Source organism: Anas acuta, chromosome 11 (assembly GCF_963932015.1).
Source record: "Anas acuta chromosome 11, bAnaAcu1.1, whole genome shotgun sequence".
NCBI classification, from domain to species: Eukaryota; Metazoa; Chordata; class Aves; order Anseriformes; family Anatidae; genus Anas; species Anas acuta.
Window position 1 is genome coordinate 17,551,936 of NC_088989.1, and position 52,001 is coordinate 17,603,936.

The following is a 52,001-nucleotide window of genomic DNA, read 5'->3' on the forward strand; positions in this document are numbered from 1 at the left end:
AGCTCTCTGGGCTTACCAAGGAGAAGGCTGGCAGGTACTACTTGGGCAGCTGTGCTAATACAAGTGGAACGTCAGACATTGTTTTTATTTGACCCATAAACTCAGGAAAATAGAAGGATTTGGGATCCTGGTTTTTGTTATAAATTGTTTTAAAATGGTTTACACTCATTTTCAAATTCAAAAGATTCCTGCTGAAATTACTTACAAAAAAGCTAGGCAAGGAACACAGATGAATTCTTTAAACAATTAAACTAAGAATGCATGGTCAGAGTTAGCCATGAGTGTGCAGAACATGCGATGTCTCCTCATTTAAGATGCATACTTCAATGCCAGACTTGAGAGGCAATGAAAGGAAAGAGATAGTCAAGACTTCAGTACAAAAATAGTTCGGTTTTAAAAGGCCTTGCCTCAGCCTGTAATGCCAAAGCACTGCAACAGGGTCATGAGACAGACACTGGTAGGCTGCTTTACTTAGCTCTTCCCCCAATCCTGCACCACTTCTCAAGGCATTCAAAGAAGCTACTGACTTCTTGGCTCTCACTCTTGTCTTTACAGGGAGTGAGCCAGGCACTTCATCACTGCATAAAAGCAAGATAATTTGAGGATGGCAACATTAAGGAAAAAAACCACACACACACACTGAATGCCTTCTTCTCATGTTTCACTACTAATTTTAAAATAGGAGATTTTGGAGAAACTTTGGCAGGAGGCAGAGATTAAAAAAATCCACTCTGTGGGAACACAAGCTTTCAAATTTACCAAGTATACCATAGAGCCAGATAGACTCCATGTGACAGAAGTAATACAAATGAATTCAATACAGCTAAAATAAGACATTCAATTAAACTGCTTACTTAACTTGTTTAATAGAATAGATATCTTAAACATCAGGCTCAAGTCTTTCAAAGAAGGGCTCATGATACAGCAAAGGTACATGAATCTACCAGAAGATAGCGTTATATCCGAATTATTTATTTATATATGTTTTAAGACAATCCCTTATGATTGCAACTGCTAACAATCAGATTCTATTCAAATTTAAAAGCAGGAAGAACCCTCTAAAACCATTACATTTACACAAAGTTTCAAAATCAGAATATTGGTCTTTGCAGCTGCATGACCTCCACTTTCTCAGAACATGCTTGGTTGCCAAAATAGTTATCCACCACGGATGAAAAGGTTTTGGTGGAATGCTGGATTCTGAAGGTACAAATGACACCTAAGTTCTCAGACTAAACCTAGAGATGTTATAAGTACCTGTTTTCATACGAATAATTTCAGAATGTATAGTCTGAAGCTTCATGGTCATATACTAAAACTTGTGAAATTAGACATTAAAAAACTGATCAAGTCTAACTAAGATGTTAAAAGATGCAGGAGTAAAATGCTTAGAGCCTCTTTCCTAAAGAAGCCATTAAGTTCAGGATCAGTTAACAACAATCTCTAGATGAAAATCTAAAGCACACAGGTAAATAAGGTCATTCAACACTCTGCTTTCATAAAATTTTGTAGAGAGCAGCTGTTTACTCAAACCAAAAAACATACTAGAAAATAGCTACACAAAGGTAACGTCTCTCCCTCCTTCAGTACATAATACAAAGGCAATTAATTGTCTACGCATTCAGAATATATGCCCAGCAGAAGTGACCTTGGAAATGAAGAATGTTTTGTCCTCTGTGAACACCTTACCCATTAAAAACCGTCAGACACACACACTGACCTGACATTCTGACCTTCAAAGCATATTTCAATTCTATTTTTAAATTAATTGCTGGGAAAAGGCATGAGTCACAACCCTGGTTGGATCCCCCCCTACTGGATACTCACCAAGTGCTATGTTTGTTCTAAAGTCTCCCAAGGCAGAACGGGCTCTAGCATTACCTCTTCAATCACTTAAAAAAAAAAAAACAAAAAAAAAAAACAAAAAAAAAACATGGACCTCACAATTCAGTTCCCTACACCGGAATACCGTGTGGAGTACTACACAGGCGTATCTCCCCAGCCTGGCAGAGATGTTTGTTCTGATGAAAGCAGTGGGATACTGTAAGAGTCCAGCTCTGTAACAGAAACAAGTCACACCTGTTCACTGCGTGCTACCTAGAGGCACCTTGTTTATGATAAGGTTGCAGCTGTTGCACTCCATCTGCTAGTCACATTCACTCACACGCAAGGTGAACCAAAGCTAGAGAGAAATCACACTGAAGCACAGGTGAGAAACACCATCTCCACGCTTAAAACAAAGTCGGGTGCATTCAGTATAGCTGGTATTTGACGGGTCATACAGCCAGCCACCTGGAGGAACTCACTAGTCAAATACTTGGAATGGGGATATAAGCACGTGATAAAGAACACACCTTGCATGTATTGATGGAAGAAGTTATCTTGTGTGGCACAGCCAGTTTTATACACTCCCCAGATTTTAACTGTAGAAGCTGCCAAACCTCTTAATGCCTAGTCAAATGGGTTGCTTACAACTACAGGCAAGTTAATAAATGAACTCAATATCAAGATTAAAGAATGTAAGCAGAAGTAGAAACCAAAATCTCTGGATTATGTAACCAGATAAACTTTGATTTATCCTGTGTCGTGTAGTTTATTCTTTCTGAAGCATGAGACAGTTATACCTCACTGGCACTGTCAACCTCAGTGCCAGCTAGGCCAGCGGTGCCAACTCATCTTTGGAAATCCTTCGTACTTTGATTGGGTCCAGGCTCTTCATTGCAAAGAATCCTTTTAAAAATCAAGACATCCTTGGTTACCTTTCATTAAAGTACTGGTACATAGAAAGAAAGGGGATGGAGATGAAACAATATCCACAGTGGAATGGCCAAACCAGAGAAAAGGGATGTCTGAACAACTGAGGAAAAGATTTGTGAATTAAATCAAGAGAAACAATAAAACAAAGCAGTTTGAAAATTGAGCAGGAAGGTATAAACGGGAAAGTTACAAATGGAATGAAAAGCTAATGTGACTATTTTTTGTGGAAGAACAAACACACTTCACTGCAACAAAGAGTCAGTACCATTCTCATGTACGAACTTCCCATGCAACAATCACTAGTTATTTTAGTGGATTACAGCTGTACGACCATAAGAAATCATTTCCACATACTGTTGGGGAACTTCAAAAGCAACTAGCATGTCTGAAATCAATCTCTTCTCTTAAAAGTTTTACATAGCAAAACGTTGTAACAACTGCATAAAGTATTTTATATTAACAATAGAGAGGAGTTCAGACTGTAAACTGCTCTAGGCTATGATTCATTCATGGCTCTCTGCCAAAAAAATAAATACATTCAAGACCAATGGCCTCAAGGGGAAAGGTAGGCCACTTTTTAAAAAGCACAGAGATAAATGATTTACAGAACAGAATACAGTTTAAGATTTCAGCCTATATGGATGATGAGGAAGAACTTTAAGTCTCACAAAGATTTACTGCAGAGACTTGAATACTGGCAGTGTATCAACAGATGGAGTAAACTAGCAACTATTAAACTGGGATTTGCAAAACTCTCTCCAAAGAGCATGAAATGACCAATTATATTGCTGCACACAAAGAAGGTTCACAAAGCCAAATCAAGATAGGCAGTGGGTATTTCATCCCCGTAAGACAAACACAGCCAGCTCAGATTACAGGCAAGCTCTGCAGTAAAGTAACACCTGTACAGTAACACCAATCTGCCGGCACTGCAACAAGCAGTGTAAAGGTTGTGAGGGTCTGATGCTGTACAGCATCTGTTGCACATAACGTTTAATTAACTGCTGAATGGCAAGCAGCACATTTGTTTTTTCTAAGAGAATATTATTTCTTGTTTAAATGCCCTTGCTTAGCTAGCAAGGTTCCGAATCAAGATAGCTCTGTTGCACTACAGCCGCTGAAGTCAACTCACTCTCACCTATCAGATTGACCTGTAATTGATTTGGAATGTCCGAACCACCATTTCAGTAGCAGGCGCCTTCTGAAACACTATAACAACTTTTAAATTCATCTGATATTCAAAGCATAATATTTAATTGTGTTGTGGATGGTTTTAAAGGAAAGCTGTTCTCTGACATGCTTCCATAGAATTTTTTAAACGATGAAGTGCTGTTACAACTCTACATTTAGCTGCTGCTTATCCCCAAGCTTAGCAGTAATGAGAAAATTAACAGTGTTTTAGAAGTACTGAGCCTCTTAGGATGCAAGATACCCTCATAGGATTTTCTATTTAAATCTCAGGTACATACCTCTCTAAAGGTACCCTATCTTGATAAAGGAGAAACAGCCACAACCTCAAAATCCATGGAAGTGAACAAGCCGTTAAAACTCAGCCTTCACACTGCAGCCATATCCCAAAGGGTTCGGGAACATCCAACTGTATTGATACATCACACAGATTTTTATTTTTATTTTTTTTTCCTTCTGTATATTCAAGTATGTTTCTGTAAAGTCTCAAAAAGGAAATTAAATACCTATTTAGCAATGGTAGGTATGTATGCATTTTAAGTCAAGCATGTGACTAAATGCTCTGCTAGTAAGAATTCTCGACCAGATGTTGGGCAATCTTATGACACATGATCTCTCTCAACCAGTGCTTGAAGCAATTATAATTTATGAGCAAGTGGTTTCACATCCTGTGGTACTGTTTTTTAACCAGGTTTTAAAAAGCCCCATCCTTGCATTCTCATGGAGAAAAAGAAAAAAAACCGTCAGGAATGTTTTGTCCAATGATAATACTTCCCAATTTGGCTGGTGATGTAAAACTTGATGAAATTGTACCATTACAGAAGGAAGGAATGAGCACGTTAAAGGTAAAAGCATCTAGTTTTGTCACTGACAGCTTTTGGTCATATTGCTTATTCTTTCTGTGGTCCAGCTTCTGCTTTACTTGTGTGCTACAGATGCTCCTTTGTTTTTTCTTTCACTTTGTACATTTCTGTACTGCAGCTAGGAAAGCTCGGGTCCTTGATGGAACGAGAATTACAAAAATGCAATAGTTACATCTGCAGTTACAGACAAAGAAGAGATAAATGAGACAAAATTTTGAACGCCGTTTTAGTTTTTAGCCTTAATTATCTGGTCAGGTATCCAGTACGTGGAATAATTTTCTAACAATCCAGCATGCAGCAACAAGCATTTTTTAAAAACAAAATCAACTTTTTTTTTACTTTCCATATTTATTTTCCAAAAGTTGACAACAAGAACAGAATTCACACACACAGAAAACCATACATTTCACTAAAAAGTTCTCATGGAGTTTGTCAAAAACAAATCCTTTTTAGAGGCTAAGCAGGAGCTGACACATTACATGCTGTCAATTTCAGTTTTCAATTTATTTATTTTTTGTATCCTAAGACTTCCAGTAGATTATGCCCCCTGCCCAGCTCCTCCTCAAAATAAATAAATAGAATTGGTCTTTTGTCCATGCTCCTGTCCATGTGCAACTTACTCCACAGAGTACTTCATTTGGGACAAAAAATAAAAGTCATTACCTCATTAGATGCCTCTATCCAGAAGTTCTGACAGCATTGCACTTCTTACTTGGTAGCTACTTCATTCAAAAAAGCCTTGACTCCCTCCTGAATTCTCTCATGCTGTTCCTCTGTCCAAAAGCGTTGTATCTGTCAGGGTGTGTTTCTAACACTGGGATCAGTACTCTCTGTTCTTAGGAATTTTCCACTGAACATACACCTAAGTCAGTCAATATCTGATTTCAGGTTTCCTTTTACTAGAGCTGAAATGTATGAAAACATATGACTATTTCACATTGCCCCTGCATGTGAATTTAATTTTAAGGTGGCTATGGTATATTTTGAATAAAACATTTCTAGATGGTCCAAAAAGAAACCTCATCGTGCAAACAAAAAAATCTAGCCAAAACCCAAGGTTAATTTAATATAAGCAGTGGCTTAAATTCCAAAGATCCATTTCATGTAATTTTTTTTTTTTTTTTTTTTTTTTTTTTCAAATCTAGCACTTTGGTTTCTTACTAACAAGAACATAGAATTCTAGTACCACGTATACATTTTCTAGTTTAAGTCACTTCTTCTGCAGAACAGAGCACCATCAGGACAGTCAGACTCCTAATATCAGAAAATGGACATGTGAGGGGATTTGTCTAACAAATTCTAGATCCACTAACAGGCAGTGAAATGTTACAGATCGGTCTATGACTTTAGAAAATTACTATTTATTTTCTTGGAAAAGAATACTGATATTAAAGTCAGACAAATTTATTTCCTGACTATATTCAACTTTTGCCATTTTAAAATAATCGATATTTAAAAGTTCCCCTGTGATTGAAGTAAGCCTTAGTGAGTCACATTAAATAAAATATTGTATTTTTTTTTCCTATCTTCTTCCTTAAATTTATGCTTTGAACTGATCCCTGGAAACTGCAGCCAATTTCATTCCAATAACGTTTTTTAAAGTGAGATCATTAAATCAAAGTGTAGCTTGAGAAATGGCCCTATGGACCACGATACACAAGAAAAAGCACATGCTAGTCAGGAAAGATATTTCCATTTTTAACCCCACTGTTTTTTGTGTTTGTTTTGTTTTTGTTAAATTGTTGGTACTTTCACAAGTGAAATGAAATGTTCTCTCAAGTTCCATTAAGCAAAACATCTAGAATTAGCAAATCCACCTGAGCCAGTGCCAAAAGCATTCTACTTACAACAGATGCTCTGATTTATTTCATCACACATGAATACTGTCATAAATTTCCATTCTTTAATGGCATCATGTAACATATTATGGGATAGTCCAACTTCTTTAGCATAGTTTGTTTAATTAAGCAAGGGTGAACAAGTTTTATCTTCATAGACATTATATTCAGAAAAAAAATATCAACGTGTCAAACACTTTTGTTTCTAAAATTCTAGTTCTTAAAGCACTTGGATAAAATCTTCTGCCTAACAATCCATTTCATAAATCTGTACAAGTAGATGCTGAATGCCAATGACAGTATGACTTTCCTTACAACTATGACACCTTGGACAACACTTAGCTAAGACTTAGGCAGCTGTCATTTGAGTCTCACGAAAGGAACATAAAAATTTTACAAAATGAACTGATTTCAAACACACTTTCCCAGACTGAAAATCATTGTGTTTTTATTTATTTTTTATTCAGAATGTGCCAGATTTGAGAAAAATTTACTTGTCATGAAGTCTAACCTGCAGATGCATCCACTTAGCATCTTCAGAAGAATTCTAACAATGAACTTGCAAGTGGAGAAATAAATAACATATTTCAAGAGAATAGTTTAATACCTAATTAAAATTCTACGGACTCTCCAGTTCTGCAAGTCTCTGAGAAAACTAAAATTGGGGAAGAGAATATTTTGAAAGAGCCTTGGGGGTATTTTCAAAAATAAAGCTATCATTACGTAGAAAATAAGTGACTTTGGTCTTTAATTCATACGTACAATAGATTGTTTAAATTCAAGGTTCCTGAAAATTCTTTGAAAATCTGATTTACATGTACAGAAAAACTAGTTTCAGTATTTACATAATAATTCTTTTGCCCTACTTCCATCACACCTTCCCCAGTAACAAAAATTTCTATGGCAGTAGTAAAAATGGACACGGAATTATTAGAACTGACTTCTTAAATGCACTTTCACCTTCTTAAGTAGGCAAAGCAACACCAGAAAAAATATTTGGAGAAAAAGTACCATTTATTTACCCACACACAGTGTGTCAAGACTCAAGATGTCTTCTTTAACCATCCCTTTGTCATTTTATACAATTTCTTTACACTGTAAGTCACAGATTTTTTTGCCCCTAGAAGAAAAAAAAAACAAAACAATTACCAGAAATCATCAAAATTTTGGAAGACCAACTCAAATAATAGATTGCTTCTACATGAAGTAAAATGTTTTCCTGGAAGAATGACAATAACCTAATATGTCATGTAGACATGCAATAACCTTGTCACAGTCATAACACTGTAAATAATGACACAAGACCACTTTAAATGGTATCAAAGCAAGCAAGAGAACAGAATCATTCTGAAGACCTGACAACACTGCACACAAACACGTACAGAGAGCAGCAAAGGCATAGCATCTGTAGGAATGCATGATGTAACTCCTAACTAGTAGCGATGGAAACTTGTAACATCTATCACTGTTCTTAAAATGCTACATATACAAAGGCTTTTACACCATTTGTGTCTGCTGCAGATGCTCCCCAAACCAACACACTGTCCTTTTCAAGCCCTTCCTAGTACATTACTGGCATGCCCAGCTGTGTAGGAACATATTCTGGCCTGGCAATGGACCCCACCAACCTGGTAGCCTGTATTATACAGCAGGACGCACAGCCAGAACTATTTAGAGGACTCCAGGCTGTTATGCATTCATGTTAATGAGCAGACCACATCTGTATGAGGAATTTAGTCACTGAAGCAAGTCTGCTCCAGAGGCTGAAGCCCACCAAGTCGTGCAGATTGGCTGCGCACGTTTGGGTAAAGTTTTACTGGAGGGACAATGGGGAAGAAAGAGAGCGAGAGAGATCAGAACATAGCCAGGACAAAAGAAGAGTTTGCTCAAGCAAGACAAGCAAACTACACACAACTTGTAGACAACAAGTTTTATGCTTCCAAATCCCAACTTCTTCTAAGCAGATTTTGGTTAGCCTTGCCTGATGCCGTGCACCAAGCTTAAGAGGCACCTGGTTGCCTTGTTGTAAAGTTGTGAAGTGTAACCGCACCGCAGCAATTTCAAAGCATCACACTGATGCCCATTTTGATTTAACATAATCTAACACTGCACACCACCAGAAGTTTCCCCAAGGCAGTTTCAAGCCCTAAGGAGAAACAGACCCACAGCGTTGCTATTAAAAAGCTTGCAAATTAGAAGCAAAAAAGAGTATCATTTTTTCATAGGAAACATGCCGCTGACTCTTAGGGTAGAAATCTATTCTGGTTTCAACAGGTTGTGAAGTACATTATAACCTCCTTGCGTATTTTGTTATTGCCTCACCCGAACTAATGGCAGCTACCATTTCATAACTGATGGAACAAGTGCGTCTGCAAGAGATCAAAACTCCTCAACTTGCACAACGAAATGACATCTGTGTCCTTAGGTAAAAAGAAGTAACACTGAAATGATGATGGGTATGGAGAACCAGGTTAATAAGGCATGTACCGTACCCAGGTGAAGCCTGGTAAAATGAAAGAAGCAAAAATAACACTGAGATGATGACAGATGCCACGATTTGGCAACACTGCCAGTGTCAGAAGTACACTATGGACACCGGCATGAATACCTTCTCACGGGGATGTTATCTAGAATAATTTTGCTTCGGAGTTACTTGCCTAGTGCTGGCTTATAATAAACCTCGTGTTAAGCTGGAGTAGCTGTGATATTCTGGCATCATCCCACAGCAACCCACAAGTAGAGCACTGTGGTAAATACCCTGCCATTACACCAGGCCTACAATGCAGGCAGGCATTTCTCTGTTTTCACAGGGATACAGAAGGATTTTGCAGCAGCCATCGCCTCCACGCTTTTACAAGTTTTAGACAGACAGGATTGAGGATGGCTCCCACATAATTTGTAAAGCACATCCTTAGTTAGACAGATCCTGAATTTCTATCAGACATGAGCCTTCTCCTACAGACCTACTGTAAACAACAACAGCAAAAAAAAAAAAAAAAAAGACATCATTTTACTGGGTTTAGTCATCTGGTATTTGAAAAATTAAGATGTTGTTCATCTTGGCATTTCAGCAGGGTTCTGAGCTCCTAGCCAGTGGAGCTTTCCTCCTTCCAGCTTTTGCCATTTTTTTTAAATTAAAAATACCCTCCAAAAATCCCCACCACCACACAGTGACTTTCCGGATTGCTACCAAGTGTAAACACTTAAAAATTCAAAACTGAAAATGGAAGTTTTTCATGCTGCTCTTTGGTCTCGATGCTTATACGCACAGATGGAAAGCCCATTCCCAGTACACTCTACTTACTAGTTTTTCTTATGTTTATTAAGCAGCACACAGGTTACCTCAAAAGATTGACTAAAGCCCACAGAAGCAGTGTAGCAAAAATCCCACAGTATGACACACCAGAACACAAGGAAAGATCTTCTGGAACAAATTAGACTCAGGTTTAGCTATCGCATTGCACTTTTGAGGGAAAAATGGATATGACAATGTTTGAATTTAAAGAGACTTTAGAAAATAAACCAAATAAAGATAAACAGTCTTAAGTGAAAGATGCTTTCATTATTAGTAGTCTAGAGTCACAAAAATCAAATAAGCATACAGTAATGTGGAAAAGCACATGCTATACTTATGAACAACTGTTTAAAAAACCTTTCATAACAAATCATAACATATATGTTGTATTTAATCATTTGTACCTGTGTATCTAGTTTATCTAGTTGCAACTTAAATAAACTCAACTTTAGCTTTTGCAAGGCATCCTTCATAGATATATTTTCAACTTACAGAATCATGTGCATCCCATATGTAAGGTTAAACTTTCCTATATATATATTTTTTTTAAACTAAAAGCAAGCACACTAATGAAGTCACGATGTTATCCTTTTGCAGCATCTCAAATAACAAGTAAATAATCGTGTAAGTTCCAGAGCACCTCTCACATCTGCATTCAAATTACATGCAGTATACAAATTCCAGCCGCAGAACAAGGCCAGACCGAGCTTAGGCACAGCACATAAATGAAGTAAATGGTTCCCATCTCAAAAGTTAAAACTATGTAACTGCATAGCTTTGACAGTTACTGTCCAATCTCCTAGGTACTGTACTTCCAGGATACAGCCCCTCGAACACTGCAGTTGCAGTGCCAGAATCGAGGTTCTGCCATTCCAATGAAGTCAGTGTACTTGTGGAAGCACAATATATATAGCATGTGGCAAAGCAACAGTAACACAGCTGCTACAGCCCTGCACGACTGTAATTAACTGCGCTGGCACTGCAGCCTGCGAGTCAGCTTGTTCCATCAGCTTGCCAACCTACTCTGCCTCTTGCAGCAGCTCGACATTAAGAGATTTTTCTCCATATTTTCCCCCTGCAGGGAGAACTCTGTCGAACTCCACCCACTACAGCCTTGAACCTAGCATCTTATGTAATAAGATGCTTACATTTCTGCCCCAGCACATCATGCTACAAAGCAAAATACAGGTTTATACATACAGCTGGTTTCTTAAAGCAGCCCTCAGGGTGATGAGTCACATCTGTAGTAAAAGTTAATGGTTGTAATTATGGCTCAGTCTCAGAATCCGAAGCAGTTGGACCACATGAAAATGTCTTTCTACTTTAGCTATGAATCTATGGCTTGGTGGTTCCAACTCCCCTTTAGATTTTTCCACTATATGATAGAGAACAAAGACCCAATGCACATGGAATCAAGACCACAAAACTTCAGTGTAAACATCAGTTGTATCTGTTTTTGCTTAAAAGTCCCATGTTCCTTTCATTAGAAGTGTTAGTAATTTGGCTATAATATAGCACTATCTTACAGGTCCCCCAAAGTTTCCCTCTAGATATATCTGGATGCAGTATTCTTTATTTTCTTCACTGCTGAAGAGCTGTCATGCTATACAGTGGATGCAAATATTTATATGTTGTTAGTATATCATGCACAGACATGCAAATGTTTTACACATTTACAGTGAATTACAGTTTAATGCAGTATTTGTTTTGTTCAGGCAGCTGAAGAAGAGAGAAGTTACTACAAATCTACAGAGTATTTTATATAATGCTGCTTCTTATAATTTAAATAAAATATTTCCATGAAGACACAGTATCCTAACATCCCAACTGTAAGGAAACAAATGTTATTCAGAGCAGCTAAAAGCGTTTGTGTTAATTTAAAAGATGAACAATCACTTCAACTGATGATACATTCCTAATATTTTGGTTTTTAGACACTTTCAAGGCTTACAGTGTTCCTTTAGAAAGATATAACGAAATTTAAGCTAAAGTATCAACATCTTCACAGCAAAACAGAACTTCAGAGTCAGTTCCCAAAGACCGTGCAGACTCTGGGTATGTGGGAAAATAAATCAAACGATTGTGCCATCTCTAATGGGAAACAGAGAGGCATGCTTACCACAGACTCAAAAAAAGAAATGTACAGGCACACTTTCAAAAACTAAATAGGGCATTTAACAACAAACAAAAACATAGAGCTTGAGCTCAACTCTAAAACCAAATGGGCAGAGAAAGATGAAAAAAGTTCTCCTAAATGGGTTGAAATTCTTTATTTTGCCTGTGCTCTTTGCCAACAACATTAATACACAGCGTGCCATCTCAGTAACAACTATTCCCAATTTAACATTTGATTTAGGCACATGCTTTACATCGGACTACTATGTTACAGACCAGAAATCAAGCATTTTACATTTTTCTTATGTTTTTAAGATAAAAGAATCAGTTAAGGAGACAATTTTGTGTCCCTCTAAACATTAAAAAAAAAACAAACAACGATGGCCACAGATTGAAAATTAATTCGTTCACATGTACACACATAGGACAAAAGTACTTATATAGTTACCAGGAACAGAAAGAAGAAAATAGGCGGAACTCATTTAATGGAAAAACTGATTTCACAATCAATTTTTCACAATTTTCACAAAACAAATAGTTCTCAGGGGCACAGAACATTAGAGGAGATTTGGCCAAAGAATTAAGAAATGCAGCACCCCTAGAGATCAAATTTAATAGCTGAACACCTTCCTATGATACACACTTCTTCCATGAGTCAAAGAAATACTTTCTACATAGAAGCCATGCTGTTTTGTCTCTGTATAGTGTGCACCTACATGAGTGGTAGCTGATAAAAGCCCCAACAAAGGGCAAAGCAACGTGAAGAGCATTACCGCCTGCCCCCTAGCGACACGTGTTTCAAATTAAGAAACCGCGACTGAGAGATCTTCATTTGAAGATACAGCAAGACTTCAGATAAGCTCAATCAGGAAAGTCTGAAGAGAAATATTTCAAAAAAAAAAAAAAAAAAAAAACAAACAACACCCAAAAAGCTTCTACCTCTAGGCTAACTAAGCCCAAACAAATGGAAACCTGAATTCCTGGGAAAAAAAAAAAAAAAAAAACAAAAAACACTGAAGATCATAAAAACCCACAACATGAAAAAGTTACATTTCATTTCTTCGTTAACATGCACTAGAATTTAGAGCTTTATTTACACAGCTACTGGTTCTGTCCATCTTCAGTATATGCAACTGACAAGGTTCTGGTGAGGCCACCCTGCAGGCTGCACGCCTTACAGACGCTTCTGATTGATGCTAACCAGGGGATCAGGACACCCCAACTCCAGCCAGGCAGGTCTGCACAGCAGCGCTCAGGAAGGTTACCTCTACATTCATTAAACAACGTTCAGGAGCTAGGAAATGCCAGAACTGGGCTTTTTTTCAAATCTAACTCATCTCCCTCAGCACGTAGTTGTGTAACCTGAAGAGATCAATCCTGAATTCAGTTCCTAACAGATTCAGCCAGGTTCTGGCAGAACTGCATTAATACAGTTAAAACAAATAAAATCACGCTAAGAGTAAATAAAATAAAATAAAATAAAGCTCCACCAAACCTCTCTCAAATTTGTCTTGTGTTCAAAGCAAAGGATCAAGCTTTGCTTGATCTGAATCAAACTGCAAAGACGCATTTTCAGCAATAAAAGCATTGGAAGAAAACACACGTTTGTTATTTACATTTATTCTATGTAACTAGCTGGTTAGAAGACAACTAAATTTTATTCTGAAGCAAAAAAAAAAAAGCCACTACATAAAGCAAAAAGCAGTTAAGACGAAAGTGAAGAGGAGGCATTTCAGGTGCACAAAACAGAAAATATGGTAAAAAATGACAAATCCTGTTAAAAACATGCATTAGGACCCCCCAGAAGTCCTAGTAACAATACAGGCTGCAAGCGATTTACTGAATGACACATAAAAGGAGCTAACAGCTCCCAGAGGTGATTTTCTGTCTATCACGATTTAGACAGATGGAGAGCATAAACAATTTGACAAATCTTAACCACTTTTATTCACATTCCTTCAGTTACATATAAGCAGCTCTGCTCCATGGCTCAGCCACGCTGCTGGCTTTCACAAGCACTGAATTCACACATGGTGACACCTCTTCACACCCCTCCCCTCCAATTATTTTGCTCTACAAAATCTATTCTCTATGGATTCAGAAACAGACTGGTTACAAGCTGATCTTTCTAAAAGCCTCATGTTGCAACACAAGTCTTAACCATTAGCAGGTAATTTTGACAACAAATCCTAAAAATAATGCTTCACTTATTTAGTTGGAAAAGGAAGCCATATATGTGGTACGTCTAGCTCATACAACAAAAGTTTGCTTTTACAAATTGAGATATGCCCTTCTGCTCCTCCAAGTACAAAGCTGGGCAATAATTTTGTTATACTTCTTTCCCATAATAGAACCAGACTATTAACAGATGCATAAGAAGTACAACTGTTCCTGCTTTACGCAGCAAACCACTAATGGTCCTGAACACTGCAACTTGTGCTTCTTACAAGGAGATATCAGTGCAACCAACTTTGGAATTGAACAGCAGCTATAGAAATCTGGATAAAGATCACTTAGTAAGAATGTATAAAAGCTGCTTTTAAAACTAGTAACGACATTGCTTGTATATAATTGCTTTGTGGAAAATATAGCACAGGTATGAATGAGGTCAGACTAGAATATGAGCAACTTCATGCAAGCAACAAGATTTGTTTATTTTGCAGGAATTAAAATGAGATCATGCGTTTGTCTGTTTTTAAGGTAATGAAGACTCAGGTTCTAAGCCTTTCTTTTGAATTGAGGTGCAGTTCATTCAGCTTCTTAAATGCAAAAAACAGAGCATCTTAAAACTAGATTTATTCCAGAACTCAGAAAGACAGGATGAAGCTTCAGCTATGTAATTGGCAGTAACTTTTGTTCAGTTAGGAGGATTTTGGTAGCTGAAAAACATCCCTCATTTTCCCATGCTTCTACAAAGCAAGTCCTTTTTTGCCTTCTACATCTTCTCTCACACTGACTTTTAACACTCGACTCTCCTTCTAAAGTAATTCCTTCTGAACTATAAGAGTTACAGTAATATCCAATACTCACAAAGTATATACGTTTAGTTTGGAGTACAGAAGGTATCTGAACCTTCTTCTGAACTCGGACAGAAACTTCAGATCATGTCAAACTCTTCTCACTGTACACTCAACCCCTATTTTATAATGAGCTAACCTGACAGTCTACATAACATCAGTACAATGTATTGATCATTTAGGGATCCAACCACATGTAGAAGGTCAGAGGGAATTATGATTATTTTTTTTTTAAATAAAAGAAGAGCAGAAGCAGTGCGCATCAGATAAATATAAAAGGAAAGTGAAGTCAAAGATTTTTGTTGTTTTGGTTTGTCCTTTTTTATTATTTTTTATTGTTATTGAAGTCACGTAGACTCCAATTCCTTTTGACATTTTACAATTTCTCAATAGTTATTGAAAGCAGAAATATCTATTTCTTATTTCCATAAACTTCCAATATTTGGGTGTCATTAGACACCCAAAAAGTTTATTCTTTAAACTCTCAAGCAAGGCAATCTTGGGGCCCTAAAAATTTTACTTTGTAAAATCAGAAAGCCTACATGGATAGAAGTTACACACATACTTACCAGCTGTTAGTATGGTTTTAGCACTTTGCACTATACTAGAAGATCTCACAATTCCTGAAATGCCTGCAGATAGAAAAGCATACAGATGTTATCCATCTCAGAAGTTCTGTGTATGATGCAATTCATTCATCTAGCATTCACACTATTTCTCTAAAATGATCAGTCAAAGGATTCATAATTATGTTCCAGAGTTATGTTCCATCTAAGCACTGTCTAGATCAGAACAAGTTATACTCATTGTTTACGTCAGTATGAAATTAGGATTTTGCACTTCTCTTGTCAAGTAGATATGTTTATATTGTACAGCATCTGACTAGCTTTTTAAACAATCGACTTTTGGAGACAACACTCGTTTGCCACTTCACACTCCAGCACATTCAGTTTCCATTCTCCAGAGGTCTTTAGGTGTAAATGGAATAGTGTATAAAATGATACAAGAAAATAAAAGCTTTAAGAATTTATATTTGCGCTAATGCATAAAAGCCTACTGATATGTGCAGAACAAAAGTACTGTACATTATCAAATACTTAAAAATGAAGGAAGGTAGCAGTCCCAGAGTTAGTCTTCCAAACTGAAAGTTATTTTTCTGCATTAACCAGAACATAGAGTACAGTATTATTTCTAAAACCTTCTTTCAAAGGCACTTCTGTAAAGAGCAAAACCTAAGGATACCCATGAACAAGTAAGAGGAATACAATATTCCACGTGCATAAATTTTATTTATTTATTTTTGGGATGGGGGAACAAGTCATGCTGAGCTAGTAAAACATCTAGGGAAAATGTAATTCAACTTGAGTACTCAGCTTAGCCTGGTAACATTACCAAATGGTTTTCTCTGCTCTTTATCCAAATGCTTGAATGAGAAAATTCCTTTGGCAACAAAACTGAAAGAGAGGTTTTGATTTGTCCTTCTGAGAGTATAAACTGCTTGGCTGGAGAAGACTGGATCTATCAAACGTTTTGACATTTAAGTGTTGCATTCCAGTACACAAACCATAGTATCAGCCATGCTTGTAATATCCACATAAGTACAACTAGCAGAATAAGTAGCTCAGGGTGGACAACAGAGTTGTAAAACTCACAGCCTGCTCCCAGATACAGCTATTATCACACTACTGTTGCAGTACATCCCCAGTAGCACAAGAGCTGACAGACTGACATAAAAGAAGCTGGACATCCTAGATGGCCAGGTGCAATGCGTCCTAGACTGTCTATGGAGAAGAGAGCTGAGACTCTTTCTCCTCCCACCCCCCCACCCCAAAAGAGAAATCAGTGCAAGAGCTCCCTCTGCAGTTGGCTCCTGTCTTGCGGCTCTCAGGCATTCACACATCGATGCTCAAAGAGTTTGCAAAATCGCTGCCTGGATCTAAGATGTATCAAAGTACGAAGGACGGTTCAAGTACTAAACGTTTTCATTTATCTGCAGAATAACAGAACAGTTATGTCTGCAGAACAAGCTTTAACTTGCTTGTACAACAACCTTGTCTCAGAGAAGCTACCTGTGATGATGAGAAGCACCTCAATCTTTTTCCTCAAAGCTTCAGTTCTCTGCCAGAGCACCAGATACCTGGACGAACTATAATTGCAAAGGGTAATGCCAGCAAGCTAGAAAATACAGCACCACATTGTATGACTGGGAGAATATACAGCTTAATGTTTAAATGAAGTTATACCAGCCAGTGAAATCCTGAAGCATCCCACAGTTAGATAATCTAAGTAGGTCAGAGACTATTTCTTTCAAGATACAAAATAAAACTCTTGGCATTTCTACTGATATAGAAAGGTATTTTCCATTATTTCAGGGACCTTCTTTGCAATCAAACAGTAGAATGCGCTTTTAAAAACTTACTACAAGATTAACTTCTTATTGTCTTATTCCTTCTGGCTAAATCATCCTTCTGAATTAGAAGAACATACACCATAAATCTTTATATCATGTCTTAAAGGGGATTACAGACAGGCCTACCTTGATGCACCACTAATCCACAATCAGGGTCATGGGCAACTTGCAGTAAAATTTCTTCCACATCTCTGTTTTTTCCAGGAGGGTCTACCAGAGAAGTTATCTTTTGTTGCAGATTCTTTGGCAAAGCCATGAGTTGTGTGAATTGACCTTCTGGGCTTTTATCAATCTGAACGTTATTAAAAAATAAGACAGTAAAAACAAAAATTCAGCATTAACAAAGCAATTTCTATTCAAAGAAATCATGAAAGTCTTCTGGATATCTTTGGCCTGTGATAAATACCTCAGAGAACTCTATCAATTTCACATGTAAAAGTTATTGACAATGCTAATGAAAACTCTCCATGTGCTGGCAAATGCAGTGTCCCAGTTCTAAACTGAAAGAATAACTCAATGGAAAGACATTAACTTCCATCCAAGGGAAGCCTAAAGTATAAACAGAATCTTACTGCCCCTGCAAGAAACTTCTCATTGAAACTGTACCATTTCTGCTCTATCCAATTTCCTCTGGAACATAAGAACATGAAAATGAGAGAAAATGTTCCCAAAAGACCACTTAGCTCTGTTTCTTCTGCTGAATATAATCAAACCAAACACACACACAGAGTTTACTTTGAAAAACATTTTCTCTTCTTTAAACACAAACCACATCTGGTTTGAATAATTTGAAGGAAACATTCATTTCACATTTTCCAATCTAAATCAGAAATTCAGTGACCCTGTTTTGAATACAATGATACCAACATGCAGGCCTGTACACGTTGATACAAAACGTAAGCACAAATATTGAAAAATGTTTAACGGGAAAGGGCTCTCCAAAATGGGGGGAAAACATTAAGAGTCTGAGTACTCCCACACATCTTTTTACACATTTCTTGGAGGCATCGGTCAGGAGTTTAGTTGTCCTGTACTCCCTCTAGTCAATGGGAAGAAAATGATATCCAGATGAATCACCCACTGACTACAGAGGGAGTCAACAATGCACAGGCTTTTAACATTATGTGGGAGGAATCCATGCCTGAAACAGAACTATAAGAACTAGTGTCTGACTTCAATTGTTTCTAAGGAATCTTCTAAAAAAGATTTTTCTCTGTAATTCTGAAGATGTGTCCTTGGAGAGGGTGGTTTCTATTCTCTGTTAAGCAGCATTCCAGATAGAAGTTATCCATTTCAGTCTGGGGAATAATGGCAAATAACCACCACAAAACATGAAGAATAAACTATACAACAGTATATACTCAACACAACAGTAAAAGGATGGCATTTCATCCACAGCCTCAATGACTAGTACGGAATTCCAAACAGATGTATTATCTAACAATATATTTCTAGTATGATACTAGATTTTGTTCCAAGGTAATGTAACAGGGAATAGTATTCTAACTAGGCATTTTCGTGGAGGAAGCAGCATTAGTTCTTTTCAAAATTCATTTAAATATTTCTGTTAAAGCATTTGAAAGTACATTGTTAAGAAAACATGGAGACAGCTGCAGCATAATATAGATTTGCCTTTGCAGTACTCCAAAGAGCTGCAGTAGACATGTTTACTATACTCAAACTTGCTTGTATCTCTAACAGCTTCCTTCAGTTTCTAACAGACACATCCTAAAAGGATGCATTAGTGAGATGCTTACCAAGGTGACCCTGAGGACAGAGAACTCATGTCCATGAGACAAGTCATGCTATTTGTAACTTAATGTTGAAATGTATATCACAGCTGAATATTAGCACAAAGATGTGCATACTACAAGAGAAAAATTGCTAAAAGCCCCCCCCAACTGTGACATCCCACCCCTAATTGCCATATTTCACTTATACCTTAAGCCACAAGGATGGAATTCAAGACAGTAGTCATTCTGGACACCTGTTTTCTGACTATTAGGAAGAGATTTTTTTTGAGTATGGGTATTTAAAGATAATGCCAGAATTTCAGTTGGTTACTCAACTGATATTCATAACTAGCACAAGAGGGTTTTTTTTTTTTTAAATACACTTTTTGACTGCAGAAAGTTGCACCTCTAAGTTACGGCCTCATCTTTTTAACACAAACCATGTGTTTATTCATCACTTCCTAGACTGCTGTCTCCATATGGTAATCATTAGACCACACATTTTCAACTGCTCTTCTCTTGTTCCCTTGCTAGTGCTCTAGTCCTGTGGCTATGCTCAAAGAAAATGAACAGTAGTTACTACATATGCAGAGACTGGTATTCACAACAAGTTCCCCAATTGCAGAATTAACTCAATAATAGAAACATAATAGCAGGTATAGTGACTACAACTGCGTGCCTTACTGTGGCATAATTCTCGCCTTCTGTCAATGTGATAAAGCATTTCCCCTTGTTGTTTTTTTTGTTTGTTTGTTAAGTGTTTTTAAGAAAACCACTTGCCTCTAGCCTTCCCAGATGGTGCTTATACACCACTTGAGGGCAGTCCTGCAATATGTTACTGTACAGCTTCTGAAAATAGGGAACATTAGGTTTCACAATGTTCTGCACTTTCGATCTGTCTTCTCCTATGATCATTCTGAAGTCACCTAGTCAAGAAAAGAAAAACAGTTAATTCATTAGGGCAAAACTGAAAACCCAAATAAGGAAAATACAACAGAAATGAACACAGTACAAAACTGTCATCTGAAACTCTTTATTCTTCAATTCTATCAGTGCCTACCTAATCAATAAGATTTGTCTTCTCACAGTCAAAAAATACCATCCAAATAACTTCAAGCACAGAAAAGAAACTTCAGAACGGTGATGTGGCCTCTGATATGCTGTAACATCAACCCATGCATCCGCATTTGCACTTACATAACAAAAAATTCCAACTTCCAAGTGTAGTCTCCAAAGCAGCAGAAACACAATTACATCCTTTCCAATCATTCAATTTCAATGGGTTACTAAACAGTATTAGTGTAACCAGCCCCAACACCTGGTATCCAAAACCAAATAACCTTCATTTTTCCAATTCTGAAAGAAAATAATCTGCATTATCTCTGCACTTCAAGGACAACACTTGAAATACAGCTAGTAGCAGCCATGGTCAGATTACAACGTCCCTTTTTCTCTTAGACAACTGCTTTGTTAGATTGGAAAAGCAACTCCTTTCAACACCACTGCTACTCTACTCACCTTTACACTTCCTTTTAAGATATACTTTGTGACATGTTCTAATAAGAAGTTCCAATGTCAGTGAAAAGACAACCTAGATTAGTGTTTACCTACCTCTGCTAGGTATTACACCCTGGTAGCATCTAAAATTACAAACTAGGAGTTAGAAGCTCAGTGCTGTCCAAAATCATGAATCAATTCATTGTCATACTTTCCACCGTTAGGAGATAAATGTTGTTGCAAGGTGGCAACTTGCTAGCATTACTTAATTTCAATTTATGCCAACCAGCAAAACTAATAAAAACTTCCCAGAGTACTTCCAGACACTGTCTCACCGCTTTCAAAATGCAACAAAAAATTATTTCCCAAATTAAAGCATGAACAACTCTTTTCAGCAGTTATGTACTGCAAGGAGACTGATTAGAGTAACTCAGAAATCAGTGTTGTCTACTAGAATCCCGCCTGAAAAGTTTAAGACTTAGCAAGAAGGCAGCAGAATAACATATCTATAAACATGTCATTGACAGCTCTTTCCTTGAGCATGCCTGCCTGGGAGTGTTATTGCTTTAGCTGTATTCACCCAGCAGAATCAATTTCAACATCTCATAGCATGCTAACCGATCTGCCAATTTTCTGGTTAATAGCATTGTTTCAAAGGATACCCATAAAATATCTTAGTCACTGGTGCCCACTAAGAATCTAATGACATTCCTGAACAGGTTTCAGGTGAGGCAGGTAGCAAACACATGGGGTGTGCAACCCTTCACCATCACTCAAAGAGATAATGGTTCAGAAAAAAATGCTATGGAAAATCTGAGCAAATTGCAATCTAAACCAACCAGGGAAATACTATGTACAGAATAGTAACACTCCTCAGTGGAACTAACCTGCAGTTTATAAATGCAGTGTATGTTTTGGGTTGTTTGTTTGTTAAAAAAGAATGCAAGGCCAAGCTTGCATTTCTACATGAGCAAAGGAAGTGGTGTGTAAAATGCAATTCCAAGCAAACTTGTTCCTAATTATTTCAATAAAGACGTCAATGTTTTAGGAGTAATACTTAATTTTCATAGTTTTATTTTAATGAAAATTTTCATACAATTAATTGTGGATTTAAAGGCTCATTTGGAACAAGGGGTTTGGTTTGTTTTTATATATCACTTCATTTCACCACAACCAATCATCCATACCTAGGTGCTTGTAAATCAAGAACAGTCTTGCTTACGTACCTCTACTTATCCCTCAATTGAATACACACAGCCTTTCCAAAGTGTTATGTACCCAGCAGTAAAATATAGCTAGTGGAGCATGTGAAAGCGTAGGTCCAAATCAAAAGAACATCTGATTTACTACGTATCAGACTCACTACTACTTGCACATCATACATGTGGTACAATAGCTCCAACTACAGCTTTTCTCCTCAGAGACTTTAGACACCATATACTAACCAGAATAGGAGAGTCCTGCAATCTGCATATAGAGGTCTTCTTCAGAGAAACTTTCTGGTAACATGAGAAAGGCTGCTGTGACTGCACTCTTCAGATTGCTAACAAGCGCAGCTTGCAGCTTGCCATTCTCATTCTGTGTCAGTATTTTCACCTGAAAAAATCAGAGTAATTGGAAGCAAGACTTCAGGAAAGTGCTACTGAAGACGGAGCTAGAAACTTTACTCAACCCAACATGAAAAATAGTAAATTTGAATTAGATCCTATTATTATTGTACAGAAAAGACCTAAGTGTCATCTTCTGTTTACACAGTGGGATAGGGGAACTCTTTCTAAGATCTAATAGTCTGCTACAAAAGGCTGTTTTTACAAACATATTCAGAACTGTTGTAAGCAACAGCCATCAACTATTCTCTGAAGAGCTATTCACCTTTTTCATGCTCATGAATTTAGGATTAATCAAAACAGTAAGTTTAAACGAATCAAAAATATTTCACATGGTATTATGCAATAGGAAAAAAGACCACTGTCACACTGAAAGAGAATGGTATACCAGAAAAACAGCAAAGTTTTCCTATTCACCTTCCCTATACCTTTTTTTCCAATAGAGGACTCCTTGCTGGTGCTCTACCATATGGTTGAAGCAGCTTCTTAGACATTAGCTCTCCTCCTAGAAGAAGTAGGGTTTTATTTTGCACTTTGTATGAGGAGAACACTGCAAAGGGAACTTCACATACATGTGAATGGATCACTGAAGTTGGATGATTCCAAATGCCACAAAGACAAGTTTATCTTCAGGAAACATTCAAACTGTTCAAGACCAACTACAGAATCCAGTAATCTAGGATATGGAAATATACTGTAATAAGAAGCAGATCTTCAGTCAGAAGTCAGCATAGAAAAATATTACTACAGAACATTAGACAGATAAAGTCAGCCCAATTTATAAGGTGACTGACTGTGCCCTTTCAAAACTGACTCCCCCAAGAGTATCTTCCTGTTTTAAGTTTCTTTCATTTTTAAGGGTTCAGGTTGGGCAATACTGTCTTTCTTATAAAGAACAGCTTATTAATATTTGTTTACTCTAGAATATATGAAAATGCAAATCCACCAGCAGTTATGAATGAACGTACACAATTTGTTTTTTCTCCCCCAGAAGCCCACATGCAAATGCTCTGCAATAAAACTTGAATTTCTGCCCACAAAATATAACCTGGAAAGGCTAAGGTATCATTTCAAGTAAATATTTTCTTTTGGTGTAAATATTAACAGATTAAGAAAATGAATCCAGATTCAATACGAAAGAAAGAAAAATTAAGAATCTGATATGGCTGCCACACAAAATTCTTCTTATTGAATGGATATCAACAAGGCAATGCCTGGGATGGCTGATAGTAAGTTCAGAACTTTATTTCTCCCTGTCACAAAGTCTTTGAAAGTGTAAAACTAGAACAGTATCTCACTTTGCTGTGGTGGTGAATTCAACAGTATAGAGGTTGCTCATCTCAAGCTTTCTGAACTAATGCATGGTTTTGCCTAACATTAAGTCTATACAGCAGTCTGGAATTGGTCCAGGGTGTTTTTTTTTTTAATTGCTTTGTATTTTGTAGCATTAAAATGAAGGACAATGGCAAAACACACTAAACTACTGTAAATTCATCTCCTGGGAAGCCTTGAATAAATTTGATTTCCTTGAGAAACATGGAAGTTTACTGAATGCATACTGACTTTTTCAAATACGATCCAATAAACAATTGGATCTGGTCATGAGGACAAACTAATATTTAAAATCTCCATTTAATTCACTTATATCCACTTTCATAGATCGTTGCTACAACAAAGCAATAAAGACAGGCAGAAAAGCAAAGCCTGTGGTGCTAGTCCTCCTTGTGGAAGGCCACAGGCTGGTTTCAGTGAAAAGAGTAATCTCCTTCACTCAAAATACTCCTTAACATACATCAGATTTTTTTTTTTTTTTCCCTCTATGGGAAGCACTATGCAAGGCTTCAATATTTAAAAGCATAAAGCACTGCCACAGCGATACTCTTTAGGAACAAAATTCAAACAGACCAGAGAGCTAGAAAACACAGGAAAGTAGAGTGCAATTATTGGGGGTAAATTTGTAAAAAGCCCACAGTTAAGGAAAACTGTTTCACAATACAGAGAAATTAAGATCAGAACTATTCACACCACATGAGAGGAAGAGAGTCCCATTTATTCTGGTTTTACACTATACATGAAATTAATTTATCTAACACTACAATTAAGACTTTTAAATTATTAAATGTTTTCAGTGAGAATATATTCAGTTTTATAAATAAGCATTATTCCCACTTCACCAACACAACAGCTTTAAGAAAGAAGTGTTCTATTTTCACTGCTAGGAAATTCATACCTAAGAAACTGTGAGCATTTGCACGGAAAGATACACACAAACAAAATACAAGAAGAAAATCTCATCATAGAATGAGAGGTTTCAAGAGTACTATTCCAGTTTGCCAGTTAGCTACACCTACACTCTGCTAAACATCAAAGTAAGAGGATTTTTCCATTGTTTTTTGAAGAATGTTTTAAAGTATTTGGACAATGGGGAAATTCTGCAAACTACTGCTCTGTTACTCCTTTGTGGGAATTTCTGCAACACAAAAAAACTAAATTTCCCAACACCCTTTAAGTAGTACAAAGCACTTCTATATACTAGTCATACTCCGCCCTCACCTCACTTCAATTTATTAAACACTTCTCTTAATGGCTTTGGAAGGATAACAGTAAAATACAACTCCTTTATCACTAACACTATGTTTAACAAAAATTCAGTAGCACTTCAGGTGCTTTTAAAAATCTTCCTCTGAAAACACAGTTATGTTTCACTTGTCCTTGTTTGTTCTACTTTTTAGTTACAACAGCATTTTTTTCAGGGTACCTGTCAGTTATGAAGAAATTACAACTAAGTTTATTCAAATTTTCAATATAGTTAACAGTAATTTAGTATACCAGAGTTTTAAATTTAATTTAGCATGAAAAGCCAACAAACTTTTAACACAAACAAAGAAGCCTGTGAAAAAAAAGTAGCATTTCTAAATGACAACTCCATCTCTTCAGCCAAACATCCTGCAAAGATTACTTGGTCAAGGCAATCAGCCTACAACAGAAACAAAAACTCCAGTAAAAATGACACCAAGATTCCTAAGGCAGAGAATGTTTCATCTCATGTGCTAGAATAACTTGGCTAGCTTTTACTCACAGAGCGACAGATTTGTAATGGAACACCAGAAAGGCATCGAGCTCTTTCTCATCTACATGACTGAGAAGAAAATTCCCAAACTGTAAAACAAAATTACTCTGGCCTCAGTCGACTGTGTCCAGAACTAGGCACAAATGGCATATAAGAGATTATAGGAAATACAAAAACAAACCCAACCCGATCTCTCCAAAAGAGGCTTATTGTACATTTTTAAGGAGGAAGAAAATCTTTCTACCACTATCACTTACAGCATGTTTATCAAAACAATCAAATCAGATGCAAAAACAGGAAGAGCAGATGTTTGAAACCTGTAAAAACAAATTTAAATACATTTTGGGGAATGTCTGCAAACACACTGTAACATTGTAAAATCCTAGATAGTGATATTACAGACCCTACAGGAAGAGACAGTTTAAACACCCACCACATAATCTTTCAGTCAATTTCTATTTTAAATCCTACAGCCTTTATCCAGTGCAAATTCCTATGAGCTTTATGAAAATAACTTGTACCAATTCCTTATTTTATCTATTAAACACATATGCATGAAGATATATCTGTCTCTTGTTAGCAACCAAGAGAAATACCAAATTATTGTGCGAGTATGTACTCCTACTGAATTTAATCAGAAGACATAAAGCCCATTTTATATGTACTGAGAAACCCCAAAATAAATCAAAGCAGCAGCAAGTGTAGTTACGCTGAAAATAAACAATCAGTATTCATAGTTGAAGTGAAACTCCTTCAGTTAATTTTCCTCAATGCGTTTAATTTTATTCTTTATAAATGTAACAGCTGTTCAATGTGTTTAGTTTTATTCCATATAAAGACAGCAGCTGTTCTAATCTGCACAATGCCACAATAAGTCACTGGAGATGAGGAAAAGTCAGTTGCGCTCTGACAACCTATTTAAAGTTGCATCCTAAGTTATTCATTAAGAGCATAATTAACTTCTGCTCTATGACTTGCAGAGAGTGGTGTCACCTCCTATTTCCCATCCCTCCCCCCCCCCCCCCCCAAAGAAAATTTAACTTGGCACTGCTGCCATCTGCTGAAAGCACACTGAATCAGACACCTTTGGCAAAGACAACAATGCTCTTTACATGTTTCAGTTAACTGTAGATATTTAACAAGAGAATGATCTAGACGGTAGCTGCAGAGCAAAGCAGCTTTCACCTTTAAAGGCTTCTATTATTTAACTCAACTTTAAGTTTCCAGATGACACTAACTTGGGAGGAGCTCCTGACTACACTGAGGACAGTGATACCTTGCAGAGAGATCCTGACAAATTAGAGAGCTGGGCAATCACTCTTGGGGCACCACAGTAAAAGAAACGGCAATAAAAGAAAGTATTACTCGGTGTCCAAAGGAGGGCAGCAAAGATGGTGAAGGCTCTAGAGGGAGTCTTCTCATGACAGGAGCAGAGCAGGCTGAGGGGGGGCCTCATGGCTGCAGCTCCCTCACGAGGGGAGCAGAGGGGCAGGCGCTGAGCTCTGCTCTCTGGGGACAGCGACAGGACCCCAGGGAACAGCGTGGAGCTGGGACAGGGAAAGGTTTTGCACCCAGAGGGTGGTCAGGCACTGGCACAGGCTCTGCAGGGTAGCAGTCATAGCCCCAAGCCTGCTAGAGTTCAAGCAGTGTTTGGACAACATTCTCAGACACAGGGTCTAATTTTGGGGTGGTCCTGTGCAGAGCCAGGAGTCGGACTCAATGATCCTCAGGGTCCCTTCCAAATCAGGATATTCTATGATCCCATGAACTGCATTAAATTTTGGTGACTCCTGTTATTTTTTATTTAAGTGTAAATTAATGTTAAATGTAATATTTAAATTTTTAAGGGACTCTGAGTTAGCATAGTCCAGTTCCTCAGGATTTACTACAGGCAGAAAACTGTTGTTAATATACCTAACTTTATTTTTTTCCACGTAACACAGATTATTAATGAGGTCTATATTACACTTTCTTTCAATGGTTACCCATCTAGTAGGACCAGACCCCTAAATCAGGGCAGACAATCCCTTCAGTACTGACTCATAGATCACGAACAGTTGAAGTTAAAACTACAACTGGTAATTTTGCATCCCTGTAATTTCCTGCATTTCAAGAGACATAACTAATAGTTACCGGCTTTTGTAGGCGTCCAGCAACATAGAGGGTTTTCCAGTGAAGTAAATCATCAATCAGGGCATCAGTACTAATTACACCATATTTTATCATCTGGAGAAAAAAAAAAGCAAAATAAAGGTTTGTGAACAGTCATATAGATGTGCTGTTTTCATTGCAGGAAGTTTACTATTTTCTGTAACTGTCATTAATTCTAAGGAACATACACCTCCAATAAAATATTGCACGCATAAAACTAAAAACATTTTACTGTCCACATCTTGTTTCTTAATCAGCTTTTGCTCCCGACTATTTGCAAATTATTCTCTAATACACCTTTACCATAAAAGCATCTCTTTGATAACACTTAGAGAACTGCTCTTAGATAATAGCATCATACAAAGAAGAGCCACTTAAGTGACGTAGCTCCATAGTAAGCTTGGTTTGGGGCTTTTTGTATTTTTTCGGTTAAAAAAAAAAAAAAAAAAAAGACAGGACAATTGGAAGAAAGCAAGAACACAATACAAGAAGAAGGAGCAATGCGACTACTTACTAGAAAAAAAAAAAGTCAAATAGCAACACTGATAGCCTAAAACAAGATAAAGGAGTTCCAAAAGCAAACTAGAATTTTTAAGTAAAATAAGTTTTAAAGAAAACCAATGCAGGGACATCTACCAAAACACAGGCAGTAAAAAAAAAAAAAAAAAAAAAGTCACATTTGCATTCAGTCTTCTGGAAATAAATAAAAAAAAAAAAGAGTGTAATGGAAGACACAAAGGACCCTCTAAAATCCTTTCTGGAAAGGAAGTTCCAATAAAACCATTCCCGGATCAATTCCTGAAGGAAAATGTTCTTCAAATCCCAAAGTAACCTAGTCTAGATAGAGACTGACCTGAAGAAATTTGAACATTAAAATGAATCTGTTCTTTAAAAGATTTAAGTTACACTTAGTTTTACACCAGCAAAACTATGCAGTAGTTAGAACACTCCACAGTATCTCTCAAGAGATATAATGAAAAAAAAAGAAGATATGAAGAATTGAAGGATTTCCTATGAAGACATGAAAAATAATGAAGAATTTGTCAGCAATTTGAAATAAATTATAAAGACATTTATGGATACTGTAACTGGGGGAAAGGAAGAAGTATCAGGAAGCTTTTATTATTATTTTCAGAAACTCTTTGATGCTAGAAAACAATTTGTGATTTTTTAGTTGACGTTATGGAAGAAGTAAGATGAACTCTTTTAACAGTTACCAGTTTGCACATCCTGAGTTTCCAAAGATTATCACCAAAGCAAGGCAGCCAAGTCCAGAAATTCTGGATAACAAAGGACCACAGACTGTGATATAACTAGTTATTAGATAGGCATATAAAGAACCAGAAAGAACCAAATTGCATCACAAAGGTAACTGATCCCTAAAATAAAATCCAATACCCGTTTTGATGTAAAGAGAACAAAGTTTAAACTCCAAATTCTTGCCTCATCCAGATACCTAAACAAAATTGCAAGTATATAGTAAATTTTTTAAACTAGCTCTCCAGCATCATATGAAGAGTTCTGACACGTAGCCAACGTTACTACAATTTCGTGCTCTGAGAAACTTCAGTATGTACAAACAGCATTTTTCCCACAACTGTCCTTCATGTAACTTCTAATTTTCTTAACAGAACTTGCTTCTGTTACATCCAGTTTGTTACCACATGGCAAAAATTAGTCTAAATCAGCACCAATAAACAGAAATACACACTTCCTGCCCCTGCCTCCTCTTTCCAAACACAGTCTACATATAATTGTGGTGTAGGCCTTGCTGGACAAGTACTACTTGCCTGGAATGATTAACTATACCCAAACATCACAGGTAAAAATGTTTGCCATTAAACAACACAGATGTCAATTACAGCTTGCTATGTTAAACACCTGTGGTTTTTGTTTATTTGTTTGTTCTATGTCAAACAAACAGAAAGGATCTAGTTTGTTATTACTATGTGGTCAACTGCTGAATTGAAGGCTGTGTCGTCATCTCCCCCCCCCAACACAAAGCAGTGATATACTACTGTATGGCCACTGGCAAAACTGGAAGTGATAAGGAATGTAAATTCAGGTTCTGAAGTGCTTTAGTTGTGAATTTCAAACATTACCCATGTTTGTAAAGTGCTAGAACAGCTGCTTTTTAATTAGTATGATATTTGTGAAACAGTTTGAGACCTAAATATTGAAAATATCACCAATTAAGCATCAATTGCAGTCTATCAGATGTGCTTCCTGGACAGAAATCTGCTTTAAGCTAATCATTTCAATATTTCATGCACAAACATTTAACTTATTAAAACTCATACTTACCCTACCATTACATGGCACTAAAGTGTTGTAGTAAATCCCTGCTCCATAGCTCTGTATGTTACTTATCTGTTTTGGCCCAAAAACTTTTAGGAAGGAATAATGACTCTTGTTCTTTAATAAGTTCATCATATGCCAGGTCACAGAATCATCAACTGCAAACACAAAGTCCAGCATATTGTTCTGTGGATACAGAGAAAAGTACTGGTTTTCATATCAGGAAGGAAACAATGTTAATCACATTAATCCAATACCTGCATAATAAGCTAGCTACCAGCTAATAATGGTCACTTAATTAAAAACAAGATCAAACGCACAAGGCTTAACATTGGACACAACTTGAAGGTTACAATGGAGCTGTATGTTTTTTAGGTCACTACCAGTGATGGTCCAAAATTTTCCCTTCCCTCCCTGTTACACCGCCAACCTTCAGCCTTCCATAACACCGGGAACACACGACAAGGTCTCAGTAGCACCACTTCCCAGCTTGGCCTAATAGCTGGGACTGCTAATGAAGAGAACTTTTGCTAATACACAAGGCCACAAGCTGGGAGATGAGGGCACACAGAAATCAAGAAACTGTACTTCTACTGTACTCACTTTTATTAACAAAGCAATCCACACATTAAAGACTTGTAACATTCAGCGCTGTGCTGCTCTCCCAAAGAACACTGTCCACACATCCCTTTGCACAGAGGAGCTGCAAAATCACCACTCATCCCTACCGTAAACCAATATTTTGAGTAATAGTGCTTCAAATTCCTTAGACTTACTGTTTTGGAAGTAAGAAACACTTAAAACCACAATTGTGGAGCATGCTTAACAGGCCAGTGTGAATGCACAACGCAGCCCAGGACCTGCTTTAAGAAGTCAGATGCAGGCACGGGGAGATCCCAAGCTGTTCCCAGGTGGTTTGACCCCAAACGTGGGCACCGAGCTCTGGGTAACAACACGCTTTGCCTCAGGTACCCGCATCCTGCGGACAGCACGAACGAGCCCGCGCACTTCCTTAAAACCAAAAAACGTAAAAACTAAAAAAATGCAAAGCTGAGTTGAGAAGCAGGGTTCCCAGGTACACGACAAAAGGGCAGCTGAACCCCTAACTGCCCTCGAGGACTGTCAGCCACAGGCCCACGGCTCCCTGCGGCCCCCGACGCCCCCTGCCCGGCCCCTCCCGGTGGCTGCGGGCCGGCTCCGCTCCCCCGCCCCTCCCCGTGCCCGAGCCGCAGCGGCCCCAGCAGCCCCCGGCCACCCCCGGGGAGGTTACGAGGGGCGTGGAGGGGGGGAGCCGCGCTCACCTCGCTGTGCCCGGCCGAGGGCCCCGCCTGCCGAAAGACGCCGGAGCCGTAGGCGAAGGCCAGGCTGAGCTCCTGGGGGAAGTGCGCCAGGACCCGCCGGAATTTCACCCCCGAGCTCGACAGCACCGGCAGCGCCATGGCGGCCACCTCGGCCGCCTTCCCCCGCCCGCCGCCTGAGGCGGCGGCAGCGGCGCAGGGAGGAGAAGGCCGCGCCGGGAAGGGGCAGCGGCACCGTCACACAGCGCCCTCTGCCGCCTGGCGCCGCCGCCATCCCGCTCAAACCCGGTGTAGTGCCCGGAGCCCCGGGACGGCACCCACCGAGGTGCCAGGGGGCCCCGCGGCGGCCTCCGGTGCTTTGGGGCTGAGCCCCCCTCAGCGCCGCCCCGGCCCTGCCTGCGGGCGGGAAGGGAGCGAGCGGCCCCTGGGTGCCTGCCCCGCCGCTGGCAGGGTGTCGCAGCCCCCACACGACGGGCTTGTAGTTTTTTCCCCCCCCATTTTGTTTCAACTGCTGTTATTTTTTTATCTATCTATTTATTTGTTTATTTATGGTTGGTTGGTTTTGTTCAGTAGTCGCAATTCTGTGCCCCTTCTTTGGTTGTTTTCCTTTTCCCCTTGTCCTTTTTTTCATGTTTCCCGCTGATTCGAGGCTTCCCTCAGGAATTCTTGTCAGCTTTATGCTCCTTCACACTTCTCCCATGCTGTGAAAACAGAAAGCCCACGACGTTTAATCATCACATTTGTGCTCACGACTGTCTCACACTCCCCTTGTGTATGAAGTACTCTGCTGAGCATGTCGGCTTTAATTTTCAAGTCCTATATAATAAATGTAGCTCAGTATTAAATACATAAAAATTGTTTATGAGATGGAAGCCTATCTTGTTTCCTCAACATTTTATTCTTTCTTCCATCTGTCTTCTTTAGGATCACATGTTATCTTTCATGTTTTTATGGCTTTCAAATCATCCCATTTAGGCTGTATGCTGTTATGAGAAAAGGGGGGCATTAAACATCCAGTCTGAGGCTTTAAACATGTGATTAGATCTTTACACATTACTGGAATTATACATCTGCTTAAAAGCAATGTTATATATGAGACCATCTGTAGTTATTACAGAAAATACACTATCACAGAACCACACGATGTTAGGGATTGGAAGGGACCTTGAAAGATCATCTGGTCCAATCCCCCTGCTGGAGCAGGAACACCTAGATCAGGTCACACAGGAACACGTCCAGGCGGGTTTTGAACGTCTGCAGAGAAGACGACTCCACAACCCCTCTGGGCAGCCTGTTCCAGTGTTCTGTCACCCTCACCATGAAGAAGCTTCTTATGTTTAAGTGGAACCTCCTATGTTCCAGCCTGCAGCCATCATCCCTTGTCTCATTAGATGTCACTGAGAAGCACCCGGCTGCATCCTCCTGATGCTTGCCCTTTACACATTTATAAACATTAATGAGGTCACCCCTCAATCTCCTCTTCTCCAAGCTAGGGAGGCCCAGCTCCCTCAGCCTCTCCTCACAAGGGAGATGCTCCTCTCCTTTAATCATCCTCGTGGCTCTGTGCTAGACTGTCTCAAACAGTTCCCTGTCCTTCTTGAACTGAGGGACCCAGAACTGGATGCAATATTCTAGATGTGGTTTCACCAGGGCAGAGTAGAGGGGAAGGAGAACCTCTGTTGACCTACTAACCACATCCTTTCTGATACACCCCAGGATGCCATCGGCCTTCTTGGTCACAGGAGCACAGTGCTGCCTCGTGGTCATCCCGATGTCCACCCAGGACCCCCAGGTCCCTTTCCCCTAAGCTGCTGTCCAACAGGTCTCCTAGATCTCCCTTGGGTAAGTCTAACTTTATGAAATCAAAACAAAAGTAGAAGATCTTGAAATATATATTTTATGTAGGGTGTGGGTGGATGGATAGTATTGACCTAGAATGACCTTATTCTAATAAGTAATAATAAATGAAAAACTGGTTTGCAAGTGAACAATCTAGTAGCATTCCAAAGGGCAATTGTTATGGTGTTTACTAGTATTTAAAACTAAGTTAGCAAAGCAGTCTCTGGAGCGAAAAATACCTCTGGAATATTTTTGTTTGAGTGGTTGTGTTCTTAAAGAAAACGTGGGTAATGATGTTGTCAAAGTATTCTCGAATTTTCTACACAAATCTTGATCTTACCAGCTCAGAACTTCTATTTGAGGCACCCAAGGTGGATTTTTATTTATTTTTTTATTTTTATATATAACTTCAGATCTTGATTTATAGCTTTCCTACCACTATGTTCTTCTGTGTATTTCCTTAACTGGCTTTTATGTATTTTAGATTAAATCTGAGATATGTTTCTTACGTACATTACTGACTTTTAAATTCATTTTGTTTCCATTAGCACAAGTAGCTTTGAGACTAATAGTTTGTGACTTGTAACCTATAAAGAGTCTATATGAAGTTTATGAAGTTATTTTATGTCTTATACCAACTTTTAACTTGGCCTCTAATCTGTTCTTCAGTTTAACTTTTACTTTGCTAACTTTGGTAAGAAAATCTGCAAACACCAGAAGGTCTTAAGTCTCATTTACACTGTCAGCCAGCACTGCTGTTGCAGGGAGCAGTTTTCTTCTATCCGTTTTTACCAGTGTAGGTGTTTGCGTGGCTGCATATCGCAACAGATTGGAGAATTGATGTGGGTTAAAGCCAACTTTTTTTTTTTTTTTAAAACAGTCTAGTTTTAACCAGGTCACCAATGTGCTTTACCACACATGTTTGTGCTGGTGGAAGCAAGAGAGACGGTAAGATTTCTTCATTTATTGACAGTGCTACTTTGAAAGATACAAGTACTTCCCCCCCCCCCCCAAAAAAAAAAATCTCCCTTTAAATCTTGTCTGTGATTGATTCCATGTATTAAAGCTGTGTAGTAAAAGTACAATATTCTGTATGTCACAGTCTTCTTTTGCTTTTATTCTTTCTCTTTCAGACAAGGAAATTCTAATACTGTAGCATATTTCTCATGAGAGAGCATGACAGAAGTCTAAACTTCAGCCTTTTTTTCTCATTCTTTGCCACAGGCAGTAAAATGCATGTAGCCTGCCACATAACTAGAAAGCTTATTTGTAAGTGTAATTTCTGTTTCTACCCTGCCATGGTGTTCTCTAGTTCCTCGGAGTCAAGGAATCTCCCAGATATTGACTGTTCAGTGTCTGAATTCCAAGTGGTTGGTAGGTGCTGCTCAGCACATATGCTAAGCTCCATGCTGTAGAAGGTTTCAATGTCAAATCTTCACAGTTATCTTAATACCAAAATCTTCATTTCTAGTTCAGAAATAACTGTTCTCATGAACTCAATACAGAGTTCTTAATACATACAGTCTGTCAATACACGAGTTGATCTGATAGTTTGGAACTGGGCTCAGATTTCTGAGATACCTGGTCAGCATTTGGTCTCCATAGTGTAAGCAGTGCTGCATTTTAGGTGGTGTAAGTACCTCAGCTGTGGTGGTGCTGCTTCCTAAGAAAAATCTCTTTCTGTTTTCCCTTCTGGTTTCGTCTCCATGGATATCCCTCCAATGAAACCGACAACTTTGTGTTCTTTATAGTAATGGGAAATCTGTCCTACCTTTCCATAGCACATGTCTGCTGGAGATGGCAGCCTCCTATGGGGACAGTTAGTACTTGTGTCTGTAACCATTATAATGTATAAAGAGTAATTTTTTGTAGTAGTGGCAGCATCTGGAACCAGAAACTAGTATCATATTGTTTGTTTTAAATCTGTTTCTGTATTATTTTTTTTTCCCTCAGTTAAAACTACATATTTTGTCTAAAAGCATGCATTATATTTATTAACTCTTGCTGGTGCAGCTGCACGTAGGTGTGAATTGGCTTGCTGTTTGTATACGGTGACATCAAATGCCACCAGATGTCCTCTTTTTCTGTCTCACACCTGAGTTACCTCCTGGTAATTTACCTCCTGGGGATTTTAACTGAAAATATCAATTTTAAACAAGAGAGTGGGGGAGTTCAAAATCTTTTTTCTTAGGTTTGAAGAGTTTAAGGTACAAGGCCACTTAGAAGTGTTTAGGGAACTCTCATGGCTTGTTCCATTTTGTTAGTAAACCTTTCCCTTTACCCCCCACAAGCTTATTTGTGACATTGTGACTCAGTATCCAAGGGGCTACCTTCTGACAAGAACAGAGAAACAGCTGGGTACTTCCAGGTGCCTCTTCCAGACCTGTTGCTGAAACCAGCTCCGTTATCACCATAAGAATTACTCTTCTTTTGCTGAGATCGTTACCCATTGCAATAAACAAGTTGATTATTACCTAACAATGATTATAGTAAACAAATAAATAAAAATAAAAATGTGGTTAGTACCAAAACCAGTTTAGTATTGAAAATCTGGCTCTCCCTCTGTCTTCGGTTCTGTCTGCCTCCTGGTTCTAGGCAGGAAGGGATTTCTGTGACAGGCTGGTATTGTATGGAAAACTCAATTTTCCAGGTGAACACTAACACTTGTGGGATGCACTGAAACACTGAGAGACAAACTGCTGTTTTCTTGCAGGTGCTGTATTGCTATTTTACTCCAGGCCAATTCATTAGTTAATTCCAGCAATATTTAAGCCGTGGGGAGCTGACCTCCACATAAACCCACGCATCACATGTTGCCAGCTGAAACCCTGGGGGAGCTGGGAGCCCCTGTTATTCCAAAATGATCGGTAGGACTGTCACTTTCCTTACCAAATGCTTTAAACCAGTGTCCTACCTGAGAGCTTTTAAGGAAGTTGCACTTTATTTGCCGTATTTGGGTAACAATGACAAGGAAAATGTCAACAAGCGCATTTCACTTTTTATATTTTTTCCTCTTCTGTGGTGATATCAGACAGCGGCAAGTCAAGGTGTTCCCTCGTGCCTCTAGTAGATGGAACAAACAGGAGCCATACATTATCCTGTGTTCACTGCCACCAATCTTAAAACTCTTGAATTATTAACAACCCCGGCTCTAGAAAGATAATGGAACTCTAACTGTATTTGTAGTGACAATAACCTAGAGCAATACCAGATGCTGACTTGTACTCACAGAAGTAGTAAGGTAAGTGATGAAACACCTCCTGAAGGTGACAGCAGTAACAAATAAAAGTGGTATTGCTTCCAGGGACATTGGCTGTAATAGGATGTCTCCCTACATCCTCATTTTTAATCTTTCATCAGTAATTCTAAGTGAAACAGTATGTTGTGTAATTAACCATAACACTTATTAAGGACTTGTTTTTCCTATGACGTGTGTAGATGGCAAGTGTATTAGTCTGAGGGTGTAATAAGTTGAAATTTTGAATGCCTACTGTGTATTCTGCAATGGCTCCTTAATATTTCTCTGAATTTGAGTTGATCAAGAGTTGACTAGCATAGATGCATTTCCTTACATAACAGTTTGTGAGAGTAAGATTTTGTAGTTTGCTGTAGTACAGTAAAGTTCCTCTAACACACTTTGTACCAATTTGAATTCAAGTGTGTTTAACTAACTTATTATTACCACTATACTAATATTTTGAATCTGTTCATAAGTAAGGCCATTGTAGTTTCAATACAGGAGATTATTTATTAGCCTAATAACTGTAGCCAGTCCAAGTTGCACATTCTCATTATCATCTATTGCTAAAGCAGCATTGAAATTCTGTGCACTAGAAAAAGTTGAAAGGATCATTAAGCTGAATAAACAGCAAGTGACACTGAAAAATACATTACAGTGATATTTTAAGCTAATGCTTGTGTGGGCTGCGTGAAAGCACAACGAGCTCATCTCCCACAATCCTTTTTGCAATTCTGTCACTAAACAAGTAGTTTACTGCTGCTTTCCTTTACCTGGCCAGGCAAGTTAAGCAATGAGGGAAGAAAGCAAAGTGCCAGATGTGCAAAATGGGATAAAAATGGGTGAAGGTGTAGACCTAGACAATAACTGCCACACAGTTAATGATTTTCAAAATGTCATTTTAAAGCAACTTATTTCATTTTTTACAAATAGTTTTGCCTTAATCAGGAAGATTCTTTTGTCCTTCATAATCTTGATTACAGCACTTTTTCCTTTCTGGGTTCTAATCCAAATGAGGCTCTAGATTTTAATTTATTGTTTCTGAGAACACTCACTTGTATTATAGATTATATAGCATGGTTTGGGTTGGACAGGACCTAAAGCCCATGCAGTTGCCCCTAAGGTGAAATTTAGTTTACTTTTGGTTCTTAAACCTTCATTTTGTATTACTATAGTACTGTGCTCCAAGGGCTGACAACTGCATGATGAAATGTAGTAAAAAAGCAGTGAATTGTGGATAAGCGATTCATTTCAAATGCTAAATAAAAGGTTATTCTTTAGAACCGTTTGCATTTGGACATGCTGACCTACTTGCCCTGGTGCTTAGGATTAGCAGGAGACTATATTTCTACTTGTCATCAAAGGATCAAAAATTGAAAACTACGTGTGAAGGGTCAGGATGCATATCACTCAGCTCTATTTGGATCTACATAAAACCACTTTGTAACATTTTTAATAATCCTGTGTATAAGTAAGTATTACAGAAAAACTTACATATTTTTAAAAAAGAATAGAGTGGATTACTTCGGCTTATTTTAATGTCCTAAAAATATTGGGTTATACTTTGTTTGTACTCTGTTTTTCTTCTGATTATGGTGACTGTTGTTAGCTAACAAATAATAATTTAGAAGCAAATTGTTCCCAAGACTATTAGGCACTTTTTCCTACTGAAGAGGTACTTTGTTTCACTTCACAAGTTACTGGGAAAAAATATTTAATTCTCTACTTCTAATGGATCTCTGTTTTAACTGACTCTCTGAGTACCTGAAAACTATTCAGCAAGTTGGTATTTTCTTCTCATTCCCTTCTTTTATTCACTAATAAAAAATGTACAAAAAGTATGATACCCTTCTACCAAACTCACTTGTTTTCGGCAATGAGAAAGGTTAGCTTAGTTGTAGTATACTTAGATTCCTCTAAAATTTTCTTCTTGTTGGAGATTTTTAGCTGTTGCCTAAGAGTGTAGGTAGATGCAAAACAAGAGAAATCAGAAGAGTAACTTACTACTAGCATATGAATCTTGTGTCCAGGAAATACCTTGTAAATATTGAGGTCGTATTTCACTTTAACCTGAAATAACAACAATATTGAAGTGTTGTATGATGCACAGACCAAAAAGTTCTGTTCTTTCTGACTTAGTAGTGTTCCTGAAAATTTCTGTACCTTTTAGATTTACTTCTTGAACGATTGTTTTTCATTTTCTGTTTTGTCAAAGCCGAAGGAAAGTCTTTTACCAGAAGCCTAAAAGAAAAAAAAAAAAAAAGAAAAAAGAAAGAAAAAAAACAGGAAAGCTTTTGATTAAATAAATAAAAATCATTTGCATTGATAAACCTTGAATACAGATCAGAATAGCTGTTTCCCAGCTACTAAAAATTACTGATTTCTGGGTATATTAACTTTTGGACACTTGTTCTGTTCACTGAATTCTTGAATGACCTCAGCAATTATTTGTTTTCAGGAGAAGAAAATTTTTTAACTCCGTTATCCATCTTATTTTGGAAAAAATAGTTCTTGTACGTGACTGTTCATGGCAAAGCATACACTGAAAGCACTTGTGTTAGTCACTGCTTCTAAGTTAGCACAGAAGGTTCTGAAGTTGGATCAGGAAGATGTCAGCTGCATGTCTGGGTATTTTTAGTGCCTTTCTTAGGTTCTAATTAGCAGTGTCTTAAAACACAGTTAAAATTCAGATGATTCCTGGACTAGTTGTTTATCTTATGTCTTCATAGTAAATGAGAATAACAAATGTTTCTAAGTAGAAAAAATCAAGCATTTCACTTCTATATTAGACTTTTGTAAAGCTAAAAAGGTTTGTGGAGGCAGCTCTAGAAAGGGTCTCTCTGTGCAGTAATAATGTCAGGATTTAGACGTGTATTGATTGTTGAGGAAACCGAGGCTTAGGCAGGGTTATACAGCTCTGCTAACTCTTCACCAAAGAAATCGATTGTATGGGGCTTCATTAACGCTGTGTGAACTAATTATTCTATGCATACATGGGTCAGAAATCTTTGATATGTTATTTTGAGATCTTCCTACAGTAAGTTGCTGTTAACCCTTTTTCAGTGTAAGTGGTGATATAGGTCGTGAAAGCCCAAATTTGATGTGTTACTCTGATAGTCTTGAATATTGGAGAGTATTTTTTTTAAAGATTTGGGCAGCACTATATTCATTTGTATATATTTATATATTTTAGGTTTTTTACATGGTAAGTACTCTAAGGTTTCCATTTCAATATGCTGCTAAGAGGTCAAAAGTGACTACCTACAGGCAGACTTATTTATGTATTACAAAGGAGAAAAATATTCCTGTATCAGATGAAAGATGGCTTTAATCTCTTTAGAGGTATCCTGCATTTAAATGTAGAATCCTGTACATATAGATATATATACTGGATCATTATTGCTTGGGGACAAGATTAAAGTCCATCTGTGTTTGGACCAAGCTTGGCTATGTGAAATCTGTCCATCTTAGGTTTTGGTGCGCGCTTGTGTGTGTGTATGTGTGTGTGTATATATAGCTCTCCACGGAAATGACATTCCTATAAAATGTGTACATTTTTACTGTTAAAGGCAATCTGAATAGTTAACTGTCTGATAACAAAGCATCTTGTGAGTTTTTCAAGGTAAAATGTTCCCTGGCAGAAGTGCAGAAGCAGTTAGCACAGCTCCTTCGTGCATTCTGCTGCTGGTCTCTGGCCATGTAGGAGGATCACTTCTCAGATCTATCTTTCTGCTGTCTTCCAAGAGAATTGAAATGCCAGCACTCAAAATTCATGTTTTCAGAACAAAATGCACAGTCTCCCAAAATACTGTATTGACTGAGTAGTTCACCCACTTTAAGCCAAATTTGTGAAGAATTCAAGCCAATTAAGCTAGCTTAGATCTCGCTTCTTTAGGACTGCTCCATTCCAGAGCTAGAATGAATGTCAAGTGTTTCTATTGACATCCTGGGAACTATATTTAAAATTAAAAAAGAAAAGAAAAGAAACTTCCTTCATTAATAGCATAGCACAATATTTATGAATATCTTAGGGTTAGACTTTAAAGCCCTCTATGACTTGCAGACATATAGTTCTCAGGTTTAAAAACCAGATATGTAGTTTAAGTAATCAAATAACGAAAGTCAGTGGCAATGTGGGATACTCCACAGCTTGGCACCGAGCACTTTTTTTTTACATGGTGACATGTGCAAAGATCTCAGACAAAAATGAATCATGAAGCAAACGTTGTTTTTCATTTACAAAGAGCACTGGGGGAAAAAACAGAGCTACAAAATACCAAAAGATGTTTTCCACAGAACAAACAGAGGAAAATATATTGGAGTCATCTTCAGCAGAAGACTCTTACTGTGTTATGAAACTTTCTGCCGGCCTACAGCACAGCTTCTTCTGAGGTCTGATCCGAGTGGATGCATGCCATCAGTTCCGTAAGTTTGTTTTGCCTGTAGTAACGCCTGCTGTGGAGCAGAGTGTAAGAGTTGGTGTTTATCTGGCCTGTGGCTATGCAAAAAAATCTTTTTTTTTCTGCTAGCTACAGTAATACTGTGAGCAAAGGCTCTTTCTCAATGTAGTCATATCCTTAATACAGCTCAAGGACGAAGAATATTAAAATAAAGTGTAAGAAAGAATAATTGTGCTATCCTGAAGGGAAGGTGAGCTAGCGAAAATGCCAGAGAAGATCCTGACTTTCTGCAGCATAGCCACAATTTAAAATGCAGTCACAGATTCACTTTCTATTCAGGCATCAAAAATTCAGGTCTTGTGTATTCTGCAGGTAGCAAAAACTGCTTTGAGATTCAGACAGACATAAACACCGCTCCCAGCTAAAATTTACCCACAGAGGAATGTCCATCTTTAGTTAAATCAAATGTCCAAAATTGTTCATGTATATATCTTTCTTGGGGGTACTTTTCATACTGTAAGTGTGCCGGCAATTATTTCATCACTTTACTTTACATTTTTCCCCCTTTCTTTCTCATCCACTTCCTTCAGTGTACCCTCACCCACCCCCGTTCATTTCTCCAACTCACTGCATGCTTCTGTTTTCCCCTTCAGAATAAAACAGCCCATATTATTATTATTATTTTTTTCCATTTTCTCCAAGCTCTGATAAATCCAGCCTGAACTCTAGCTCCCACATCTTGCACTGTAGATTTTGGCAATGTTCACCTTGAGCTGTTCCAGTTGCCCGGAGGTCTTGTGCACCCAGAGATTCCATGGAGAATGTGGACAGGTAAGTCTGGCTTTCCCCAGGAAGAAGCATCACTGCTCTGTCTGTCAGCCCCATGCTTTCTTGGTCCTGTCCCCACTCAGCAGTTTGTTAATGCAGAAGGGAAGGCCTGTGTTATATTACGGAAACATAGCTTTCTTATTTGTGGGTGCTGTTTTTATTTCAGTAACAGGCTTTAGTCTTGATTTTGTAGGTCTTGTTCATGAAACAATGTCTATAATATTTAGTGTCACAAAACTTCAGAAAGTGATTTGCTCATGGACTGTGAAGTCTTCCACCAAATTCCAAATTGCTGTAATTTTCTGGTCATGGAATAATGAGTGTTTTTTATTATATTTGAACAGTAACAGAAAATTTGTAGTGATCAAACATACTGAGCATTAAAAAACTGTAAGAAATGAACATTCGATTGGCCTACATTTATACAAGTCCTAGCCTTTAAAAACAAAGTTCAAATTCAGAATCTGATGTTTTTCTCAATCTTTTTTTTTTAAATTATTATTATTTATTCAGAAACAAATTGTATAACTTCATTGAAATTTTCTTTCCCTGCCTCTGAATATATTCTTCACTGATATGTGTAACCCGTATTGAAGTGCCTTTATGGGTTCAGTGTGAGTTAATGATGGGATCTGTGGTGCTGTGCCTACACTGCAAGACACCTTCATGACTTAAATACACACATTCGTTTCACTGTATCTTGGCTGACAGGAAAACGGGCTGTTTCTTCTGCTTATGTATTGTATATTACTGAAATATTGTGACTTTTTCTTCAAGTGCAAAATAGACCCTTGTTCTGTAAGGCTCTTTACTAGTGAGAAATCACTTCAGAAATGGTCATATACTGAGTAACAAGGAGATTTCAATAGCCAGTGAGTGTATTACATGGTTTATTTAAAGATATTATTTCAGATGCCCATTGAATTTGTATTCAGACAGCTGCCAAATGTCTGGCTGATTCATTTCTCTTAAAACTTGGTCTGCTCAAAAATGAACTTGAAAAGAATAATCAGTTTTGCAGTTGTTGATTTGTGCATTTACTCAATTTCTCTGTTTGAGAGAGCTGTGTAAGTGAAATAAGCTGTTCCTATAGCAACATGTACAGTCTAGAAGAGTTTCCATGGTGTACAGATTGTTGTATCCTTAAAATCAAACAGAACAAATTGAAAACAAGGACCTCTCTCTCTCTCCCCCCCCCCCCCAAAGCTTACCTCTTTGTTTGTTGGTTTTTTTTGAAAGTGATGTGAAGACAGACAGCTCATGTATAAGTGATAAGAGGATGCATCTCCTGTTAGGTGCCCTTGCTTTATTTTCTTGGCAAAAGTCCGGAATCGCAGAACCTGCCTCACCTCGCTGCAGAGTTTGCCAAGCAGCCGAGGTTATGGCAGTGTGTCTGACTCAGCAAGGCTGCGGGGTGCACCATGTACCTAAATACGTCCTCCTGCCAGCACCTTGTTATAGAGAATTAGAAAAAGACTGCTTTTCTTCCAATAGGTCAGACTTGTCCTTTCCATTTATTTGCTGGAGACTGAGCCTTGAAGTCCAAAGGAAGACCAAGGTGGTTGTTTTTTGATTTCTGTTTATACTCATGCTTTTTTTTTTTTTTTTAATGAGAGAGAAAAATAGTCTTTGTTGAAAAATGAACTAGATGAACTCTAGCATGCTTACTAGAGTAGTAAGTAGTAGACTTTTCTGGCAAACAGAAAAAAAGTTTTGTGTCTGCCAGTGTTGTAAAACAAGCAATGGAAAGAAAATCTTGGTTCTTTCTCATGTGCGATGTGGTAGAACAGCAGCAATGGAGAATGAACCTGATGAAGTCAAAAGGCTTATTTGAAAAGAGCACCAAGTCAGAACTTCAAATACAAATAAGAAAATTAGAAATGCAGACATTTCAGATTAAAACAAATGAAATCTTTCTTCATTTATACTGTTTCCAAATTTTAATGTAGTACAGTTGAGAGTTACTAGAATCATTAGCTTCTGTTGAAAGTCTATATTAAGAACTTCAGAAGTACAGAACATGTAAGATGGGAAACATAATGTGTGGCTACCTCTTCAACTGGGAACAGACAAGGCTTTTAGAATTTTTTAATCTCCATTTTGATACATATGATGTATTTTTGCATATAAGCCTTATAGGCAAATATCAGGCCATATTTAAATGATATGAGTTTCAACAGTTTTTAAGTGGAAAAAGTAGAACTTTAATATTAAACAAGGTTGTAACTTCATGGACTTGCACTGTATTGACAGTTCTTCTGGTACCAAAGGAGAAAGGTCTCACACTTTGCTCATTCCTGTTCATTCTTTGCCATGATCCCGAGCCTCCCTTCACCCTCTCTGGACAGAAGGCTCTGGCCATTGCCTGCAGGCAAGGTAGGCTGAGGCAGTTCAATCACCTGGAAAATGCTGTGATCTGAATTCAGCTGTCAAGGCTCCCATCAGCAGACAAGCACCAGATGGGCCTCAGGCAAGCAACGGTTGAACGTGTTTGGGAGTTAGAGAAGCAACAGAGATCAAAAAGAAAATCAAGGTCCTCCTCTTTCACAGCAGCAAGTAGTTTTTTGGCTTGCTCTAGAAGAGAATTTCAGCTCAGTCTGGCATTTCATTTATGTCTGTAACAATCTTGATTTTAACAAGATGCTGATGGGTGGTTTATAAATAAATGTATAGATAACTTATTTATAGCTTTGACTAGGAAATGTATAAATTAGTATAACTAGATAAAAATGTGTTTTTTTTTTTGTTGAGCTCTTGCGTAGTTGTATAATAGTCTTAAGTCTTTAACTTGCCATATAGAAACTCAGAATTTCTGATACACGTTCCTGACTGCTTTTGACATGGTCTTGACAGTTAAAATCTTTGCTTGTAATACATGATTTTATAAGGGCCATAATTTAAGACTGCCTGCAGTAGCTGAATAACAGGTTAATGCTAAAATTGACTTAATTTTGACTCTCCTTACCATTTATGAGTGTTGAGGGTAAAGTGCGTTAGTACAATAGAAGTACAAAATCCTATTTGTACCTCTTATTCTTGTCTCAAATTTTCTGTTACCCTGTGCATCTTGCTTACCTGTGCAGAGAGACTGAATATTTCTATGTGAAATAGCTGCACTTTTTTTATGTGCAAAATGTCTTGTACTTGACTGCATGCGCGTGTATTTCAGTGTTGAGGAATTAAAGCATGTTGTAGAACTTCTGAAGAAAACTTGTAATTAAACAGTTTAATTTTAAAACACAGTGTGCTGGGCATAGTAACCAGCACTCATTATTTATGTGTGTTTAAAAACAAACAATATAAGACAATATAAGACAAAGCCAAGTATTTGGAATGCTTCTTTTAGTATTGAATCAACTGATTTGGAGAACTGAAGAAGTATTGGCTTTTGCCTGTATGACTGATCTGTGCTAGAGACATGGCTTTAAACATTTGCAGCCCTGTAGCTATGTCCTGTAGCAACACACAGCATGCTTCAGAACAGCCAAACTAGCAGTTTCTTCTAACAGCTCTTCATTAAATAAGATTTGAAAGAAATCAGTGTATCTTTATGCCCAAGTGGTGGATGTAACCGGGTCAAGAAGCAGAGGAAGAGGCAATCAATAAGATCATAAAAAGTTATGCTTTTTTGCTACACTTTCCAAAGAAAATGAAGTAGGAGTAATGCTATGAGTTAGTTGTCTGGGGTACAAATAGAAGTACTAAATAGCAAAATAAATAAATAAATCTTGGTCTAGATATTTAAGATCAATTTATCAGAAAAGTAGTGGTGGAGGGCTGGCTGGACTGCTTGTCTATCTTTGCCTGACCAGCATATTCTGTAGGTTAGTACCCAAACCTCAGCGCTCATTCAATGAACAGTAAACATGAGCTTCATTTGCTCTTAGTAGATCCCTTCCTGTACTTTTTTTTTTTATCCCTTCCTTTTGCTTACTTACTGGGCTATTCAGGGACACTGTTAACATCGTGCCAGTGAGAAGCATCTGATTCAGTAGATATGACCCAAATATCCCTGTGTTTTCAGAGACAGCCCTAATACCTGGCTGCGTGCTACTACATTTTTTTTTTTTCTTCAGGACATAAATTGATTACTGCTGAAATCAGAAAGGAGTGTTCTCTTCTGAATCTCTGCCCACTGCTGTACGGAAATGAGCTGGACAGATATAATATGGCAGACGAATTCCCTATTCTAATTTTGCTGTTAATGTAAAGTTTGTTCTGAATGTAATTACAAATTGACAAGTACGCATTCATTCTAATTGCATTTCATGAGACTACTTAATCTTCATGAAGACACTAAGTCTGCACAATGTCTTTGTGTCATAAGCAGTGACTCATCAGAAGGAGCAAAATACAGAACTCTGTGTCTTTCTAGTGCTCTGTGAAAAAGTAAATGGGTCTAATGGTGTTGAATCTTTGATTTTACACTTGGTCAAATTTGGAGGCTACTTTAAAAACATGCTGCTTCATTCTGGCATTAGATTTGAAAATAATTAATGATAACATATATCAAAGTATATGGAAAGCTTTTGTTGTTTGATAGCTGAACATCACTTTTATTTCCAGCAGTCCTACAGTATTGCTTGCTTTTCCTACAACTAAAGATATTTTAGAGAGAAGAGGATGTGTGTGTAAGGGGGAAAGAATAAAGGATTTAGTGCAGCTAACATAGCAGGGTTTATAACAAAGCAGTTTTTACTGTTTCATTGTTACTTCTGAAGGGGTTTCTTTCCACTAAGATGCCACAACAGAAATTTCATTCTGATTGAAAATGATCTTCTGATATTCATGGATCAATCACGTATTAGCTCTGATAAGATAAAAGGATTTTGGAACCATATTGTAGATTCTAAGAAAGAAAATGCAGCTGTGTGAAGTGGTGAAGTGGATAACTTGCTAAAGCTCTGTTGAAGGTAGTAATACCACGGGTGGTGAAAAGAGGCGATGTGCAGTGCTAAGCCAGCATTCCCATGGCTGCTTCCTGGGAAGTTCTTTGCATCCTGCGGGTATCCTGCCTGGGGGCAACTAGTCCAGTCACCTCAGGGAGCAGGGTAATGAAGAGGAGCAAGAAAGCTGAGAAAACTGTAAAAAAAAAAAAAGTAAAAAATGCTTCCAAACAAGCTTGTAACTGGTTCCGTTGAGTCTGCTTGTTATGTGAACTTGCTACCAGCCTTTTTATTCTTCCGGACCTGACTTTTAAGGATGTGCTTATCAGCTGCTAGCACCTGGAGCAGGAACAGTGAAAGGTGCACACTCGCATGCTGAACCAGAGGACATATACTCCTTTTCACCAAGAGTATGTGGGCCCTTTAGATGAAAAATAATTTGACCCACTCTGTGATGAATTAATGCAGCATTTTTCATAAGCCCTTAGTCTACAAACTGATGTTTTCTAACCAAGAATAAGGAAAACAAGCATGCTTTACAAGAGGGACTCTCTTTAAAAAAGGCAATTCCTAAAATGTTAGAATAATTGAGGAGCTCTATTGCCTGGCCAGATGGTAATTAGAGGCTTTAAGGAAAATATTTCATTGAGCTAACTCACACTGGCCCAACCTTCCCACACAAAGCCTAAGAAATATTCCCCCAGTAGCTGCGTTTCCCCCTCTGGACTGGCAGAAGGCAGGGCTGTTGCTCACCTGAGTTTAGAAAAGCTTGCTGTCTTGGGCTTGGCCTGATGCAAAGCCCGATTTCACAGCTTCTGCCAACTTGAGTGCAGGCAGAGGTCACCACTTAGCCATAATGCTAAGGTATTTGGGCAAAAGATTAAACTGGAGTCAGAAAGGTAGGCTTTCCTACTCCACAATGCCCATGAGTAGCGCAGGAATGACAAAGTGGTGTGTTAAGTCACAGCTCTTCTCCAAATCTGTAACAGTGAAAAAATCTGAAATGTTCCCATAGGGTGCTTCTGGAAAGTGCTGGATAAATACAGTGAATCACAAGGCTGTGTGACATTTTCCAGAAATCCTTATCACAGCAGTTAAAATCAGAGCAGTTAAATTTAAAAAATGCTTTTAAATATTAAAATTCTATAATGGAAGTGCTAACACTATTTCATTAGACATAACTTTTTTTTTTCTTTTTTTCTTTTTTCTGTTATTCCACTTAAAAAAACAAATGAACAAAAAACCTTGGGTTTGTAAATTGTAACCCTACTTCTTGATGATTTATTTCTGAAATTAGGAAGATTCTCACTTGGAACCTGAGTCACTAGCCTGACTTCACCAAGGTAATGATTTGTCTGAAATATATGGAAGATTCTGTTCATAGTATATATTCAGCACTCATCTGTTCTGTGATTTGAATAATCTTCTATCCATCAATCATCTGCAGTACTTGCACAGTTTAGTTCCAGTTTACAGGCGCAAGAAGTAACTCTAGAATATTTTTTTCCCAAACTTCTCTATTAAGGAATATGATGGAAAGCTAAATGGCAGCCAATGGACTGGGTGAGATGGGATAGAGACAATATTCTCACCTTCATCTGACAAGGCGCGCCATGGACAGTTCCAAAAGCTGACTCTGAAGACCAAGCCAATACTACATGGGGGGCTGAGATGTTTGCATGAGTTTTGCAGAATTGTTCACAACTGTTAAACCTTAGAAGACAAATCCCTGTTGGTTTTGATTTGAAGGAATCATCCATGTTCCTGAAAGAAGTATTACAATTTTTTTTGCCAAGTTCTGATGTAGATGTACTGACTTTCTGCAAAGTTTGTAGGCATACAGAGAAATCATGTATTTGGATTCTAAGTATTTAAGACACTTGAATCAAGCAAACAATTAACTTTTCACCCGCTGGATATAATCAAATTAAATGATGTCAAAATTTCAAGCAAAACAAACTAGCGTGGCATAAGCAGCTATGACTCTGTATGCCATGTTTTGAAATGTGCTTGGAGACGGGGCTGTGAGAAAATGCAGGAGGAGTATTTTGCTTGCAAAGTGCTACATTTTTTTTTCCTTTGTGTATTTCCTTTCCCAATTAGAATGTCAGCACACAGTTCTGATCTTTGAACACAGAAAGCAGCACTTAACACTGGGGATTTAAGATCTTAATTCAGCTCCCTGTTGTGTATACTCGGGAATGCAGTCTGCAGTGATCATGTTTGCTTTCCCTTGCGCTCGTGCTTTTCCCCTTTCCTCCTCCTTCTGCTTTCTCCAGGATGCCTCCACCTCGCTGGCAGCAGAGACAGCTTGGGCAGGATGAGTCAGAGCTATTCAGTAAACAAACACAGACTATTCAATTCCCCCTTCCTATGCTTAAAAATAAATAAATAAATAAAAATGGTAGCACCTATGTCTAAGCGGACACCTTTTGGAATTTGTGAAAATGGTTTTCAAAAGGATCTTTAGCCTGTTATATTAGACCAGTTACTGGAAAATACTCAGAGCTTAAAAAAATTACTGCCCGGAGAGCCTGGTTAAAAACATTAGTAAAATGGTGAGTCATACAGGCAATTAATTAAAAAAAAAAAAATAAGAAAGATGAGAATACTAAGACACAATTGTCTTTGGATAGAAAAAACAAGTCAGGCTAAAATTAGTTTAAAATGTAGTGACTGAAGTGAATAGTGACAGGGAGAAAAGCACCTTTTTAATATCATAGGTGTTTTGATTTAAAATGAGATGAAAATATTTGTTTAGCTTAATCTAAACACGTAGATGACATGTTTATCTTGAAAAATGCCTGAGTCTTTTTGGCATGCCTTTACAGTGGCATATGGAGTGATAAATGTGCCACAGTTTCTCAATTCTGCCCTTTACTTTCTAATTAAAGGAGAAGAAACCCACTTATCTGACTGTTTTCCAGAAGGAGGGATGATGAAGTTTGTGATGGTTTGTGAGTTGAAGCCTTCTCCCACTTCCCCTGCACAAGACCTCAGAGAACAGAATCTATTTCATAACTATCTGGTAGGGGTAGGAATCTTTACATGAGAAAATCTTGACAGAAAAACATCACAGTTTACTTCTTATCCTAAGGCAGGGCAAACAATGACAGATCTCGTACATTCCCTAGTAATGGTGACATTTTGGAGGAACAAAAACCAGAATTTTTCTCACATGGGGCTCATTTGACACCTGGGTAGTCATTCTAATTGAAATAAAGTTAACTGTCCAGTGTTGTTAAAGATTTCTGTATGTAAGTAAAATATTTTAAAGCAAAATACTCCCAAAAGAGTTTCTTTAGATGTCCATATATATCTTGAATATATATGGATATATATATATCCATATATATATATCCATATATATCTTCAGTTTATCATAGTCACAGCATCTCAGAGTGGAAGTGATCTCTTGGTGTTTCCATTGTAATGCTTTTGCTATCTAGTAACTGTAATTGTGATTACAGTTTAAATGTCTGCAGCCTCCATTCTAAGTGGTGGTTTTTTTATATGAACTTTAGGTAAATACAAAAACCTTAGGTACAGCAGAGTGTACAGATCCCTAAACTAGCATTAAATAAAATATAGTACCAGAACTAAAAGCAGTGTGGCGGATCTCAACCTTCTCCCTAGAGAAAGGGACTGACACAAGGAATTTCAAACCAAACTTAATTTGATGAAAGGTAGATAGATTTTAATTTCATTATTATTAAACCCCTCCCCAAGCCCTCCGGTTAAAAAAAAACACATGAGAACACCCTTTTCAAAACTGCTCTGTTTCAGAAGAATCTCTGGCTTCTCAGTATGACCCACACAAGTTTTCTGTATTCCCCTTTTTTGCCCTTCCCTTTATCATTTCCAGTCCAGTTTGTGGTGAGACAGTGGAAAGCTGCAGTTCCACAAAGACCTCATGATGTGCTGTGCTATAACATCTTCACAGTTTCTTCCCTGTTCTTTCTGTAATACTTCCATACATTTGTATTTCCTTTTCATGTTGACCTTGCATTCTTAGAGAACTATCAGAATATCTTCCATGTGTTACCTTAGAGGTAACACCTATTTTTAAAGATGCAATTAGATCAGGAAAGTCATTTTTTCCTGGGCATGTATTGCTTTGCACTTGTTGACATTGTCTTCCATTTCATTCTCCAGCGACAGAAGGAGATTCTTGAGGTCTGCTTGAGACCTTATAAACACTGAAAAACTTGCAGTGATTTCAATCCTATCCCAGAATATTTCTGCAAGCACTGAACAGTACTAGTTCCACAAAGCATGCTTGGTGACCTCATTATTAGTATTCCTTCTTTACGAAAAATGTCTGTCAACCCTTTACTTTTTTATTTATTTATTATGCTAGTTCATTAGAAGACTTCTTTGTGTTGATTTTTTTCTTAATGCACCTAGGTGAGGCATGAGAGGTTTGAAAAATCCTGTTGATTTCTGTATGTAAGTAAAAACATTTTAAAGTAAAATATTCCTCAAAGAAACTCTCTACATATCACTTTGTAATATAAGGGTTTTGTTAATTTTCTTTAAGAAAGGTGATAATCAATTTCTTTAAAGAACTCTAGAAAATTTTACTTAGCTTTTCTCCAATGACTGCATCTTCCCTGAGTAAATAAAAGGAGTGTGAGAATATTTAAATTTACCAATTGTGTTAATACTTGTGTAAGTAGCCCAGCTATTTCTTTGCATCCTGAACAACTGTATTACTCAGGAGCTTTCTGCTTTAACTTAGTAATGTGTTCCAGAGAGCTTTGTGCTCTCCTGAGGTGTGTGTCCTTATCTTTTGCTTGCTTTGGGTCTTGTGTACCTACTGGTGTGGCTTAGATTGTATGAATAAAATAGGAAATGCAGAGGATGAGCAAAATGGTTGAAATGAAAGACTTGTAACTGTAGTTTTTGAAGAAAAATGAATTAAAATTTTAAGCTCCCCAAACAGTTCTTAAATTAATACAGAAAGTGAAGTGCTGATGAAAGGAACAGAAAGTCTGTTTTAGGTCTAACACAGAATAGAAGCAGTAAATTCTCTGGATGCATCAACACATATGTACATATGTAATCTTACATACGTGGCAGTAATTTTTCCTAGTTGCATCTGTTCTCTTGTAGCTGCTTGCTATTATTCAGATTGAGTTTTAACTGTTGGAAGACATTGTTACATAACCAAGTTTGTCACTGGAAGGATGGGGTTTTTGTGCAAGGGCAATGAAAGGGCAGTCACTGTGCAGAGTGTTCCCATCTTGTTTCAAGTGCATTGTGTTCTCAGCCAGCTGTCCCAAAGGTATTGCCTTGCCATTTGTTGGAGGGACAATCGTGACTGCAGGTTTGCTACAGCTGGAGCTGTGAAAATGAAAATATATCTCTTTAGTGGCTGCCAGGAGGAAAGACCTGAACCCCTGAGTTGGGGAGAAACACAAATACCTGTATATGAAGGAGAGTGCGAACTATGAAATGAAGGACATTATTTCGAGTTTTAACCTGTTGTTTTGTTTGTTTTTGTTTTTTTTTTTCCCCAAACTGGAGAGATGAGAATTGGGTTTCCCATGACAAATCCAGCATTTGCCTGACCATTTTAAATAACCACAGTCGTGGAGGTAGGCGTTTCTGCCAAGCATTGACTTTTACTTACAAACAATTACAATTCTCAAAACACTGACCAATACAGAA

At 37.8% G+C, this 52,001-nt stretch overlaps 1 protein-coding gene and 1 long non-coding RNA gene across 6 annotated transcripts; one reads left to right on the forward strand and one right to left on the reverse strand.

Annotated features, from left to right (window-relative positions):
- Positions 1-5,136: 5,136 nt before the first annotated feature.
- On the reverse strand, positions 5,137-31,379 carry TAMM41 (TAM41 mitochondrial translocator assembly and maintenance homolog). 5 transcript variants are annotated; one of them, XM_068695156.1, is made up of 9 exons: positions 31,141-31,379; positions 29,846-30,025; positions 27,524-27,616; positions 22,159-22,309; positions 20,003-20,142; positions 17,610-17,781; positions 15,643-15,705; positions 7,669-7,766; positions 5,137-5,581 (listed from the first exon to the last, which is right to left on the reverse strand). In XM_068695156.1, exons 1-8 carry the CDS (start codon positions 31,276-31,278, stop codon positions 7,690-7,692), a joined length of 1,014 nt encoding a protein of 337 aa, XP_068551257.1. In that variant the 5' UTR covers positions 31,279-31,379; the 3' UTR covers positions 5,137-5,581; positions 7,669-7,689. The 5 variants fall into 5 exon arrangements, with proteins under 5 accessions (XP_068551257.1, XP_068551256.1, XP_068551255.1 ...); XM_068695155.1 differs by having other exon boundaries at positions 5,137-6,062; XM_068695154.1 differs by lacking the exon at positions 5,137-5,581 and having other exon boundaries at positions 7,087-7,766.
- A 6,202-nt stretch (positions 31,380-37,581) lies between these two features.
- On the forward strand, positions 37,582-45,029 carry LOC137862501 (uncharacterized). The gene is made up of 4 exons (XR_011100323.1): positions 37,582-37,685; positions 41,317-41,445; positions 42,937-43,000; positions 43,696-45,029. It is a non-coding gene; the product is annotated as an uncharacterized lncRNA (long non-coding RNA).
- Positions 45,030-52,001: the final 6,972 nt, after the last annotated feature.

Excerpts from the sequence above, each read along its gene's own strand:
- TAMM41 (XM_068695156.1), bottom strand. The coding sequence starts at position 31,278 with ATGGCGCTGCCGGTGCTGTCGAGCTCGGGGGTGAAATTCCGGCGGGTC. Across the intron at positions 27,617-29,845 it reads TAGTGCCATGTAATGGTAGG|ATGATAAAATATGGTGTAAT; the intron begins GTAAGTATGAGT and ends TTTTTTCTCCAG. Across the intron at positions 20,143-22,158 it reads TGCAGGACTCTCCTATTCTG|GTGACTTCAGAATGATCATA; the intron begins GTTAGTATATGG and ends TTTCTTGACTAG.